Consider the following 72,089-nt stretch of genomic DNA (forward strand, 5'->3'; position numbering starts at 1 on the left):
TTTGGGTACTCTTTGCAAACAAAAGGGTACCAAAAAGCGGAGCTAGACATGCAGTTGAACGCTATCGGTTTACAGAGATATGTCACTTACACATAAACAAGCAGGAGAATGAAAACACAGAAAGCGCCATATTTAAAAACACAGCCGCAACATTACATCGTAATATATACACATAATAACAAGCCATGGTCGATCTGAACTCAAATAAACCTTGTCATTGTCTTGATAATTAGCCACAAAGCCAAGAAAAACTAAATCTGCCTTGTCCTGTTTTTGTTTTATGAGGCCGTCTAAAAGTGTTTTGTGATCGGTTTCTCCAGAGAGCTCTTGTGCGTGTCTCTATTTAAAAGAACTCACTTTTTTAGCTGATGATAATAATGTGTACGTGATTATTGAAGTGCTTCTGACATTTGATCCTTTCAGAAATGGACAAACGCAAGATTAAAGCATGAAAAAACAAAGGTAATGATTCTTTCAGCAACCTAAAACATGAACAAACTGCCATGTTTAACTATTGTCATCGCCTTTTGGACTATTATGAACTGACGGAATTACTTTCTAACAAAAGATTACATGTGCTGGTGAAGAGTAAAGACACAGATGAGAGGTTTGCACTGACTGGGCTGGTTCAAAAGACAAAGTACAGATTTTGGCTGCTATATGATCTCATTTTTACCATTTTCAACAGTATATAATCATAAATTGTAAAAATTTGGACAAATTCTGATTGAGGAAATGAGCTGGCCAGTTTGTTATTTGTCTATAGGCTATACAGTTTTTATTTTTAAACTAAATTTAACAATATTGTAATTGTTTTTGGATTTTTTTTGTGATACATAATAATACATTTATTTTTAAAAAATTGTATTTCTTTGTTCAAGCTTTTTAAATTTAAAATTCTAATCTCATTACATTATTTATAAAACTGTAATAACTTGAACATTTGTTAAAAAATTTTTTTTGTTTTTTTTGGGTAAAATAGCATGGTTAGCACAATTTGTTGGCATCAAAAAGTATGATCACCATCCGACAAACTACTCCAAATAAAGAAAAAAAACAGTGCTTAAAATGTCACTAAGATGCGGTATTTAAATCTAGTAATTTAATAGAAAAAAGATTCCAATTATTACAAAAAAGGTCCACTTTTGAGAAAAAAAAAACACCCCTTTTAATAGGTTATAGCTACGTACCAGTAGACAGTGCTCTCTTTGACACTTTCATAGGAAAAATGATGAAGTAGTGCTGTGTTGCAGTAAAGCTTTCCATTCATGCTCTACACAAAACATAGAGCAACACATTAGAACAGGAGGATGTGGTGCAGTGGTCAAAAATGGTTAAATTGGAAAATGTCAAATTCCAAAGTGATTTCAACATTACGATGATCTGCTTTTTATTATTTCTCTACATGCTACTCTCTTTACAAATAGAGGCTTTTTCAGAAATTCAGAGGAACAGGAAACATTTTTGGTTCTTGGAAGAACCTTTCAGTGAACAGCAGGGGTTGGGAGATCAATCAAATTGAAAACGCAAACGCAATTGAGCATATCTAAGATTATTATGCATATCTTGTCAGGGAAGCACGATGTGATGTGTAACTATGGTAGATCTCCTACAGGGCCGGAGTGGGACTCCTTTTTAACTCTGGAGTTTCAAGCCTTAGACCGGCCCACCTCAGTCGACAACTGACTATATTACAATAACGTTATTTCCAATTCAGTTTCTAAGGACACTAATATTACATACTACATGTCTTTTTCTCCCCTTTTTAGATTTCTGATCAAGTTATGTCAGATTTAGTAATGTAGTGAATCATCTGATTTTCATTGAGCAGGTGTAATATTCATTAATATTAATTAATATTCCCTAAGGTGCCGCTGTTTTTTGGTGGAATGACTAAAATTACATCATTATTAACCTGCGGGCTGCATTTTGCTCACGGGTCTGTGAGAAAATAAATAAAAAGAGCGGAGCTGCGGCAAAATAATGAATAAAAAATGTGTGGCTATGGTCAAAAAAATAAATAAATGAAAAAAGTGCAACTGCTGAAAGTGCAAGCAGCTAGGGACACCGGCCCTCGTGGCCAAAAAAGGACCGGCCCAGCGGGAATTCTCCTGGTGCTCCCGATTAGCCAATCCGGGCCTGATCTCCTACAAAGGTCAGAGAGCGATCTCACAAAAACTCCAAATCCCCACAAAGAAACCCAGGAAATTCCCATAGTGTTTAATTTTAAACAGAATATTTAACTGCTTTCTTTTATTCGGCTTGACTAATTAACACACAACTACTGAATCATCTTACAGAAGGATTCATTTCAAACACTCAACTGAAGTCAAGAACTCAGCAAAGTAAAGCATATGTGGTAATTTCACATGCAGCATTTTTTACACAGAGTCATCTTTAAATCAGAAGCTATACATATAGCTGTCATAATCACAGAATGATTATCTCAATGCCTTTGTCGTAATAGAATGGGATTGATTTTTGCGTAGCTCATTAGGGAACTATGACTCCGTGTAGTAAACTCTGCCACTAAACGCATGTGCTGCAGGTTTACTAGAGCTGGCTTTACTAACAATATGCGCATGAAAGATTGTCTTTTAATTAATCACCTAGCCCTGAACAGTGAACAGGTGCTTAATTTCAACCAAAGTTTATTTGGAATTTGCAAATGACTTGTTCCATTGATTTGAGTTAGGTGAGAGCGCAGCTAGCAGTTTTGGGCCCTTTGATGAAACATGAGCATTGGTTGCCTGCTAGTTATGTTAATGATGATAAAACAGATTAATGAGTAAATTTCCCCCACTTGTAAAGGGATGTTGCTAGATTGGTGTAACGAGGAGGCTGAGACAGTGTTAGAATCCATATGCGGAAGATTATTAAGGGGCTTCGACAGAGACATCAACGTGTAAACAGATAGAGAGTCGGCCATATGTAAGCAGTCCAAACCAATCGACATACATAGAGGCAAATCCAGAAGACGTAGTAATAATTAGGGACACTGCCGTTTCGACACACCAGGTCACGTGACAAAACCAATTCAGAGCATCATTCATTTCAGAAGCGTTTGGAGACCTGGCTAATCTGTGTTTGACTAACAGAGTCAGAAAAATGCCTCCGTCTTATATTGCCTAGTGGCTTTTGGGTTCGAATTCTGACTTGTACGATTACTCCGAAATCATGATTTTATGTATTTTACAAATGTTACTGTTTTATGGTGTAGTCTAGATAGGATACAGCTGTGGATTTAGCCTAATTTCTGTAACACTGTAAAACGATAAATTAATATTTTTACAGTACTGTCATGGTTGGGTTTAGGGTTTGGGTAGACGCTAATAAAATACAATAAATGTAAAATTTAATGAATAATATAAATAATTTTTGCTAACTTCCGGCCACAACCATGTATGAACTAGCTCCCTCTGCTGGTGTGGCATTACATATAGATAAGGTTGCGGCCGGAAGTTTACAACAATTATTTATTAAATTTCCCATTTATTGTATTTTATTAATGTCTTCCCTCACCCAACCCTAAACTCAACCCTCACAGTAACGTAAAATCAGAAGTTGAACCGAGTATTATTTATGCTATCTATTAAATTACCCAATAAATTGAATTGTTTAACGTCTACCCCCAACCCTAAACCCAACTGTCACAGTAACGTAAAAACAGTAGTTGTACCGAATATTATTCATGCTATCTATTAAATTACCCAATAAATAGAAATTTTTACGTGTACCCCCACCCCAACCCTGAACCCAACCATCACAGTAACGTAAAAATAGTAGTTGTACCAAGTATTATTTATGCTTTCTATTAAATTACTTTTTTAACGTCTGACCCCTACCCCAACCCTAAACCCAAACCTCACAGTACTGTAAAAATATTACTTATTCTTAAATAGTGTTTTTATTTTTTTTTAATGCTTCTATATTGATGTGTGTATTGCACTTCTAGCTGGCTGCGTATCTGATTTAGACTTTACCCTAGAGGCACGCCTGGGTGAGAGTTGCTTTGAGGCTTCAGCTTTGATCTGAAAATCTACTTATAAACATTTTAACAGAATCAATATTGTGAGATTCACACTAATTGCATAATAATAAAAAATCAAACAGGTTTGAAACAAATGAATGGTGAGTAAAGGATGAAGGAATTTTCAGTTTTGAGAGAACTATGTCACTAACTGCTATTTTCTCACTTCTTTAAATTAAGTAGTTTGTTTTGTTACTCAGCAGTGATGGGAATAAAAGAACTGTAAATATATGGTGTTGATCACGGCAATACTTTATTCAGTAACAAGTAATCAAATAAGTTACTGTTTTCCTGCCGTTACTGACAATAAAATGTGCATTACTGTAATTGAGAACACTGAAGCGGTTTTCATGCGAGCAGCGTGTGCCTCTCAGCCATAGGACTTCTCTTTCTGTGAGTGTCTGGGTGTGTGTTCAGGACTGGAACGGGACACATAACTGTAGCCCCCTCTTACCTCACAGAATTAGTTACTGTGAGGTAAGAGGACGCTACAGTTATTTGTATGTTAAGTAGGTTGTCTCACTACTAATTAACTTGTGGAACCTTTTGATATATACCACAGAATTTTAAATGACACAGAAAGCTTTGTTAATATATGTACAGTATAACTATGTTTAATAACCCAGAAAAAGAGATTGTTTAAATTAAATCACTTGTACAATTTATTTAACAAATAAAAATTAAACATGAAAAATATAAATCACATAGGGCGAGGCAGTGGTGCAGTAGGTAGTGCTGTCGCCTCAGCAAGAAGGTCGCTGGTTCGAACCTCGGCTCAGTTGGCGTTTCTGTGTGGAGTTTGCATGTTCTCCCTGCCTTCGCGTGGGTTTCCTCCGTGTGCTCCGGTTTCCCCCACAGTCCAAAGACATGCGGTACAGGTGAATTGGGTAGGCTAAATTGTCCGTAGTGTATGAATGTGTGTCTGAATGTGTGTGTGGATGTTTCCCAGAGATGGGTTGCGGCTGGAAGGGCATCCGCTGCGTAAAAACTTGCTGGATAAGTTGGCGGTTCATTCCGCTTTGGCAACCCCAGATTAATAAAGGGACTAAGCCGACAAGAAAATGAATGAACGTATGAATAAATCACTTATGACAGTGTTAGTTGGTCAGAGGTTTACAGAGATTTAACCAAACAAAATGAAATAGAATAATATAAAAAATGCAGCAGAGAAATCCCTCAAATAAACTTATATGTTCACTCTATAGTAATTATTACTATTACTTATTATATACTATTATTACCCGCCAAAATGTAATAAACTGTAAACCTAACTTCCTTTTTACCTCTTAAAAATTACTGAACTTTCAATGTGACCAATAAATGCTCTGATTATCTTTTTCTGGGATATTAAACATAGTTATACAGTCTGTAGATATATTAACAAAGCTTTCCGTGTCATTCAAAATTCTGCGGTTTATAACAAAGGGTTCCACAAGTAATTTAGTAGAGAGACAACCAAATTGGACCTTGGGAGAGCCCTAAGTGCACAGTAACTAATTCTGTGAGGTAAGAGGATGCTATAACCAACCAGCGATGATAATTGGTGTGTTTGTAAACGTGGTGTAACTGAGAACATGATAACTGGCTTAGATAGAATACATTTCCTCACTCAAAAACTTAACAAGAAAACTTAAGTTATACTTAATCAATTTGTGTTGGGACAACATGAAAGAATTGCATGGAACCTTGCATTTTTTAAAGTGTATCATTTGCCAGTCAGAAGCAGAGTAATACACACAAGCTCACGCACAGCCGCATACACCAATTGCCAGGAGTCAGAACGATGGCATATCCAACAAGTTCATAGGTAGCTTTTGTGGAAATATAAGCACTAGTTTTCCCTTAAAATTCTAAACCATTGTATTTTATTGTTTATACTATAGTAATGATAATATTTATAATGATATTTTTAATTTGATGGTTGTCTCTCACATTGTCCCCCAACAACATTAAATATTATAGATTAGTGTACAATGTTTAATATTTATTTTAAAGTCATTTGACAAATGAGATTTTCTAAAGTAACAAAATAGTTACTTTCCCTGGAAGTTAGTTACTTTTCAGGAGTTCACACTTAGATAGATAATGCTCGACTATGATAGCGGGTTTGGCATGCTGTCCCGGGAGAGAACCCTGAGCTCGGAGATAGATGAGCCCAAGGTTCCCACCTGGTCAAATACCATTAAGAGGGATACGAGATCAAGTGTTTCTCGAGAGCTCCCCAGTTCGTTTTTTACCTATACTTTGGGTAATATGGTGGTTCTAATTGATTCAGTATGTATGCGTTAAGTGCTTGTGACTGTTAATTCGCGTTTGAACATGTTTTTAGACTGCATGAGGGTGGTAACCGGAGTACTCGGGGGAAAACCCACCCAAACACGGGCAGAACATGCAAACTCCACGCACAGTGTACTGAATGTCTCATTTATAACTTGACCCATTGGCCTTCCCCCTGCAAGGTCACAGCACCAGCCACTGAGCCGCCGTGTCACCCAATCATAGATTTGGGGAGGAGGGAGAAGGGAAGGATTGGGGGGTGGGGTTCCAAAATGAAGATAGGGAAATTTAGGCAGGAAATGTATGGATAAATTACCATGTTGTAGTCTTAGAAATAAGTGTTATTGATTATATATTATATAATTGAAATAACGCTATCAGCGTAACATTACAGCTTGTCACCCAGTGATAAGCATAATGATTTGGCAAAATTAACGTTAAAGTGAGTGGCGTTCATCTGACAGTTCCATTTGCGATAGCACCCTCCCAATGGATATTGAATAAGACGAAATGGCCAAGCATTCAGCCCCAAATGTACTATCTCATTGAAGCTCCAAGTGTTTTAACAAGAGAGAAGTTAAAGGCCTACAAGTCTTTGAATGGCAACAATTTTGTTCTGTCTGGTCATGTGCAAGAAATAACGATCCATGACTACCTTATTCAAAACTATGTAGTGCTAAAAACCAAGGTACTGCTTAGCCAAAGACAAGGAAAAAAGACGGAGCTTTACAATGCCCTGGGTAATCACCAAGAAGCAAAACTACTGCATTCTGGCAGTGAACTGCACCTGAATTTACACATAGAGGTAAAGTTGGTTTTATATTTGCAGATTCTGACTTTCTCCTTAATAAAATAATTTCATAAAGCTATTATTTTAAAAGTCTAAATTAGCAAAATCATATTAGCAGCCAATGACTATCAAACTACAACATTGTTCACAGTCAAATAAACAGTGTTATTGTTGTTTTCAAGTCACACTTGCAGGTTATTTTAGACCGAATATTCAAAGTGCTGTGGTAAACAATATGGGGAGTGTGCCACAAGTTGTCACTGAATGAATGTGTGAATATAAAACAACTTACACTTTTACGTTTCATTCTAAGCATTCAGTGTCTGCAGTTTAATATACATTATTTAACTGTTTTTGCTGAAATCATTGCTGCAATTAAAAATGAGTGATGTGTATGATTCAGCATAGTGGGAACTTACAGCGTGAGTCGAGCATTTTTAAGGTGCTTTCACACCTGCCCTATTTAGTCTGATTAAATCGCACTAGAAATTGTTTTTCCTTTTGGTGCGGTTCGTTTGGGCAGGTGTGAATGTAGCAATCGTAGCTCGAGTGCGCACCAAAATCAGGCCAAAAAAGTGTACAGAGACCTTTTTGAAGAGGTGGTCTTGGTACGCTTTCAAACAAACCCTGGAGCGGTTCGTTTGTGGTGAGAACATGATCCAAACTAAAACAGATCCAACCGCAAAAAGTACTGCGCCTTTTTGGACTAATCCAGCTGCCGTAGGCCAATGCGCTGTGCATTATCGAGGAAAAATATTTTTTATTTCTCCATAATGCACAGCGCATCGGCCTAAGGCAGCTGGCTGCAGCCGCGCTTCATTTTTATAATGTATAGTTTGACTAAAGTGATGTATACAAACTATAGTATACTATGAGCAGGGATACAATCAGCCAGCGTAGTCGTACCTCCATAGTCAAAAGCGACATTTTGTGTCTGCCGGTTTGTTTGCATGTTTTGCTTTGCTTGGAGTTCCATTGCCATTTCTCGCACATGAATTCTGCCTAAATAAAAAGCAGTTTAGGAAATACGTTCAACAACATCTGGCCAATGAGTGATGTGGATTATGTCAGATGACTGCAGTTTGGTTTTTTGCAACTGTTCATGTGTGAAATAGGTTGGTAATTCGTCTATAGTAATTTTGAAATGATCCCTTAGGCTACACTGTTAACCCTTACTGTAGATTATGCAGTAAATAACTGTAAAATAGCCAGCGTTTAGCTGTAATGAAAGGAAACAGTATTTTACTGTAAAAGGAGCAGGATTTGTATGAAATTCTGTAGTCCAAAGAATAAATTACAGTAATTTACTCTATGTACCATTACAGATATTTACTGTGATAATAAATGGTAAATTACTGTTCAACCATTACTGCCCCATCTACTCTGATGCTTTATGTTGCTTTTTTTTATTTATTTTATCTCTGTGTTTTCTTTGGTTCCTTTTATGTTTTTAACATTGAGTATCAGGAGTCAACCAATGCCACAGAGCTTATTAAAAGGTAAGTGTAAGATATGGACGAAATGCATTTAAAGGCAAAAATATTCACACAGAGCAAAGAAATTGTCACAATATTTTTTATAACTTTGTTTACTTTTTCTATAATTAATCTAATTTAATTGCCTAGTTTGACCTATAGTTAAGATTTTAAATGGCACTTTCAACTGAATATTAGTATTTTGCCAAATAACTAGTAAAAATGTGTTATTAAATATATATATATATATATATATATATATATATATATATATATATATATATATATATATATATATATATATATATATATCTTAAACAACACGCACATACATTTTTGCAGAGACTCAATGAATTTGTCTGGAAAACTGGCAAGTAAAAGTGCCATTAACAGTATAAAGGCTTTCCTAAATAAATGTATAAATCATGATCTTTGTTGTGTTTTTTATTATTTTTTACTACAGATTTGGAACGACATGAGAATCAGATTATTTTTATATTTATTTTTTTTGCTTTGGATGAAGCTTGTATATTGTTATGGTTTTTATTGAACGATATGTGCATAACTGAGATAAATGTAGGCAGTTGCTTTGAAAATATGCTATGTACCAGGGGTGTCAAACTCCTGAAAGGCCACAGCCTAGTAGAATTTAGTTCCAGCCCTGCTTCAACACACTACCTTTAGATTTAGTTTGATCAGGTGTGTTTAATTAGTATAACTGCACTGTTACTCTGTAGATTGTGCAGTAAATAACTGTAAACAAATAATGATTTAGGCATCACCACACACTCCCACAGGCTTTCCGTCTTTTTCTAAACACAAAGGTGTTAGAAAGAGTTTTCAGAAAATGCCGGCCCTTTAAGAGAGCCAGGTGTTTGATTTGTTTACTGCTGAGTGTGCTCTATTCTCTGTCCATCAATTCAGATGTTGAGTCTGATATGTTTTAGGCTTTAAATAAGAATCTAAAATGAGTAAGTAAAATGTGTTCAAATGTTTTTGAGGGTTTATAAAATAAGGCTGTGTTTTAAGTTATATTGTTGTTATCTTAAACTGTGTACTTGAAAGCTACATTGTTAGCTAGTTAGCCTCTCCTCATATAACTTCTTACATTATTTTTGTTTAAGTATATGTATTTATTTTATATTGCACACTGCCATAATGTACAGATGCTAACAGTTTCTGGCAACTAAGCCAAAATTAAATTCCATCATCTCAGTAAGGTAACTTGTGCACATCATCACAGGGAATCACAAAAACATGATACACATAGCCATCCACACACAAAAGCTCCCCTGTCCGGTCCCAGGTTGTGAGTTTGTTGCTAAGTATTTTTCAGAGCAGTGTTTCCACCTATGAATTTATATTTGAAACAATAAAAAAGTTTGTTGTCATGAGATAATTATAACAATAAAAGATTGGATCCTTTGGTTTTTCGGTGTTGCCAACTTTATTTTTGTTTTCTATAATTATTTTAAACTTTTTGAGATTTGACACAGTTTTTAAATATTTAAAACTTTAAAATGTAAAATAATTGTTTTGTTTTTTGCTGTTCAGTTTTTTTTTTTTTTTTTGCATGGTCAGCATTGAGGAGAGAGTAACACATTTCACTGCAGCACTTTGTGTGTATGTTTATTGGATATGTGATTGTGATAAATGTTAGCAGTTGCTTTAAAAGTATGCTATATACCAGGGGGTGCTTAATCCTGTTCCTGGAGATCTACCTTCCTGCAGATTTCAGTTGCTATCCATATCAAACACACCTATTAACCAATTAATTACGATCTGAACACCACGTGATAATTACAGGCAGGTGTGTTTGATATGGGTAGCAACTGAAATCTGCAGGAACGTAGATCTCCAGGAACAGGATTAAGCACCCCTGCTATATACCATGGGGGTCAAACTCCAAGTTACTGGAGAACTGCAGGGCAGCAGAGTTTAGTTCCCACCCTGCTTCAACATTACCTGTAGATTTATAACGAGCCTTAATTAGTTTTATCAGGTGTGTTTAATTAGAGTTACAGCTTAAAGTCCCAGTCACACTGCACTTTTCTCCCTTTAGACTTCCATTCATACGCATGTGAATGCTGCAGACCTGGAATGCATGCTCATGCGACAAATTTTACAGTTTGCAGCATTGGAAAGTTCAAATTTGGAGAACTCTGAACTGTGAAATCACATCATGTGTTTGCTTGAGACTAATCAAAGATCAAACCATGACCTCTCTGAACAAAAATTATGGACCAGTTGCTTGCTTTTTCAATCTCTAAATATTTTGTTTAATCCCACTCCTTTTCGCAGAGCCATATGACAGAATTTTGCATGCTTAAACGTTAGTTTGACTGCAGCCTTGCTGTGCAGACCTGTGGCTCAGTAATATGTAAGATGATATTTATATCTGCTGATTTCTTAATTTTGTTATAGGTTTTCTGTTTTATATTTGTTTGCGGCCAAAACAATAAAATAAATTTGTCAGAATTTACAACTTAATTAATTTAAAGAATTAATAAAAGGCAAGAATACTAATTAATTTTAGTAACACCTTGACATACTATTGTGTATGCAGTATAATGCTGTGAGTTGTAACACTACAGTACAGTAATTAACTGTACACAGTTTCCAGTTAGTTACCACTACTGCTCTATTACAGTGATTAACTGGCAACACTGTTGCCAGCTATTCACTGCAATGGTTCGGTTACAGTAAACAACTGGCAACACTGTTGCCAGCCACTCACTGTAATGGTTCAGTTTCAGAAATTAACTGGCAACACTGTTGCCAGTTACTTACTGTAACCAAACTTTTACAGTGAGTGGCTGGCAACAGTGTTGCCAGTGTTCTACTGTAAAAAAGCCTGATAAGGTCTAACAGTGTAGCTAATGATTGGCGATAAGGATCAGCTGTAGTCGATAATATCACGTTCTCTTCTCGAAATTAGTTTTTGTAACTTCACTTATTATGTAACTTAATTATTAATTACTTAATTATGTAACTTTGTGTTACTATTCGTGAGAAGTAACTAGCAAATAATTACTCTTTTAAAGGAACATGCCCAGCATTGTTACTTAGTTCCTTTAAACAGTGTCGGATATTCAGTATAATGATGCAAACCCTAAAAAGGGGTATTTTACCCCTAAATGAAGAACAGAAAACAGAACTTCGTCATGAGTGTTTCGAGGCTTTAAAAAAAACTATATTTTCTTAATGTGAAGAACACATAAATAGTAAAACAAGCAAGATTCTTTGTTCAATAGAAAGAATTTGGGGTTTTATAGAAACATCGTTTCCAATAAAGGACATTTTAAAGACTGTAGGACGTTTTTGACCTTTCAGTTTTGCACTGCATATAAGTGACTTTTTTTTTTTTTTACAAATGCCTTTTCTGTTATTTTTTTATGTACCCATAATACTGTATGTAGTCAATTAAGGGCTGAGCTGACTTGACAGTATCTGGTTTGTTGCATTATATTGCTCATCACGGTACCTATCAAAATAAACGTTTTCTCTACCTTGGCTTCTTTATTAAATGCAAAAAAATGCATTCTGTGTAATTAATCTTTTACGTATCATACTGACTGAAACATTTGATATCAAACATACAATCTGCACACAAAAAGTCCCTCACCATCCTTAGTTTGGCACATCTATTTTTAGGACTCTTCACCTATGCACAGCAGCTCTTTGATGCATTAGTTCAGGGGAGTTTCCTGTTTTTATGTGACCGGTTTTCCTGTGGTGAGAGTAAGGAAGTAGGTATACCTCAGGTGACCTGCTGCAAGCCAGTGTTTGCTCTGTCAACACGTTTCTAACCCATTTCGCGTTGATGACTCCCACATTGTTCCTATAAGGGACAGTTTTCTTACTTTTCAACACCACATTAAAAGATGAATTAACATCAACAACACTACTTTTAAAGAATTAATGAAAGGGAATTAAATGTGTGTTTACGTTTCTATGTTTGTATGAAAGCAGTAAATATGTCTGAATCCAAAACTTGCTTTATATATAACATAATAATGCATATTAAGTCATTGTTCAGTCATTCTTCATATACAGTACATGTAAAGATTAAACATTAGATGGAAACCACTGGTAAGTTTTGGTCAGCTCATGTCTGTTTTGCTGGTCTGTGAGCTTCTCTCCCTTGAAGATTGGTTTAGTTTAGACAGCCTCGTCATATTCTCAGGTTTTTGTGAGTGTGGTCATTAATCATGCTGTCTGTAGGAGGTGCCGCTCTCCTTACGTGCCACAGTTATCAGCAAGACTCACTCATTCAGGCTTTCTCACTCTTTTTACTACTGGTATTTCTCAATCACACATTTGGTTCTTATAGGCCCTACCTACGTTTCCTACATGCGTTTTAAGATTAAATACACTTAAATACACTGTAAAAGCAGTTTTATGATCACTAATTACTTAGTACTACATGCCAAAAAGAAAGTGGGCAGTATTGTATATTTAAATTATATATTGATAGATGATTTTTAAACTGTTATAAAGGCAATACTGTAGTTGACAAACACTATTTTTGATGAAAAAAAATATATTATCATTAAGCAGTTATATCTACATAATTATCATTATAGCTATAATGATTATAACCACAAAATAGCCCTACTAGATGTTTGAGAAAATATAAAGGGTCACTAAGTTGATCAATTCTATCCACAACAGTGGACATGGTTTTCAGTGACAATTCTCCTTTGTTTTTAGAAATTTACATTGTTAACGATTTTTTTTTTTTTGTAAATTACGAATTTTTAACTGTAATATGAACTATATTTTACTGTTATGCAGCATGTTACTGTATTTTAAAGTTGCATTGTGAAATTATTTATTTACAGTAAAGATATACTATACTGTAAATACAGGAAGATAAATGGTGATGTACAGTAAATATTAATACAGTATTTTTGCTGTAATTGATTGACAGTGATTTACTGGCAAACTTACTGGCTGCCAGTAACTTACTGTCAATTCTAAAGGAAATTGTTAACAGTGTATAAAATGGTTATTGTCATCTACTAAATATGCCACTTGTAAAATTAGACCGGATGTATTTATTAATGACTTTTACAATTTTCTTTATAATTTATACATTGTAAAGGATAATATGACAAAGAGCCATCATAACAAAAGCACACAGTGGTCTCTGGTGGATTCTCAAAAACAAAAACTGCAAAAAATAAATAAAAACGAGGAAGATTTTGAGATTTGGCTTAAAATGTAATACATATATATATATATATATATATATATATATATATATATATATATATATATATATATATATATATATAAACAACAACATATCCATGGAAGAAAACGTTTAACCATTTTCTAAGACTAATTATTATATTAGTTTTTGTCATATGTAAGAGCGAAAATACAACATCAAGTAAACAATCCTTAGAAAACCAATAGAAGCGGAACTGAAAAAAATTATGGAGAACAATGAGCTGCTGCAGGGAAATATTCATAATTCAATTTGTCCTATACATGCAAGTCATGCTTTATATTAAGGGCTTTAAAATAACCCGTAAGATATAATTAACACATATTTTAAAACAAGGGATTCTATGACCTATACATGTGCTGCTGACAGGCATACTTATACTGTTTAATGTGTGAATATGTTTGAGATGTGGTGTTTTCTAAAACAAATTCCACGTATTTTTACCATAAATGTCAGAAAGCCATGGAAATATTCCTGTTTTGCTGTCATAGACCTTCCAGTTGCACATTTCTGGTAACCTTGACAAAGCCCATGACTAGCAAGTCAATAAATTTGAACTTAATTTTGTGTTTATATTGACATTTTAGAGTGTAATGTGGTTTGAAGATGTTTTTGAGCCAATTAGTGGCATAGCCTGCATGGTTACATTCACTAAATTTGTTTTTACATCCTTTAAATATACTGTTTCATTGGAAAACACTGAGCAGGAAGAAAACATGAAACAAGCCTAGTTTTTTTAATCCAATTATAAAAAGATGAAAAATACAGAAGTATAATGCATATTTCACAGTTCAGCCATAAAATACAGAGATATACATGTATATTTTTTTTTATGGCCATTACACCCAACCCTATAAAAAAAAAAAAAAAAATTACATTAAATGTGATGTGACAAAGCAAATCACATGCAAATATTGCTTTCTCACTTAATATGAAGCAATTATTTTTCTTCCATAAATTAATGCAGCCAGAAACACAAACGGTCTATCATAATTATGACTATCATACAATATTAAACTTTCCACTGATTCCTATTTTATTAGCAATATTCCTTGCAATAGAACTTCATTTTTGTTTACATCTTTGGAGCTCCTGTGACTGCATCAAAAAAGTTGTCTGTTCACACAGACACCAACAATAAATCCCTCAACATTCATTATTTTCTATGGCGTCTACATTGCTTTTAAAAACGGCCTTTTGTTATATAGTGCTGCACACTTCAGCTTTTTATTCAACAGCGGCTCCAGTCAAGTAATGTAAAGCTTACACTGTTTTAACTGGACAGCACATTTCACTATTGACCTGACATTGCGTAATATATAGTATTTTGGTCGTTTTTGTAATCTTTCTGACATATAATGTAGTTCAGGGACCACAAAACTTGGTCCTGCAGTGCAGAGTTTGGCTCCAACTTGCCTTAACAGACCTGCATGGAAGTTTCAAGTGTCAAAGTTATTGTAAATGAAGACTAAGACAGACAGTTAATAGTTTTTTCATTAACTGAAATACATTTGGTGTCACGGTGGAGCAGCACGATCGCCTCACAGCAATAAGGTCGTTTCGAGTTTCCTCGGCTGGGTCAAATGGCATTTTATGGTGAGTTTGCATGTTTTCCCCGAGTTGGCATGGATTTCCCCCACAGTCCAAAGACATGCTGTATAGGTGAATTGGGTAAGCTAAATTGTCCGTAGTGTATGTGTGTGAATGAGAGTGTATAGATGTTTCCCTGTGATGCGTTGCAACTGGAAGGGCACACGCTGTGTAAAGCACATGCTGGATAAATTAACGGGTCATTCTGCCGTGGCGACCCCAGATTAATAAAGGGTATAAGCCGAAAAGAAAATGAATGAATGAATATCTGTTTAATAAATCTGTTTTGTTTAAATGCACCAAAATACATTTTTAAAATGGGGTGTACTCAATTATCCTGAGCACTGTATGAAGAGGCCCTTTTGAATTTAAAATGCTTAAGTAAAAAAAAATATTAATAACTAAGTATATAGTAAAATAAAAAGCTAATAAAACACAAAACAAAATAACTAAAAGCTGAAGTAAAAAAAAAAAACAGAAAATAAAATAAAAGCTGACTCAAACAGTGTAATCCTCAATAAATTCTAGTGAAATTCTGTACTAAGTCCGTATTGCTCCATCGCTCTATTTTATGTGCAGTGTTGGATCTTCATTTAATTTATACAGGTATTTTTGGCAAAGTGTTTAATGTCCTAGATCTTGCTGTATATTTTTATGGAGAAGTATAGGCATATTTAGATCCAGGGATTGTATTTCAAATTTATCTGGTGCCAGGTAAGGGAAAGCAGTCTCACCAGGGAACCCCAGATTTTTCTCTCTCTCCAGACACTTCCACCAGCTCCTTTGGGGGGATCCCAAGGCGTTCTCAGGCAAACCGAGAAACTTATGCATCAAGGAAGCATCCTAATCCTCCTCCGGGATGACAGTACTCATCACCGTATCAGTAAATTACCCTGGGAAAAAACTAATTTCAAAAGCACATGACCATGGCTGTGAGTAGGAACGTACAGTAGATTAACTGGTAAATCAAGAGTTTTGCCTTTCTGCTGCATCACAGTCCTGTGGTCCATGAACCAGAACCAGGGTGCAAATTACAGTGGGTCTGATCTATATCTTAAATATTAATCATTAAAAATGTATAATATAAATATACATTTGACCCCCCCATAACAGTTCATACCATTGTGAATGCATAATTGCACCAATTAATGCTCGGAAAAATATCATTCAACAGTCTGAAACTGGCAGTTCGAGAGCACTGATAGACATCTTAAGTATTCACAAAAAGATGTTTCTTGTAAAATAAGTGTTTATATTTGCATGTAGCCAAAAAAAGAAAGAAAAATTGGATACATAATTTGTGTAGGGTCCACCCAGTTGCTCCAATGAAGGTGTCCACTGGTGGATGAAGGTTCAATGCCTGTTCGGTCTTTCCAGTGCACAATGTTGATTTACTTTAAATGTAACTCATCTGACTCGAATTAGAGTATGAGGTGGTTTAGAATATTACTATATTTATCCTCGTTTCATCTGACTCCAATTATAAAACATTGATAAGATTATTTTGTTTCTTTTACTATTACTTTAGATTATGATTGAATATTCTCTTAGATTCATTATTGTATGTAATTCTCATTCATTCGGATTCCTATATAACATCCTGAGTCTTGTACCCGCCGAGTATACAATTTCTTAAGCACAAGCATGTCTTGGTCACTAAACAGTGGCGATTGACCGCTATCCTAAAAAGGCAGAACCCTACTTACTCAGATTAGAATAGTTTTTTATACGGTCCCCATAGAGATGCTATCACCTAAATCAAACAGAGCTATTTAGTCATATAATGAACATTACTATAGAATTAAGCAGACCAGTCGTACTTAAACTATTAGTAACTTTGAGTAATCACTACACTATCCAAATAGTATTATAAGATTAAAAGTTGAAGGTCTATCCCCTTAGATAACCTTTTACAGTCTAAGTATACATGAATTAATGCCAATGTGTTAGTCGGAGCTCTCAGAACATTGTATAGCGTGCCACACTGCTCCGTCTACCGTGTTTTAGTCCGTTACTAACCTGTAAAAGGGCTTGTGGTGCTATGAACTTGTAATGTAATCTACTAGAGATAATAACACTAACTCTGTTTGAATAATTCAAAACATAACAATTTATCAGTCAGGTAAATGTGTATTATGCCAATTCATTCAGTCAATTCATAAACGATCAATACAAGACATCAAATTATCAAAGATAAATCCAAGATTAAAACATGCATACCTGACTTCAAAATATACATAGCATGGCACATGAAGTTCCATGTTATGGGCTGATCTGGATACCAGAATCAAACATTTTAGAAACCTTCCTTAAATAGACATTTCAAGAATCCCCTCAAGGAAAGGGGTGTGTGAATAACAAAAGGCATTTGCATTTAGTGAAAGAGTTTCTGCCTATAGGTAAGGCACACCCTTCACAGTGGTTCAAAAGATACCTGAAGTTATATACTTATTGTTTTGGATATGTCTATTTCTGAGAGAATGAGACCATTGTACCAGTCACACTGAGACATTTCAAATGATATCAAACATGATAGATAAATCCACTTGGGTTGATTTAGAACATTTAGACTTTGAAATGGCCATTCTGTGTGAGTTGAGAAATTTTTAAAATGTAAATGGAGGAATTGAGGAAAGCTGGTTTTTCCCGCATTCCCACCTGCTGGGTTGTGGAGCTGTCTCTGTGTTTTTAGCTCATATTTGAATTGTCAAAGTATTTGATGTATCTCAAGCCTTAGATTTGTATAGTTTGACCTACATTAACCTCTAAAATAGTCACTAAATATCCCTCAAAAGAGTGAAAACGATTATATGTTATTAATAAATTAGATATAATTTAAATACATTCATAAATTTGATTCACTGAAGCATGTATTACCAAACTGCTACTGAAAAACTTGACCCCCCTGATCAGCAATGTATAATTCGCACACTGACCAGACCCCCTCCGGCCCCAGAAATTCTGTCCATAAAAATTATAGGAACAGAATTAGTGACAAAGTCCATCCCTGCTGGAATTCAACACACACCAGAAACAAGTCTGACCAATTACCGGCAATAAAAACCAAGCTCCACAGAATGCCAGAAAAGACACAGTTGAACGCCTTTTCCAAGTCCTTGAAGCACATGCGGTTTATTCAATCTCTCGCACACTAGAAAGGGTATAGAGCGAGTCCAGAGTTTCAAGACTTGTGTTTAAGAAACTGCCTGAAAAAGTGGTGATGCACCGCACAGTTTTGGGTTATTTACTGCTGTCTTCTATTGCAGTGGACATTTATGTAATTCTTTGAAAACATAATTTTGCAAAAGAAATTATTATTTATTTGTTTTATTTGAAATTTTATGCATGAATTATTATATTTTTGGTTTGAAGTAAAAAGAAACAAGGTTGTCCCCTTTGCAGTTTAATCTTCGCATTGATCCCATGGGCCAGCCAGAACACCCACCGGTGACCTACTCACACCTGCAGCTTGTCCACGATAGAAATCCAGCATTCTCCAGCCTCCGGCGCCCAGACTGCAGCTCTGCACAAGTAGTTTGGCCTGAGGAAAAATGGTCATGCACAACTGAGCCTGGTTTCTCTCAAGGTTTTTCCTTTCATGCATTGGTGAAGCTTTGTTCCTTGCTATACTGTCACCACTGGCTTGCTTGGTTTGTGACTTGCAGAGCTGCTCATCGATGGATTTGCTCTTCAGTGTTTGGGTTTTCAGTAGTGAAATTTAAACCACACTGAACTGAACTAAACTGAACTTAAACTCGGAAAACTGGACTGACACGATTTCAATTCATTAGAACTTCTACATTGTAAAAGCGCTATATAAATAAACACGAATTAAATTTAATTAAATCACAGAATGTGAGATTAACTGATGGTAACAGCACATGCAAATTCCATTGTTTGAATATTTTTGTTGTTTTCGAGCATTCACAATCAGTGTGAAAAAATTTGGACGATATTAGCAGAAACGTTTTGTGCATGTTTGTAAATCTTAGACTCCGGCAAGATCTCAGTCTGCTACAAAACAGGACCATCTCACACTGTTACAAAACCATTCAACACAAAACAATGTCCGTGCAGAAAACGCCGCAAGGACATTAGGTAATTTCAACTTCAGGCATGGTTTTAATGTTCTAATATCTCTCATTTACTGAGGACAAAAAAAAAAAAACTCAAGTACTTCTGCCAAGCAACTCATGCACAACAGCAGCAGATGTGGTTCAGATTTTCACCCTCTGCTTCTACTGACTTTGTACCCTACAATCTGCAGGCTCACTGAAATATGTCAGCGCACCAAACGCTCTTTGTATCTAACAAACTGGAAAGACACTCGTTATTTAAGAGTTGCTCATTTGTGACACATTTGAACAAACAATAATGGGTTGTTTCGTTTTTGCCAGTACATTCTCCTGATAAGTGGAATCATTCTTCTTCAGGCTTGTAAATATTCTCATCCCTCCCCCTCTCACTTCAGCATTGGTATCTCCCACTCGCATTGCAAAAGGCTGGAAATTTTGCACACTGCAACCTTTCTGTCGGTGAACATGAATATTTATTCATTGTTTGCATTTGCCCTCACTGCCTCTTCCTCCACCTCCCTCTCTCTCTCTCTCTCTCTCTCTCTCTCACCCCCCTCTGTCTGTCAAACTTCCCAATTGCTGCCATTTCTCTTTCATCTTCCTCTCCATTGTTATCTCGCCTTCTCATTTGTCAGGCGTTATATCTGTACCTAACAACACAAACTGTACAGAGCAGCCAACATTCAGGGTCTCAGTCTAAATAGAGGAATGTTTGGCCAAAGTTGAGGCTTGTTCATCATTATGCAAGTACTAAAGTCCATGTTAAGCTGAACATTTGCACTCTTTAGTCTTTAAAGGGGGGCGTATTCACACTTTCAAATACCTGTCAGTGATTTCTGCAGGGGAATTTCCACACGCTTTACCTCTTCAAGCGTGGCAGTGCAGACAGACATGTGTAGCCATAACAAAGTCTTAGTCAGAACAAAAGAATTTTAATGGGGTAATCTGAGGTCATATGGGCCTGTGTTTTAAATTGGGATAAATTCTTTAGTAAGGGAAAGGTGCATTACAAGCCCTATATTTATAAGAGCCCTATCAGTAGCCACTGTGTGAAAGGGAAAGCTGATCGTTTTTTGGCACATGCACTCTTCACTGTCTCTGAACAGAACTGGTGCCTCTAGGCAAACCATATGCCTAAAATAGCACTTTTCCAACTAATGTGTCTTCTGATTAATTGCTTTTCTAATATATAAGCTGTGTGGATTTCAACGCCGTTTCGTGTGCCTTAAAAGCTTTTGTAACATATATACAACATTTGTACAGAAAACATATTTTGGTTCAGTTTATACATATTTATCACACTTTAAACCACTTACTTACATAATCAGTCAGTGATGTTTTAATTGTTTAATGTAAGCCGCAACCTCCCGCTTTCCCTCGTTAAGCAAATACGGAAGTAACTGAAACTGCAATTCATCGAAATTCCGCTAGTCCTGGCTCATTATAGAGCAAATTTCTATTGAGCCCACTGTTAAAATGGCCAACTTTACAGAAGAAAAAAAAAGGTGTTTACAGCCAGGTACAAAAAATGATTTTGGTCCATCTAGCTAATATTACCCTTTATGACAATTGTTAGGGGGTGAATTTTTTTTATAACTCATCCATTTTGTTTATATTAAGTTATATTAAGTCTGCATAATTAAGGGAGAGGCCACTTGAGTGACAGCTGGGTCTCGCTGGTCGCTGTCACTTCACCTCAGCTCATTCCAGCTGATTAGACGCAGAAATCAGCATATATATTGTTTTGTTTTATGTGACTTTACAGTCAGTTGCCTTTTGTAATTATTTCCTACAATTATCAGATGATATGGCCTGCTGTGTGCACTTAATTGTGCTCACAAACCATTCACGTGGCCTCCGTTTTCCAGGTGAGTGAAATCATTTACTTACGCCATCTCTATGAATGTATTTGTTTTATTGTATTATTGTTTTATTTATTTATCATTTATATTTTTCTTTAGAACTTGAATACATGCCAGAATCTGACAGATTGATTAGCTGTAGGCTCTAGAACAGTCATCAGAAACGTTGTTATACATAAGGCATAAGTAGCCTTGTGTTTACTAATACAGATATTTGAAGTACTTGGAAGGGATCCGCTTTTCCTCTGGTAGAAAAGCATCATAAGAACAATATTTAATTTATTACAACCGTGTTTTTAAAGGACTAAACACTTTATTGCTATAGCATACAACCAAAAACACGTGGTCAGAACACAAACGAGTAGCAGGTAATGAAATATTAAGAGTTTCTCCCAAAGAGAAGTCTGTCAAAGCAAAATGCTAGCAGGTGTCTCTAGCTTCACTCACGCTCTGCCTATTTTTCCCTTGTTTGGTATCCCCCGGTTGATGCGATAATGCGTGAACAAAATGGCGACGGTCGGCCACGCCTACTTGTACTGTAGCTTCTTTTGTGTTCTTCAGAAACCTATAGGTGATGTCACGGATACTACGTCCATATATTTTACAGTCTATGGTTTAATGTTTTATTAACTTGTAGCACATTTGTGCTCTCTCAGACACCGTAGTAATGTTCTCTGTTCACTGAAAAAGAAAAAGGAAGCTCTTTCTGTGAGTTTTCCCGACCAGTCCATTTGCTTCGGTGTCCTTCATGATGGTAAATGTTGCTTGGAAAATTCAGTTCCTATAGATCCACTTATCCATTTATTATGCTGGAAATTAGATTTTAGGTTGTAAATGAATGTTAATCATATTTCTGCACTAAAATGCATCTTTAAAGTCATGATGAGTAGCTCTTTTTCTGCCCTGCAGCATTATCTCTTCCTGCTTTATGTAGCTTCCTGCTTTATGTAGCGTCATCTGGTTGCATTCATGGGCCCCTAATCATTCAGGTTTTGAATGATCTCTTGACTAGATTATGGGTGTTCATTCCTCATTGTTCCTCCTTTGAGTGCATTTTTATTGATTTGTCCCAATTTTGAAAAAATGTTTGTATGTTTAAATCCAAATATCTGAATAAAAATTCTGTTGATGTACTGTATGGGCCACAAGGTCAACAGCTTTGGCTTAAAAAAAAATCATCTGTATCTATAGCTGTGATCTAGATATGATCTATATGTATTTGTCATTTGAAACTTAACTGGCTCAGAATTATGGTCAAACTCTTCTGTCATGTACTGTATTCTTTCTAGCAAAGGAAATATAGTAATATGAACCCATTAGACTGGTCAGACTGCAAATTAAGGTGGTTTCAACTTAAAAAAAAAAAAATATGACATAAGCTGTTCTGTTGAATTATTAGCTCCTTCAGGAATGCACCCAGTATAATTAGAAATGCAATGTGTGCCAGCCCGTAAACACCTCCTTGCATTCTTTTCTTTAGCTATTAACTAACCAACAAAAGCACATAATTGGACTCATAGTGACAGGTAATCAGTCTTTAAAAGTTATTTGAAACATACTAAATTATTTTTTTTTCTCTCTCTAAAGTAAGAGGACAACATCAAAGATAATGATGAGGTTTGTCATGTTATGTCAAAGAAAAAAAGAGACTGCATGAGAATGTTTTTATTGATGGCATCAGGAAAAATATTTAGTCAGGTCTATTGTGATCCATTATTAAAGTGTTACTGTGACAGTGTTTTTGTCTCCTATATTATCCAGTTCCTCTTGTTGAACTGGTCCCATCTTTTACTCAGTGAATGTTTTTCAGAGCATGAATAATGTCAAGAATGTGTCGGCTCTCTGACTTAGGGGTGTTTTACTTTCTGGATGCTACTGTATCGTGAAATACTGTCAGTTTACTGTCAGACTTTTATCATCAATAAAGAAACAGTTCATCAAAAAAATCATATTTGTTTTGGTTGTTTTATTTTGTGAAAGTGAATACAAGCTATAACATTTACAAATACATATTTTATTGTGCTATTTACTATTTGATCACCATTCACTCATTTTATGAAAAAGAACAGCATCAACATTCTGCAAAATTTCTGCTTTTGCAAATAATTACAGAATTCACATTTTGGGTGAACTGTGCCTTTAATATTACTCAAAAAGACAGAAGGGTGTGCTCACTTTGCCAGGATGATGAAGATCTATGGTAAGATTTATACGGGAGTATAAATCCACAAGGAATAGCTAGAGAGATTAAAAAGAGTCAGAAAGTGCAGGAAGCGGGTTGATAATAAGCATTTGAACAGTATTGGGGTTACTTTCCATCATATTTGTGGTTTTACATCAGTTTATCATTCATTTATCCAGTTTACATTATTCATAAGGCAATAAGACATACTGTAGCGCAGACTTTACACAGACAGGGCATGAATTTAATTTGTGTATATTTTGTACATTTTTGTTTGATGATAAGTTTTACCATATTTTATTATTCATAAAATTGTTAAAATAATAAAAATAGATTTTAAAATATATATTTTTATTACATTTTGATTCAGTGATTTTAAAGCATGAAAACAGAAGAGAAATGAGGCTTAAGATTGCTTTATAAACAGAAAAGTCCTAAATATTAAAAATTAGGATTGTTTAATGAAATATTAAAACCCCCAAAATACAAAATCTTAGTAATTTTAAATCTATATTTTATATTATTATATTTGCTATAAAGAATGAGTATGTTTTGTTTTTACTTAAGTATATAACCCATATTTTGACTACTATTTAATTTAACTAGCCATAAACTGAATTCTGCATATTACTTAAAGATATAGTTTATAAATAATCCTTTGTTTGATTAGTCAGATTTAATTTCCCTATGTCAAAGTGCAAAACCGAAACTTTCAAAACTGTAAATTACAATACGCAGTGGGCTATGTGAATGTGAAAGCAGAAATGAATTCCGCTTTTGTGATGCACAATATGTAAGCTCATAAATCGTCACACATCTTTGATAGTGAGAGATAAAAAGAAAGAGAGAGATAAAGCCAGATAGGGACCATAAAACACATTATGATGAGAATTATGGTTCATGGCTGCCTCATATGCACATAAAGGCTATTAAAAAACCTTCATGAATGTCCTTTTTTCAGTGAGGACTGTTTGGAGTGATATATTTCATGCACTGTCAGTTTGTGTTGAAAATGTAGGAAGGAAGGCTGTCTCTCACTTCATTAGAATAACATCGCATGAATTGTGTCATCATATCCCCCTCTACAAACTCAAATGTCATCGAAAACACCTACTTCATGAATCAGACACAGTCCTTTGGGTATTTATACCCAGATTTACGCTATTTAAAATTCCTTGAAATCAGTGTGTATTTAAAGAACAAGTTGAAATGTTAACCGAAGCTGTTAAAGAAACTGTTTGATGTGTAACTTAAAGAACGTTGTATCCTCAATTCATTGATGCTTGTATCACAACATGACTCACTGGCACCTTGTAACAAATGTCGTCTTTCAACATACACACCCAAAAACTCCTATTTGCAGTAAAAGTCGATTCAAGTCTTCACAAGCTGAGCGAAACATACAGTGCAGCTGAAGTTTCTGTTTCTCAGCAGTTATAGTTCCAGAGGCCATTTTTAGCTCCACACTAGCCTATTACAGTGTAAATGTTTGCGGTGGAGGAGTTACTTGGCCAGTCAGTGCTACCGAGTCCATGTTACAGGGTCCTCCCTTTCACACGCAGGCTTGTTTAAATGGCAGATCACTTCTTCCTCCAGCTCTCTGAGCTGCTGCTTTCTTCAACTAACACCATGTATGGTCAGGGACCTATTCGAGTGGATGGGAGGAGGGACAACTGGGAACAGTCGAGGCCCCAGTGGTAAAATTAACTTGAGAACAAGTATTTATTTTGAGGACCAGCATAATCAAAGCTGGAAAAGAAGGAGAAACAGTGAGGACTGAGTAATATTTAAGATTCATAGGCTTCCACCTTTATGAATAAATGGGTCATCCAGACTAAAACTTTATGAGGACGTCTAAAAAAGCAATATTCAATGATGTAGATTCTAAAAGCACAGAACTTTAAGCTATATTAAAAAGTAAATGTGATTGCTTGCTCAAAAGTCATTATGAGAGATGGTTAAATTGTGTGCACGAGTTAAAGGAAAATAGCAACTTCCTTTCACATGATTGAAGTAGGCCTATGTATTTTTACACTCTTAAAAATAAACGTGCCTCGAAAACTTAAATGTTTTTTCACAGTTTTGTTACAGAAGATCTTTTTTAAGCAAAGAACCTTAATGGTTGTTCAAAGAATCATTTTCTTTCATAGTGTGAAGAACTTTTTAATAGTTTTGTTGAATTAAAAGTTTCCATGAATATTAAATACTAAATAAAACCATTGATGCTGATGAAGAACCTTTACTTTTAACATGCATAGGTGACTAGCATTTCTACTTGTGGTAAAACTGTGGTAGTAAATTATGATCACCATGATTTAAAAACTGTTCTTCTTCTTGTTTTTGTAGTAAAATCATGATTTATTTTATGAAGGATGTGTTTATGACTACTGTCCATCTGCAAAAAGCATTCCTCCAAAGTTTAAGATGTAGCCTAGCCAAAATTCATAGGTCTTTAGCGTGTTCTGGAAGTATGTGAATTTGGGTACAGTAACTTACCTTCTAAGTCAACGAGGAAACATTTTTCTTCTCAAAATACTTGTAAGGACTGGTTAAACAGTGACACATTCCTGGAGCTTCTCTGATTTAAACAGGTCTTCCAAAATCTAATGTATCTAAGGCATTGACGTTATTTACCATGCATTAAATTGAGCAGTTGTACAACAGCTATGCAAATGTTGTCATAAATATCAACTTGATGTGAAGACTGGCTTACTGGATGCTTTCACGAGTATGTTTGACTTGAAGTGCGGACTGCTCGATGCCTGTAATGGAGTGTTCTAGACCAGTAGTGTGAATCATTCCGGTTAATAAAGGAAATCCGCTCCGGGTTTTCGGCGTCACTCTGTGTGGCGCTGGCTGTACTGTATCATGTTTCCTTCCTCGCCTCCTCTTGCCGCCATTTCACATAATCGAGATTTTCGCAAAGCGTGTCATGGTGGAAGGAACAGAGTCCTTCTGCAATAATGACACTGAGCTTATAATACCATCAGCCTTTTGTCGACGTTGAGCCATTCGCAACTTTTCTTTCTTTCTTTTTTAAGCTAACATAATAGTTATTTTTATGTTATATTTTCTCTAATAATTCCTTGATCATTGCAGGATAATTATGTTATATTTTGTTCATGTGCTTTTTTAACCAATACCGCAATTTTGTCTGCAGACCCTGCAGAGAAAAGAAAGTGATAATTATTACAATACTTTCCCATCTTTTAGTATTGCAATTTTTTATGTTATTTTTAATTAGATATGCAAATAAGGCATTATTTAATTTAATATGTGCTATTTTGCTTATAGTTCTAAAACAGAAAAGACAGGTTAAAATGTTAGCTTTTTTACTGAGCTATAAAATAAAAATTGAAAGTCTATAATTTATGATCTATGTAAATTAGGTATAACATGTCCCTCTAAAAACCTTCAGAATATTGATATGGATAATGCATGTCAGACTGCCACTGTCTTGTAATTTTTGCAATATTGTTATTGACCGCAAGGTTCTTGCAAGAGTTCTTGTGTAAAATGGAATGTTGTTGACTGATGCTGCATTTTTGCTGGGTGATCTTGGCATTGTTGCTTGTGGAAATTGCTTTATCAATAACATTTTATGTATTTATTTATTTAATATTTATAAAATGCCCACTTTTGCAGATTTATGAGTTCAGAAAGGTAAAAGTATCAAAAAATTAACATTCCAGAATTCCCTGTAGGCAAAAGCAAAAACAACTTAAAAGCTCAGGACTTACTAAACAAACTTTAACCATCTAAAATTCAAATATCATCACGTCTAATCGTATATGGGTTTATTGAAAAATTGTTCTACCTTGATTTTTTGTCTGATTTATTGATATATTTTGAGTATCAATCAAACTATTCTTTATGAAATTGGGGAAAAAAAGACTAGTATTGTGTCATAGTGTAGTAGAACTAGGTGCTTATTCAGTGAGTTCATGTGTGTGAGCTACAAATACTGCTACAGTGGAACAGTATAACAGGCTGCAGTATAACACAAGTCCCTCTAGTGGTTATGAAGGCTTATGCAGATATAATAGTAAACTTATGCAAACTCCATGGAAATGTTGAAGAACACTCCTCTAAGTGGAACATATTTGGTGTGGACTGAAAACAGTGTTTGTACAGTTTTCAGCTTCTTCAGCTACAAAACAGTACTGTAAGTTTACAGCATACTATCTAGCTATAAAGGTAGTTTCTAGTTTTCTGTAAAAATAGTTCAAGCATTAATAGTATAACCTATTTAATTTAGCCTACATTGGCTATGGTTTTACTACAGAATAAATAAAAGATAAGAAACGGAATAGTGAGCTGATTAACCTGATTAATAAAGAAATAAGACGAAAGAAAATGAGGGAGAAAATAAATATGTTTATAATTTGTGTAAGTTTTCATAAAACACTAGTCTCTTGTGCAGAAATATCGTAGTTCGCAAAAGCGTCCACTAGATGGCAGCAAGTCACTTTAGTTTCTTCCAACACTTCTTCGAAGTAAATGAAGGAAGTGTTATGCTAAAATCTATTAGGCTAAATGACAAAATGGAGACTGAATTTGAAGCACCAATAAAGGTAAAGACATAACAATTTTGTATTCATAACGAACATTTCATCTGTTTCTGATGGAAACTTAATAGAAAATGAAATTAACGTTTGTCTTTTTTCTGTTTTTGTCCTTTTTTTAACCAAACCCTCACATTTTGTTAATTAGTTCAAGGTGTTTTTGACTTTTGCTTTTGAACCAGCTGTGTTTTTAATGTTAACCTGTTATGTGTAATGTTAACATGATGTATCGGTTACCTAGAGTGTTAATTTTGCATGACATTTTATGACTGAATGAATAGTTAAAGCAAACCTTTAACTATTTATGACAGATTATGAGAATGGCACAGCTGCGGACACCATGTGGTGTATGAATTATTAATACAGTTCTGATGTTTCATGCATTTTTACAGGCTTCCCACACACATTTAATGTTCTGTGAGAACAAAGATAACATTGAATCTGAGAATGACACGGTTCTTAAGTTTTATTTGTAGCAAGAACTCTCTTTCTATTTTAGCAGTCTATCTGTCTGTCTGTCTGTCTGTCTGTCTGTCAGTCCGTCCATTCGTCCATTCTAACTAACCTGACAAAAGTCTCGATCCCAGTTGTAAGAGCAACAAATAATAACTTGACTTCTAGTTGATCATTTGGAAAAGTGGCAGAAGGTAGATTTTCTGATGAATCATCTGTTGAACTGCATTTAATTTAGGCATGGGACGACAACCGTCTTCAAGGTATACCGCGGTTTGGAAAAGTCAATGTTTTAAAACGTTAACATTTTCTGCAATACCATTCCTAAGGTATGTGTATGATTTTTTATTTACATTATTATTTTTTGTTGTTTTTAAATCAACAGTATCTCCAGCAAAAAAAGATGTCATTTTAAATTGTAAAAAAATCTGTGTTTTTGAAACAAATGAAGTAGTCAATAATTCATTCAGCCTGACATGTTTACTGTTCAAAAATGTTTTGAATAAAATATACTGTCTTCAAAAGGGAAAAAAAGTTTTTGTTCTTTTACCCAGACATTTAAGAAGAATATATTTTAGAGCAGAAATCACAATATCGTGAAACTGTGATATTTTTATCCAAGGTTACCATACCGTCAGAAACTTATACCGGCCAATTTCAACCATCACAAATATTGCAAAAGACCTATTAGAACCCACATGGACCCAAGGTTTCCCAGTCACATTTGGTGAAGGAAAAATCATGGTTTGGGTTACATCCAGTATGGGGTGTGCGAAAAGTTCTGCAGTGTGGATGCCAACATCAACAGCCTGAGGTATCAAGACATTTGTGCTGCCCATTACATTACAAACAACAGGTGAGGGCCGGATAGCTCTCCTTCTCATACTTCATCTTCCACATCAAACTTTCTAAAATCTAAGAAGGTCATTGGCCAGCCCAGTCACCAGACAAGAACATTATTGAGCATATCTGGGGTAAGATGCAGAAGGAGAAATTGAAGATTAATCCAAAGAGCCTTGATGAACTCTGAAAGTCTTGCAAGAATGCTATCTTTGCCATTCCAGATGACTTTATTGATAAGTTGTTTGAGTCATTGCAGAGATCTATGGATGCAGTCCTCCGAGCTCATGGGAGTCAAACACAATATTCATTCTTTTTCCACTGCACCATGACTTTATATTCTATACTGTAGAGTATTTCTGTTAAGTGACAAGACTTTTGTCTAAGCAAAGTCCGTTCTTCCTGTCCTAATTAAATAATTAAAAATCAAGACATTATACAATGTTATTTTGGTAAAATAAGCGTAATCTAGAGGCCTTTGCCTTTCATATAAACCACTTCTGATGCCAAAGGATCAACTAGAACTCAAGTTATTGTTTGTTCTTCCGAAAAATTGGATAGGCGACAAAACTTTTGTCAGGTAGTCTGTCTGTCTGTCTGTCTGTCTGTCTGTCTGCCTGTCCGTCTTTCCATTAGTTCAGTTTAGCACACAACACATTTTAGATCTAAAATGCTGAAAAATCTGAATCTATTTGTTATTCATATAACCTTGGGATACTTGAGAATAATGTACTTACATAGTACAATACAATTTGATGTAATTTATATTTCATATATTTTATGATTTGGCGATGCAGTGGCACAGTAGGTAGTGGTGTCGCCTCACAGCAATAAGTTTGCTGGTTCAAGCCTCGACTGGGTCAATTGGCATTTCTGTGTGGAGTTTGCATGTTCTCCCTGCTTTCCTCTGGGTGCTCCGGTTTCCCCCACAGTCCAAAGACATGCGGTACAGGTGAATTGGGTAAGCTAAATTGTCCGTAGTGTATGAGTGTGTATGGATGTTTCCCAGAGATGGGTTGCATGTGCTGGATAAGTTGCCGATTCATTCCGCTGTGGTGACCCCGGATTAATAAGGAGACTAAGCCGACAAGAAAATGAATGAATGAAAAATGTGATTTATGGCAAATGTGAATTTTCAATGTCATGATTTTAGTTTAAGATATGCTGATTTAGTGCTAAACGATTCTTATTATAAATTAGGCAAATATTTTCGGAAACTGGTGTTTTCAGGAGTAAAATTTTGTCATTTAGAGCATTTATTTTGTTTTAAAAATTAAACCTAATACCAAATGTTACATTTGATTGAATCAAAATGATCAGAATTCTGTCAAATCAGAGTTATTCCACAAAAATACTTCTTAGCTCTGAAGTTAAAACATTTGATATTGTGTCTAAAAATTAATATAAATAATTCTGAAAACATGACACATTATTTTGTAAAATTAGCTGTAAATGAGCACTTCTTCTTTGACATTACATCAAAAAACGCAATGGAAATAATGGTTTTAAAACTTTATTGTGTATAATTTTGACTAATTAAGTCTATACATTTCTTTTCTGTCAAATAGAAAATGTAAGAAAGAAATGGCACCAGTAGTTTTATAGAATGAAGCAAAAGTATTTTTTTTTTCACTCAAACACTCATAAATTAAATAAATAACATAAATTAGGAGAGATGCAAACACGGATAATGATCAAAGATCGAACTTTTTAGCATTTCCTCTGTATTTATAATATTTTTGTTTAATTTTGTGAACTACTTTTTATTTTACTTCAAAATCTGTAAAAACATATGGACATAAACATCTTTAGCATTTTAAACTTTTACATTTATTTTTCTTACTGTGTTCCAGGAAACACCATAAAGCTGATTATTGCACTTCAGCATGGCCATGTTTGAGGTTTCGCCTGAGTGCTCTCATCACAAAGGTAATTAACTTAAGCAAGACAGGCAATCAGTGAGAGGAAGGTGCTCTGGTCAGCAGTGTTAACTCAACTGCTTTCTGTTAACCAGAGCAGAAAACCGCTGAGGATGTGCTGAAAGAGAGAGAACTTCCTCCTCTCTCCATCACAATACTATGCTTCAGTGGTGTCGTGCTGAGGTTAACGGATCCAAATAGCCTTCCATATCACACTGTTGTATCAGATTTCATAGCTTTTATATTTCAATAGCATCACAGAACATATACCGATATTACCGTTCTCGCCACTAGGTGATGTCAGAGCACTTAAAATAGCAAGTGGTTACCATGTGCCTCTGTCTCCAGGTCTCCTGACAGCTCTGACATCATTCAAGGTTGTAAAATACTTGAGTCATTTTAGAATGATGAACTTAAATATTATTTCAGGGGATGCTCAATTAAAGTACAGACCAAAGACCTGTACTTTCTGAAGAAATAACTGCTGTATATTAATTATAATGTTTAAATAAAATAATTATAAATAATTAATTCAACTAAAAACTTAGCTTACTACTGTGTAAAAAAATAACTGTAAATCAGCCGTTTTCCATATTTTTGATTCATGTTTTTATTTATTTTTTCCTGTTTATTTATGCTTTTGAATTGCATCAAGGGACCTTGATCTTTCTTCCAACAGCTTCTAACCTTCATTCATTCATTAATTTTCTTTTTAGCTTGGTCCCTTTGTTCATCATGGGTCGTCACAGCAGAATGAACCGCCAACTTATCCAGCACATGCGGATGCCCTACCATGCTTGCACATTTATACAAGCCCATTCACACACACATACACATAGCAAATTAGCCTACCCAATTCACCTGTCCCGTATGTCTTTGGACTGTGAGGAAAGCCAGAGCACCCAAAGGAAACCCATGGCAACACGGGGAGAACATGCAAACTCCTCACAGAAATGCCAACTAACCCACCCAAGGCTTGAACCAGTGACCTTCTTGCTGTGAGCCAATCATGCTACCCACTGTGCCACCGTGTCATCCCCAACTTTTTAACTTTGCAAAGTTTAAAAAAGTGACTTTATTATCATTTTAATATTGTTTGGGTTGGTGTTGTAGCTATATTATTGTACAAAAACCTTGTAATAAACTGCCAGTACACTATATATATATATAATTTATTACAGGTTATTTTATTTTAAACTACTAAAATATCAATACAAGTCACTTGGTCAAACTTGACTTATCATCACCAAAAGTTGATATGGGCAAGATCAACATCCCATAATGCAATTCACAACTGTAAATAAACAGAAAACACTTGAAAATCACAAAAGACAGAAACTGTTAATTAACAGATATTTTTTTACAGTTTAGTTCAATATTTTCTTTCTTAAAATTAACTTAAAATGGTAAATAAAAAAGTCAATGAAAATAAAAATTAAATCATAATTAAAGGCTTAATATGCAAGAAAAAAATCATAATTTTAAACAGCAATCTGCCAGATGTAAAAATAAATGAGAGTTGAAAATTTTCATTTTCTCTGAATTTCTGATATTTTTGTTTCATTTTGTGTACTACTGTTTACATTTCTTCAAAAACTGAAATAAAAACAGTATTATTTAGATGCTTTTTCCCCCCGGAAAATAACAAAAAGATGAATTCAGTAAAACCACTCAGAATGTTCATATGTTATCACAATTTCTAGCTGCATATTCATTAGCTGTTTGTTTACTGGCAGAATGCATAATACAGAGTTTCAAATAAACACTTAAAATATGATTACTGGACAACACGGTGGCGCAGTGGGAAGCATGATCCCCTCACAGCAAGAAGGTCGCTGATTCTCAGCTGGGTCAGTTGGCATTTCTGTGTGGAGTTTACTTGTTGTCCCAGTGCTCGCGTGGGTTTCCTCTAGGTGCTCCGGTTTCCCCCACAGTACAAAGACATGCGGTGCAGGTGAATTAAATAAACTAAATTGGCTGTAGTGTATGTGTGTGAATGAGTGTGTATGGTTGTTTACCAGTACTGGGTTGCAGCATGGATGGGCATCCACTGTGTAAAACATATGCTGGAAAAGTTGGCGGTTCATTCCGCTGTGGCGACCCCAGATTAATATAGGGACTAAGCTAAAGGAAAATGAATGAATTTAATGACTTTGTTTTTCCAATCAGATCAGAAAAAAGAACAGTTTAAAGCAACATTTGTAAGTGTTAATCTTGCTTAGTGGTCTTACGTGGTGTAAATAAATGCTGTTATAATTTTATTTTGACATATCATATACTGACACTTTAAAAACAATAGACACAATATCCCTTTAAGGCTATATTTAGTTTTCATTCTGCTGCATTTTATTTGTTGGATTGTGCCTTTAATATATATTTTTGACATTTGACATTGCATTTTCCAACTTTAACCAAACCTTTGTACTGTATGTCTGTCTGAAAAATTACTTTATGATATTTAGTTTACAGATGGCACGGTGGCTCAGTGGTTAGCACTGTCGCCTCACAGCAAGAAGGTTGCTAGTTCAAGTTCTGGCTGGGCCAGTTGGCATTTCTGTGTGGAGTTTGCATGTTCTCCCGGGTTTCCTGCTGGTGCTCTGGTTTCCCTCACAAGTTGACTAGCCGTATGGGTGAATTGGATACGCTAAATTGGCCGTAGTGTGTGTGTGTGAATGAATGAGTGTTTATGGGTGTTTCCCAGTACTGGGTTGCAGCTGCAAGGGCATTCACTATGTAAAACATGCTGGATAAGTTAGCAGTTCATTCCGCTGTGATGACCTCTGATGAATAAAGGGACTAAGCCGAAGGAAAATGAATGAATATTTATTTTACTTTACATTAATTAAATGTTCAATGTGATGAAACGGCAATAATTTTGTTAGGGTACTTTTTTATTTGTAATATTAACTAATTTAATCACTTTTTTACTTTTACTGAAGTATATTTTTGGCCAGACACTTTACGTTCAATTTTCCCTAAGTATCTGTTCTTTCGCTTGAGTTCAATTTTCGAGTTTTTCATATGTTTGGGAAGGCAGACAGCCAGTAGAAGCACAGACAGGTCACCCTGCCCTATTCACATACATCAAATAAGCCATACAGCACCTGAAGCACAGAGAGTCTGCCTTTATTTGTCAGGGTTCAAGTAAAGGTCATTAAGCAATGCAGGCCTTTGATACTTCAGTGGATGTAATTTCTGCTTTGTATGAGGTGAGGTCAGTCCTGGAGATGAAGAAATGGAAGCAGTCATTCTTTAACGGTGGGCGGTAGTTCAGATGTACATGTATTTAAAAAACAAAATGCCATTTTGTATTTAAAATCCATCTAAAAATGTCTTATGGAATTTATATGCAAATAGCAAAAATCTATTTGAAAATCTTAGGTTTACAGTTCATTGACAGTTCATTTGTTGCCAACAAGCCACAAAACAACAGACACAGTTCATCTACACAATCAGTTGGACATAATCCTCTGACAGAAAAAAAAAATGATGTAAAAGTTTCATAAATAACAATACCAAGGGAATAAGTTATTTAAATTAACAAAGGCAAAAGGCAATGCAAACTTTATTTATAGAGCTAAATTTTACACAACCGTAGTTGATTCAAAGGGTTTTACAATAAAATAAAATAAAATAAAAATAAAAAACTGTTATTAAAATATAAGGAAATATAACAATTCATTCATATAATTTTTTTTCGGCTTAGTCCTTTTAGTAATCTGGGGTCGCCACAGAGGACTGAACCACCAACTTATCCAGCATATGTTTTACGCAGCGGATGCCCCTCCAGCAGCAACCCATCACTGGGAAAGAAATATAACAATATAATAAAAGAGAAAGCAAATATATATATATATATATATATATATATATATATATATATATATATATATATATATATATATATATATACACAATATGTAAAATCAAGCCACTTAAATTGTATTTTAATAAGTGATCTAGGAAAGCGCAGTGGGTAGCACTGTCGCCTCACAGCAAGAAGGTTGCTGGTCGGCTGGGTCAGTTGGCATTTCTGTGTGGAGTTTGCATATTCTCCTTGTGTTTGCGGGGGTTTCCTTCGGGTGCTCCAGTTTCCCCCAGAAGCTCAAAGACATGCGGTACAGGTGAATTGGGTATAAGCTAAATTGGCCGTAGTGTGTATGTGTGTGAATGGGAGTGTATGGGTGTTTCCCTGTGTTGGGTTGTAGCTTGAAGGGCATCCGCTTCATAAAACATATGCTGGATAAGTTGGTGGTTCATTCCGCTGTGGCAACCCCAGATTTATAAAGAGACTAAGCTTAAAAGCAAATGAATGAATGAATATGTAATCTAAGTATTTTCAAAATAGAATAAAATACTATTTGTGGCAGTCAATCAACTCTTAAAAGGATTCACCAATAAAGGAAAATGTCTTTAGCATTTACGTGTTCTAAACGTTTATCGGTTCTGAAGAATGTTGTAAACCACCAGCTATTGACGATTATAGTCAGAACAAAAATTCTATGTAGACCATTAGCTGGTGCTTTGCAACATTCTTCACAATATCTTATTTTAACGCAAGAAAAAAACTCAGAATGTTAAAAGAATTAACATTTTTGGGTGAGCTATTCCTTTAATTAGGCTGCTGGCTTACTACATTCCACAAGTCCAGCTATCATATACACTGTACAAATGTTATGACAAGAAGTCAACTAATATTAAAACATATTTTATATTGCTTCAACTTATTTTAATAAGTGAATCAGGTTTCAACAACATTTTTAAGTTAATAACTTAATATTTTTTATTAATATTTTTTTGTTTGTTGTGAAGTTGAGATGAAAAGAAAAGTTTATTTGATTCAACTAAAAATGTACAGTGTACAAACTGCATGCAGGTTTAAGAGAAAACGGCTTAATCATTGGAAAGTTACTTTTCCACACATTTTCAACAAAATATGGAGAGGGGATGGGACACATAAAAAAAAACAAAAAACTGAGAGAGTCAGTTTCAAAGGTTGGAGTCCAGTTGCATAATTAGGATCATGTTAAAAAAAATGTTTGTTTAAGTTTGGCTTTCTACCTTATGATGTTTTTTTTACACCGTCTACAACTATAACTGGGGGCAAATAAACAGCAACAAGAGTTTATGTATCATTCACATTCATTATTACAGAATGTCAGAATAATAGTAATTGTTTGCCCTATTGTGATATACATTGTAGTTTGTGTATTTTCATAATACATCATCTGTATTCTGTTACTTTTTCAACAGTTCTATATGTATTTGAATCTGTTTAAAATGTTTAATGTGTGTTTAAAGCCAATGCTGTCGCCTCACAGTAAGAAGGTCGCTGGTTCGAGCCTCGGCTGGGTCAATTGGCATTTCTGTGTGGAGTTTGCATGTTCTCCCTGCGTTCGTGTGGGTTTCCTTCGGGTGCTCCGGTTTCCCCCACAGTCCAAAGACATGCGGTACAGTTGAATTGTAGGCTAAATTGTCCGTAGTGTATGAGTGTGAATGAGTGTGTATGGATGTTTCCCCATGATGGGTTGCAGCTGAAGGGGCATCTGTTGCGTAAAACATGTGCTGGATAAGTTGGTGGTTCATTCCGCTGTGGTGACCCCAAATTAATAAAGGAAATAAGCCAAAAAGAAAATGAATGAATGAGTTAATGTATTTGTGTTAAAAATGCAATTAAAAAATAAATGTATGAATAAATCAGTGGCATTGCCTAATTATAGCACACATGTCCACTAATATGAATTTCTTATTTTAGGCAAATGTAACTCAGGAAACTCATTTTTAAACCAAAGACTATAGAAGACACCACTAATGAATGAAACTTCTCTGGAGCACACTTTACACTTATTGATCCAATTAATCTTAATGACTTAATTTGGAAAAACTGAGTTTTCTGTTAATTATTTCAGTTTACACTTCACAGCTATTTTAATAATGCTTATTTAGTTGACCAAGACTGATCTAGGAACTCACATTAGTTTTGCTTAATGAGTGAAACAACAAACATTGTTGTTAAAATAAAGCTGCGCTACTCTACTGCAGGGTGGTAACCTCGAACCATTAATTAAAACTCAAAATCTCTCTTAGTGAAGATTAAACTCTTACAAGTCTTTCTCTTAACTTAAAACACCTAATTATACTTTTGTTGTCAACATTTGCCCTCTTAAAAGGATATTTCACCCCAAAAAAATATGTAAAATTTATTCAGTTTTAATTTGTTACAAACCTTTATGGGGATCTTTCTTCTGTTGAACACAACGAATTCATTTTGAGGAAAGCTGAAAATCTGTAACCTTTGACATCCATATTACAAAAAACAAAGTATGGAAGTCAAGGGTGACAGGTTTCTTCAGAATATCTTCTTTTGTGTTTAACAAATAAGTAAAGTGGGAGTAAATATAGACTGAATTTTTCATTTTGAGTGAACTATTCCTTTAATGCAATGCACACTAAAGCATGTTGGGAACTACACATCCACTAGGTTTTGTACTTTTAACACAATCCCTCCATGTTGTCTCAATACTAACAATAAGTTATCTTATTATTATTTTTTATCTTATTATTATTATTATTATTTAATTGAACCTAAAACTAATACATTCTCCAAAAAAAAAATTAAATAAAATTATTCTCATTTTAAACCAGCAGGGAAAAAAAGAAAACAACATTTTGAGTGTGTATTTGTGTTCATCTCTGACATCAGACTCCATTGTTAAGAAAATAGCAGATGCTTTATTCTCCATGACAGTTTTCTTTTATTATGTTGTAAAAGAGTAGTTGTTTTCCTGCATTTGAGTCTACCTTCAGAAGTTGCTGTGAGGTTTAGAGTTTGAGAGAGAGAATCTTTCATCGTGACAGTTTTGCCCACACAAAGGCTCCATCGACTCTCTCCCTGGGGTCCTCTGGTGTGTTGACATGTTTTAACATCTTTCAAGTGCTGAGATACATGTTAAGACAAGGCCCACACTGGTTTGCAGCATTCCTGAAGCATAACTAAGACATATAGCACATCAGTTTAAATTTAAAAAGACATGTTTCTGCAGCTCCTGCACTGTAAAACATGAAACAAATTTCTGGCAATAAATTAGCTCATGTTACTTTAACTTATTTTAATATGTTAGTCAGGTTTAAAAATAAATTATTTATTTTAACATATTTTTTAATTAGCTTGATTGATTTAAGTTGAAATGAAAGGTTAATTTGATAAAACTAAAATGTTAAGGCTGCAAAAAAGGTTTTTTTTTAACAGTATGACAACAGTTTAAAATTATACTCATTGAAGAGGTATTATTAGAAGCAAATGATTTTTCTGGTGCATTTTACTGTTTTAAAGTTGAAAAGTTTAAAGATGTGAAATAATTAATAAGCATTTTTGGGCTGCCCTGTAATGCTTAAAATGTACAGTACTCAGCATATATGAGTAAACCCCCCACAGATCTCTCATTTAAATTAATATTTTCTATAGGATGCTTCAAAACATTACATTTGTGCATATACATTAGTTTAGTCAGTACTGAGGCCAAATCAGCAGCTTATCTAACAAAATAATTTACAATAATGGTTCAAAAAAAGAGTACATCCAAATGTTAAAGTTAGGGAAAAATATTTAATAACATTTTTAAAAATAGCAAAAATCAAGAGAAACAAAAATATATACAATTTTGTTGAAATGTTGTAATTTGTAAATGTACTTTGAAATATTTTGCATGAATTTAAATGTATTATTTTTTTTTAATTTCTTAAGATGTTATGTGACTATATTACTTTAATAAATATGTCTGTTAAATAAATTGGTTTTGTTCAAATGCACCAATATATATTACACATATTTACTAAGAAATAGATAAAAAATATTCATTTTCAAAATGGGGTGTACTCTATTATGCAGAGCACTGTATCTGTTAGTATTTGATTAAATGACTATTGTTAAACGTGCCTGACAAAATGTTTGATATGTAAAATATTGTTCAACTGAATGACATTCATGTTAATGTAAAAGTCAACATTTCTGACACAAAAACTAAATGTTATACTTAATATATTTATTTATATGTATTGATATCTAACCATTAACAATTTAACCATTAAAAGTTAACCAAGACTTTTAAATAAGTTTTTTTTCAAATATTAAGCAGTGACTCAGTTGTATATTTTTGAATATTTTATTATTAAATATTTTAATGTATTATTTTTATTAAAATATTGACAATATTTAAATTAAAATATTAAATCTCTCTTTATTATTAACTACATGCTGCATTAATATTTTCTATATATATATATATATATATATATATATATATTTTTTTTTTTTTTTTTTTTTTTTTTTTTTTTTTGTTTATTGTCAAACATTTTCAGCATTATTACTCCAGTCTCCTTCAGAAATTATACTAATATGATTATGTGTTCCTCCACAAGTATTTCTTATTAACATCAATGTTGAAAACAGTTGCTGTTTATTTGAGTGGAAACAAAGGTTAAAATAAAATGGCATTTTCCACTTTAATAACAAACAAATAACCTTACTTTTTAGCTAAGTAATAATCTAACTTTTTAGATTATTCTAAACAAAAATTGTTGAAAAATGATTGTAATGTCATTGACCCCATAAAGAAGAAATCAAATATCCAGTCCTGTAAATCTCCAACATATAATTTTATTACAAAATTATACAAATACATCTTAAGTGAAATACATATTTATTTCATTTCTCAATTTCCCCATGCACAACACCTTTATTGTGTTTTTGTGAGAATAGAGGTGCTACAGCCTTGCCAGTTTGTTAAGCATACAAGTCAGACCTTGCTGCTTGTTTAATGAACTACTTATTTAAAATGAGTTGAAACAACAAAGTTTGTTTGTTTGTATTTTTTAGACAACTTAATTGTTTTATGTTCAATCACTTAAATTTTAAACAAGATTAAGTTAACTTAATTTATCCTGTCCCAACCAATTTGTGTTGGAACAGCATGAAGTAAAAATCAATTGTGAAACTATGTTGTTTTGTATTGGTTTACTGTGCAAATAATTAGCTCTGAACCAACAATAATTAAGTCTTAATGTTTTATAATGCATGATTAGAACAGTATACTGCCTTTATAAAATAAAAAGGGAAAAAAAACTCTTGAGACAGTGGTAAACTGTTATCACTTTTGAAAATGTTAATTTAACTGGTGTGGATTACATATATACCATTAAAGTGTTTAAATTAACTCTCTCAGAGTTGAATGCATGCATGCGTGCGTGGAACCCAAAAGTTGACATCTTAAAATTGTGGGGCAGCTTACTGCAGAGCTTTTTTAGTTGTCTTAAATCAAGTCAAGTGCAGTACTTGAGTTAAAAGTCTTTTTTTTCAAGCCAAATCTTTTTTTGTTGTTGTTGTTGTACCCAACTAGTTCTCAGTGTCTGTGCCACTGGGTCAACATGCCTCTGCTTCACTATTTATTTGTCTTTTAGGAAGTGAGTTGTTTTTGTAAGTCCTCTCTGCGTCTGGTTTACCTGTTCAGAGGATTGTGTAAACCATCAAAGTAGCCAATGTTTGGTCTGCTGCTGATTTATTGAAATTTAACACTAAATCTAAAGGATGCTTATTTCCCTCCTCTTCACTTTTACAAAAACAGAGTGTTTTCCTTCTCTGCAATAATCGGTGGCTTGCGTTTCTCATGGCAAAGATTAGCACATTTTCCGCTTGGCGCTGGGACACACATTCATTCTGTTATGTCTTGGCCTGTGTTGCACACTACTAAAACACTTGTTTTACCTTATAAATGACCTACCGGTGAGGGAACCACATTATGGGTTGGATTTGTTAAATGCTCCATTATGAATCATTAGCTGGAAGCTTGCTGGATGTTTTTTTTTTTTTTTTAGAAGAAATCATAATTTATGTTAACTCCCTAGATCCCATAATGCATGCGTCTAATGGAGGCACGTGAGTCTCAGTACAACATTTAATGTGACTCTGTATCCTTCAGATGAGCTCTTCTGGTGATTGCTGATAGTCTTAAGTATATTGATGCATTTGGTTGAGTGGTAGGATGTTATGAGTCTGTGGGGAAACTGGCCTGGCTTGATGCACTATATGGACCAGGAGGATTATGCCTTGTGAAGAGATTTTAGTTTCAATGTAGTATCTAAAAGTACCACTAGTAAAATTGTGAAAAAATAATATTTAGTTTCTAATTTCTTTATGCATTGTACTTGTATAACAGCACTTAGTCTATGGGCCTAAAAGCACATGATGATAGAAAAAATGAAAATCGCAGGCGTACTGTTTTGCAATCTAACAAGAAATTTTGCATCAAACTTCAGGCTTTTTAGGTGCATTTTTTATTTTTGGAAAACACAAGCTTTCTAGTTGGAACACAAAAACATCTCATATTTTTCACCATCATATTTTCACTTTTAATAGGTCTTCTATTTGTTAATTTCCTTGACAAAAAAAAATCATCATCATTTTTGTGACAAACAAGTTTCTACCAATGAAAACAAGACGAAAACTAAATAATAATTACGTGATGATGACGACAACTATAATAAAAAATACACTGACATTTTAGTTGACTAATAAAAACGAGACAAGAATGTGATTGAGGGATGTTTTTTTTTTTTAAATATCCAATCTGAATGAATCTTGGTGTGTGATTCATGACACACACACACACACACACACACACACACACACACACACACACACACACACACACACACACACACACACATTTGAAAAGTAAAGTATGATGTGGATTGATTGCAAAGACATAATTTTACATATTACTTATGATATAAATAAACAATGCATAACTAATTTTTGGTCTTTAATGGAAAAGCTATATTCCATTTTTTATGAGACTCATTCATTCATTCATTTTCTTTTCGGCTTAGTCCCTTTATTTATCCGGGGTTGCCACAGCAAAGTGAACCGCCAACTAAACCAGCACATTATTTACGCAGCGGATGCCCTTCCAGCTGCAACCCATCTCTGGGAAACAAAAGACTTGAGACAAAAACTAAATTAAAATTTGCCATCAAAATTAACATTGATCCAAAATGTAGTGTTTTATTTTATTTGTTAATAGTTTAAAAAACTCTATGATAGAGGATCTCCCAACAGGCATCTTGCAAGTATTACACATCAGTTAAGGCTATAAAGTTCCTGTAAACATCATTTACAGCGTAAAATTTATTCTCAGTGTCATTTAGATTGTTATCTGAAACAGGACAGCTTTTGCTGAAGCTTTTTGACAAATAATTTCTCAAAAATACACTGCTGTCATTTGTTTTTCAATGAGGTCGTTCATGCTTATCAAGACTGCACTTATTTTATCATTCATTTATTTATTTACTTTTCGGCTTACTCCCTTTATTAATCTGGGGTCGCCACAGCGGAATGAACCACCAACTTATCCAGCATTATGTTTTATGCAGCGGATGACCTTCCAGTTGCAACCCATCACTGGGAAACATCTATACACACTCATTCACACACATACACTACAGACAATTCAGCCTACTCAATTCACCTGTACCGCATGTTTTTGGGCTTGTAAGGGGAAACCGGAGCACCCCGAAGAAACCCACACGAATGCGGGGAGAACATGCAAAAACTCCACAGAGAAATATCAACAGACCCAGCCGAGGCTCAAACCAGCAACCTTCTTGCTGTGAGGCGAACACGCTACCCACTGCGCCACCGTGCAGCCCTTCTGTTATCATATTAACAGTAAAAGCAGTAATATAAAGTTGTAAAATATTATACATTTAAATAGAGTTAAAGTCCCAATTCCCAATTTTTCCAATTTCTGTTTAATGGAGAGAAGTTTTTTTTAACACATTTTACATTTCTAAACATAATAGTTTTAATAACTCATCTAAAATAACTGATTTATTTACTTTTTTCCTTGATGACAGTAAATAATATTTGACTAGATATTTTTCAAGACACTTCTATACAGCTTAAAGTGACATTTAAAGGCTTTAATTTGTTAATTAGGTTAACTAAACAGATTAGGGTAATTAGGCAAGTTATTGTATAACGATGGTTTGTTCTGTAGACCATTGAAAAAATATAGGGGCTAATCATTTTGACCTTAAAATAGTTTTTAAAAAATTAAAAATTGCTTTTATTTTAGCCAAAATAAAACAAATATGACTGTCTCCAGAAGACAAAATGTTATAGGAAAAACTGTAAAAATGTATTTGCTCTGTTAAACATAATTTGGGAAATATTTAAAAAAAGGTAAATGAAATGGTCAATTTGATTTTGAAACAGCCGTACTTCAGGCTTCAGAGTCACATAATCATTTACATATAGAATATTATCATTTAAAGGCGCCTGCCTTGTACTGTATAACATTTGTTTGTTTTACATTATACCTGCATTAATTCTATTGCAGATGAGTTTCACTTTATTTAGTATCATTTCACAATATTTAGTGTATCCATTTCTCTAATTTACTAATGCTGATGGAAGTTTATCTTTGGTTCTTGGTAAATACACTTTCTCCTCTCCTAAATGTGACTGTTAGCTCAGATCCACAAAGGGCAACTCAGTTTCCCTTCAAATGAGCAAATACTATAACACAGGAACAATGTTCTAGTCATGTACCAGGGAGAAGGAAGTGAAGAAAACAAAGCACCTTTATCTGTTCCAAATGAGCAGCCCTCCCACTGAAACTGGCTCTCACTGCCTTACATCATCTGTGTGCGTGATGTCAGACTGGACGAATGACCTCAGGCTATAAAAATGACCTGATCCACTACAGTTCACTGATACACTCACGGTCTAACATTTTGGATAGTTTCCATGGCAAAACAATTGTAAATACTACAAAACTTTTTTTAACAGTATGGTCAAGTCAAGTTATTTTTGTTTCCTATTGGGTAGATCTCATGTGAGTGACAGGTTGCTGCGCCAAGTAAACATAGGATTATCAGAGAATAGATTTTATTCTAAGAGAGATTCAAAATATTCAAAATAAATTTCTAATAGAGGGTGTCAACAGGGTTTTAAAAAGTATAAAAAATTTATAAATCAATTTAGAGAAATTTAAGGCCATTAAGAAGTATTTAAAAATCTTAAATGCTATTATACAAGGTATTAATTTTTTTGTATCACTATGCTAAACCTTGCCTGAATTTAATCTTTGAATATTGGGATGCTGTGTAGTTTATGAAATCAAACAAATCCTGCTAGATTTGACATCACGCTGCTTTGTTTATTGCAGTAACCAGGAAAACTCTATTATTTTTGCTGTTGTAAAGGTGGATTGACATTTTCATTCAGTATATAAATACAGTTTTAGTTTAGGATTCGTTTCTTGCTATCAGTATTTAGTAAATGTACTGAAAGTTAAAATGTCGGCAATGTTACTGGTTGAAACAAAGTAGTGATGAGGTCTTAAAATGTATGCAAAGAGTCTTAAAAATGTCTTAAAAGGTATTGAATTTCAATATCTTATTCCTGTATACCTTGTAATAAATACTACAATATTCCATGTAAAAGTAAGAATTGACAAATTGGTGCCGTGACCCAGATTGGAGTGAATATTAGGCAGGTGAGTGTGTAATAGATGTAAATTTGTATAGAAGATGTTAAAGTAATCTACACTTCCTTCCATCCACAAGAGGTGTACGATAAACTTTAACATCCTTTTACCACATTTGCTTCTCATTCTAGAAATAAAATTCAGCTAATTCATGAAGAGTTGCAAGTACAGCTGGATGTGTTATGTTGGTGCCGTGACACAGATGAGAGTGAGGTTTGTTGAAGGCAAATGTTTTGAAGTGTAACAGCGTCCAGTTTGTATAAACCATGCGGGTAATCATCACTCTCCTGACCTTTCGCATCATTAATACTCTGCCTGCCTCTTATGCTGGAAACGACAGCTTGATTCCCACTTGAAAAGACATGAATAGAACTGGGGGTGTTACATTGGTGCCATGACCCGGATGGAAGCGAGGTTTAGGAAAGTATAATCAAGGAGCAGTGTGGGTGAACATCACTCCCCTGACCTCAAGAGGTGCACTACAGGCTGCAGTGCTTGGTGTAACAGAGGCCAGTTAGAAAGATCTGTATGGGTAAATATTACTCTTTTATTTCAGTTATTTGATTTCATTTCCATATTGAACTCTTATTACAGATTTTCATTCAAAGGCACCTCTACTGGCTGCATGGTTTACTGAGTTATTGTAAAGGTTGCCATGCTAGCTTAAATACTCCTTGAAGTGGTTAGAGTTGAACCAAAAGGGGTTACAATGGTACCATGATGTGGGTGTGAGTGGAGGTTTATAGCGTTGTGTAGCAACTGTGTGGGTAAACATCACTCTACTGGCCTCAAGAGTCACTCTAGAGGCAAAGTGGCCTTAAGGGTCCTTGTTGTCAGGCATACATCCCAAAAAAGACAACTTAGATTCCTTGGTGTTAAACTGGAGTGTTACACTGGTGCTATGATCCAGAGGGGGTAAATAAGGCTAATAGGAACTGCCTTAAAAGACCAGTAGAACCAGCACATCAGTTATTTCTAAATGTTGGTGTTACAGTGTGGACCTGTTTTGGTATTGCAGCTTTGACCCAAAATGCCCTCATTATCTGGACTAAGAATAAAATCATGCAGTGAAGTCTAAGTGTGTGTGTGTGTGTGTGTGTGTGTGTGTGTGTGTGTGTGTGTGTGTGTGTGTGTGTGTGTGTGTGTGTGTGTGTGTGTGTGTGTGTGTGTGTGTGTGTGTGTGTGTGTGTGTGTGTGTGTGTGTGTGTGTGTGTGTGTGTGTGTGTGTGTGTGTGTGTGTGTGTGTGTGTGTGTGTGTGTGTGTGTGTGATTTAGGGGCACTGCATGAGTTAGTCACAACCTGTCAGTGAGGCTGTGATCACACTGATTTAGAAAGGCTCTGTTGTCAGGCTGGAAATAAACTCAGACGCTCTTGTTGTGTGGCTGGGTACTGCTTCTAGAGATTTACAGTATTTCTGACTTCTTATGCATCTGTTGGTATAGTGTTAATAAGTCCATTTGTCGGAGCATCAGGTAATGTGTCGAGGGGTAAGAGGATTATGGCACCAGATATTCCTCTGCCATTCCACTTTTTTCCAGTCAGGAGTGTCCTTGGTGAATTCTGGCTTGCTTGAAAAGTGCCCAGGGGCCCACGGGCTTTGTCAGGAAGCTACAGCTGCTGATATGGATAAGCTGTAATCCAATTCTCAGGCCTTAGCACTCATACAGGGTCAGGTGGGACCCCCGACGCTGCAGAGATTCACGAGCAGAGAACTGCCCTATTATAATAGCACTGATGAGGTAATTGAAGATAAATTTAGAGCTGAATGATCTGGTGGGTGGAAGCAGAGGAGATGAGAGAGAAAAATGAGAGTGAGGTTTAGAAATATTTAGACAGGACAAAGCATCTTTTGTCAGGCTGAAGACGACATTGGGATAACCTAAATAATCGTGATTATACTGTATATTATTTGTACCTGACAGTTTCTGTCAGTAACTTGTGGTAAAATCTGTGGTTCATTCTGTGGCTAGCTTTGTATTCATAATGGTTATGACTTTCTAACACAATTTAAAATCAACCAAATGTCAACGTAATTTGCCGTCGTTATTGGACATCAGAGTAACTTTGTCCTTAGATGCTGGCTATATTGAATTTTGGTCTGTAGCCGTCACAACCTAAATCAAACCTAATGTCAACATCTTATGATGTTGTGTGCCTGCTGAGCAATAACCAAATCTGCTACAGAATGTTACGTTTACACACATCCACAAAGTACATGTAAATGTATCATCTTTTTACAGCTTAATACTCACTACTTACTATTTGTTTTAAAAGGGCTACTTTTTACTCATATTTAAAGAAATATTTTCAACAGATTCTTTTACTCTACTTACACAACATTTTTAGGCTAGTGATGGTACTTTTGTATATTTTTAGCATTGTTCAGCACTCTTTCCACCACTGACTACTACTGATGTTGCTAATACTGCCATTCAAATCCTTCATCTATCAACTGTTTTGTAACATATGTTGTCATATTGAGGTAAAAATGCTTTGAGATTTGAATATTTCGTGAATCATTTTGTGAGGTGATGAGCTTCACACAAGAACTGGCAACTTGACAAACATAGACAAAAAGTTATTTTTTTTGTAATTTAATTGGGCCATACAAATTGTGTGAGTTTTCTAGGAGAAATAATAAAATGGGAGGAAAAAACATTTAATTCGAGAGGAGAACTGGAGAACTTTGTGCTCAACTCAGACTGTTTTTCTCAAGGTTTTTTTTTCCTTCATTTAGGTCAAGTTTTTAAGTGACGTTTGTTCCTGACCACTGTTGACACTGGCTTGCTTGGTTTGGGACTTGTGGAGCTGTGCATCGTTGGTTTTGTTCTTCAGTGTTAGGACTTTCAGTAGTGAAATTTACACTACACTGAAGTGAACTAAACTAACTGGACTGAATTGGTTTTAGATTACTTGAAGTTCTATGTTAAGCTGCTTTTACACAATCTACATTGTAAAAGCACTATATAAATAAAGATGAATTGAAATTGAATTGAATTCAGGAAAAAACTCTGGCAGGTATGTCATTAATACAATTCATGGACATCTTGTTATTTCAAAATACTTTTGCCTGCTTGATTTGTCTTAATATTATCAGAGCACACTAGCTTCTTTAAATAGAGAACACTGCATGCATACTTGCTATAAAATCAACCCCTGACAGATATCTATAAATATGTTTATATTCATTAATTATCATATTCTGCCATGTTCTGAAAAGCAACCTATCGTTAATTTCAGAATTTTGCCAACCTTGGTTTCCATGGCTTCCTCCTCAAGCATGACTCTGTTCACAAGCATCTATTTCATGCTCTGTCTGACTTCCAATCCTTTACAGTTTGTGATGTATGTTTGTAAAATTAGATATCAAATTTATCAACTGATCACATATTCTGCTGAGAGAATGGGCTGTTTGCTGTTGGCATTGGTTACTGTGGCAGCAGTCGGCATCATTTCCCTACTGAACAACTGCCGTTTCCAAGCACTATTCTCCTCCTGGGCTTTATCATACCATCATTAGTGCTGAAAATTGAAAAGTATGATGTAATACAGGCTAATAGACACACAACCCATGTTGTTGAGCTATTGCAAACACAAATGGCTGGAGTGTACAGACCAGATGATGGATGCACTGATTTGTAATTCATATGACAAGCTGGCACACTTCCAGTGCTTTTGGTTTTGAAGTAAGCATGAAATCAATTTTTATGGAATATTGCTGGGTTTATCCATGCACATCATATTTTATTCATATGTCCTTGTATTTTTTTATGTTTAAAAATAACTTTTCTTCCCACTTGAACAACATCTCTTCTTATTTTACACATTTACAGACATGAGGTTGTGACAAACCTCTGACTCACATCAGATCACCAATAGCACAACACAACCTTCCATCCAATCAGCTTACATATTATATTTTTTATTTTGTTTTGGATTCTGTTTCACTTTAAATATGCCATAAAATGCCTCTTATTTTTGTATTAAGCCTGCTTTAAAATATACATAAAATAAATAAAAATTGACACCTTTGTGATGTATGTGTCAAGGATATTACAAAGTTTTTGGGGGGTCATAAGTTATAAGTCATTTATGTAAAGTACTGAAATGAGTAGACTATTTCAATTAGAGCAGTTGAGCAATCAGAATTTTAAATCTAATTTTCTTTATGGTGTGGCTAATTAACATAATTTCTTGACATTTACTCACACATGGAATTTGACTGAAAAATTATTCTATATATATATATATATATATATATATATATATATATATATATATATATATATATATATATATATATATATATATATATATTATAATATATAGATATTGTAAACCAAGGGTGATGTGATTTTTTTTTTTTTTTTTTTTTTTGAGATACATGTCTAACATATTGGCAATTTCACCAGATGACTTGAATAGGCCTATTTGGAAAGAATTTATCATTTTAGATTGGTTGGAATGATATTATACAGCATTTGCATGAATTAAAATAAATCACAAGCATAGACAATTACAGTTATCAGCATAAATGAGTACACCCCATTTTAAAAATTTATATTTTTATCCATTTCTCAGTGAATATGGGTCATATATTTTGGTGCATTTGAACAAAACAAATAATATTTTATTCTTGAGAAATAGAAAGATGATGCATTTAAATTCATGCAAAATGTGGCAAAAAAAAAATTAGAAGCTGCAATATTACTACAATTTTTGTTGTTGTTGTTTTTCTTGATTTTTGCTATTTGTTTATTGTGATTCATATTTTTCCCTAACATATAAATTTGAGCTACTAGTTTTTGGACTGTTACTCTAAGTTATTTTGTTAGATTAGCTTCAGATTTGGCTTCAGTACTGACTAATTTAATGTAATATGCACAAATAAAATGTTTTACGCATACTATAGAAAATATTTTGTGAAAAGATTTGTGATGGTGGAGGTAAATAAATAATCAAATCAAATATAAAATAACGATGCATAGTCCTAATAATAAATAAATACAATTAATGTTTGTTAAAGCTGTAAACTCGCTTTAAACGCTCACACAGGCCTTAAAAACACATGCAAATTTTAAACCTTCTCTCTTTTTTACAGTTAAACAAATAATTCACACATAGTTTTCACACACATTGCAATGTCGATGCTGAAACCATATATCGTGCATCCCTAACATAAATATTAAATATTTTGCAATTCGGCGGGAGACTTGTCTGTGGGGTTTACTCTACAGCTATTTGCTTGTACCAAATTATTCCCTTTGCGAGAGCAGATAATGTTCAAAGTCTTATGAGCGCCTTCATGCCTTGTAAGCCTCACTGCTTCCTCCCCCCACCCCACACACTCACACACAGCAGTTATTCCTTTATTCCAGCTGAGTGGCCACATGCGGTTCAGGTGAAGTGCAGTCTGCTGTTTGCTCACACTGCTGTCAGGGTCAGGAGAGCACAGCCCTGTTAGTATCACTTCACATCACTGCTCAGACACACCATCACACATGTTGCCCCCTGCTAACATGAGCCCTGTGTGTTCCCTCTTGAGAGACATATTCTCCACTAGCAAGTGTGAACTAGTGATTGACTACTGATTCTTTCAATCTTGAGCAGACGAGCACAGTTTATAGACAGCAGAAGTTCAGCTCATGCTGCAGTTTCATCAGCAACACATAATATATGCTATTCATTAGACTACAGGTTTTTCGTATGTTTTGTCAGTTTATCATCTATCTATCTATCTATCTATCTATCTGTCTGTCTGTCTGTCTGTCTAGCTAGCTAGCTGTCTGTCTATCTATTTATCTGTAGTCTGTCTGGTTTTAATAAAACATTTGTATGCTGATGTTTTTAAGTGTGATAACTATGCTCTGTTCAATCGGCCAGAGATCGGTATCGGCCAATAATCAGATTTTATGACTCAATCGGTACTCGCTAATCTGTGGTGCGTCTCCAAAAACCATCGTTAGCCAACTAAGGTCGCAAGTTCTGTTGTTACAAACAGTAAGTTGATTAAACTTTTCCCAAATCCGTCGTTCCAAAGAACATTCACAAACTGCATCACAAACTATATGCTTGCAAATACACCTCTGGAGCTGTAGTTAGAAACATAATTCCTGGCTGTGTTCTATTCCCAGTTATCCTCCCTATGCTCTATTCATTTAAAACGTTCTGACATTTAAAATTGGAATTATAAAATAAAAAAGCATTAAAGTCATCACTCTTCTTCGTGTAATTTGCTTTCAAAGTATTTTTACAGTTCAGTTTTAGCGATCTTAATGTTTACAATTGTGCTCCCCTCGCAGTGCACTTTGAAAACATTGATGTCAATTTGAACACAGCCATGGCTCATGGTGAAAGCTATAGGTGACCAATTATTCAAAAGCAGAGTTTATGTAACGTCTTCAAAGCTTGTGAAAACAATCAAACAAAAAAAAAAACATAGCATACGTTAATGCTTTTAATTTATAGTAGGTTATTTATCAAATATCTGTACTGTGCATGACATGGGCCTGTAGATTAGCACTTTTCTGCAGTGGTTTTAATGTGTCAAATTGTAAAAGTAAACTTTTCAAAAAAATAAATAAACAATATTCTACTTAATAATAATAATAATCATCATCATCATTAGCATTATTAATACTACTATTAAAGTCAGATTTTTTTCATTTATTAATAAATAATAATTATAAAACTTCCTTTCTAAATAAATAGCCTCATTATTTATTTATTTATATGATTTATATATGATATTAGAATATGTGTTAGCTTTTGTAAGTTTTAGAATAGAATATGTAATGTTCTCAGTAATATTTGGATTCACAGGCCCTATAGGTACCATTTACTTATTTCAATTAATATGGAAAACAAGTGAATGTTTTTATCAAATTCTAATATTGGATTTTTTTTTAAATGCATGTGTGTGTAAAACAATATAATTTGCACAAAGAAATGATGGGGTTCTTCTCTAAAGTAGTTACTCCACCACATTTAGAGCATCATTATGGGCGTTTGGTTACGTTATAACTAACGTGGTTCAAACGATGGATGTGCGACAGAGAAACAACGGGATTTGGGAGACACTCGTCACTACATCGTGCTTTTCCAAAAACGATTTATCGTACTAGTTCAGCTGCGAGTTACGTTGTTTTTTGGGAAAGCACCCTTGGTTGATCTCAGGAACCGATCACAATTGTTTTTTACGAGTTTAGAAGCAGAGGACAGAAAGTTCTTATAAACCTGGCTGAAAATATTAGGGATGTATATTAACTTGTATTTCATAATAAAACTTATTATAATATATGTATTGCAATAAACAGTAGTTTATGGATCTATTTCCTTTTAGTAAAGTAGTAATAAACTTATAGGAGTGCAAATTCTTATGCATCAAATAGGCCTATGTGCTTCAAACTTTGAGACATGTTCAATTCAATTCTAGCTTTGTTAGTGATTTTCTTTTTTTAAATCTGTTTTATTTATTATTTTCTGTAAAGCTGCTTCTGACGATTATTTGTCCAAGCTAAATAGTTATAAGAGATATGTATGGAATTATATGCAACATCTTTAATTTATTTGCTTAGGTAAGGAGAGACCTACACTTAAGTATCATACTAGAACAGAAAATGTGCTTTATGCATTATAAGAATCGGTACTTGGTATTGGCCGAACTCCATGACAAGGAATTGGTACTCGGTATTGGCTGCAAAAATCCTGATCGGAGCATCCTTAGTGATGACCATTGAAATTATATTAATTTCTTTTATTTAGTGAGAATGAGTCAGCATGTTTGATTTGTCTGTTTGGTTAGTTAGTAGCAGTTAGATGTTATTTATTTATTTACTTTATAAATTTACCTTATGCATTTATTTACCTTATAAATTATACACGCATCTCACAAGCAAATCGCGTCACCTGACTATCAGTTAAATTATTTAGACACATTCATTTGGAATTGTGCTTCAAATATTAAATATTGATGTATATATGTTGAGTATTTATTTATTTATTAACTTGCCAACGTACCTAGCCACCACCTATTTGTTTGAGCCCATGATAGAAACTGTGCTTGAAATATTTGTTAATACACAGTTGAAGTCAGAATTATTAGCCCCCCTGTTTATTTTTTTCCCCAATTCCTATTTAATGGAAAGAAGATTTTTTTTTTTCAACACATTATAACTCATTTTAGTTGTTTAGTTAAATATGAATTCTAATTACGCTAAACTGACGATCTGATTTTGAGAGATTTTGAAGCATACAAGTGGTAGTAACTGGTAATATTTAATCATTCATTCATTCATTTTCCTTTGGCTTAGTATCTGATTTATCAGGGAACAGCTGAACTATTCCGTTTTACGCAGAGGATGCCCTTTTAACCCTAACACAGTACTGGGAAACACCATACACTCTCACATTCACACACACTCATACAATATAGCCAATTTTTAGTAATTTTTAATACAATTTATCTATAGTGCATATCCTTGGACTGTGGGGAAAATTGGAGCAACTGGAGGAAACCCACGCCAACAATGAGAGAACATGCAAACTCCACACAGAAATGCCAGCTGGCCACGCCAGGACTGACTTCAACCAGAAATCTTCGTGCTGTGAGGTAAGAGTGCTTCAAACCATGCACCATGCCGCCCAATATTTAATCATTTTTAAGTAATATAAAAAAAACAACAACATTTTAATAATAACATGACTTAGAAAGGTCTTAGTAAGTCATACAGTACATTTAATCTAAAAACTCTTACAACGTGATTTAAATGTTACCACATTAACATTAAAATAGGACAGGATGTTAAAGTAAATATTTACTTTAACAACAAATATTTATCTGACAAATGTCTTTTGGTGGTCATTAAATAGATGCAGCATAAATAAATATACATTGTTCTATTAGTTTGTATTAAAGATTTTATAATCATTTTCTTTTCTTGATTAAATTTCAACTGCTTCATAGAGCGTGAGAAATGATATATATATGTGTGTCTGTGTATGCATGTGTGTGTGTGTGCGCGTGTGTGCATGTCTGTGTGAATATTGTTCTGGCCTATTGCCAATGCTCTCAGAGAACGTCTATTATAAGGTGAGTGAAAGACTCGGAATACATAAGGCTCAGCAAGGCATGGTGTGTATGCTGAGACAGAGAAAATAAGTCATGGAAAACAGACACACATTTTTGGTTGGCATTTTCAAACAATTAGACAGATTGTGAAAGCTTATTATTATTTTTTATTTATATAATAACTCCATTCCTTTATTTGTATATGTTATACATAATCACAAAAAAGGCATTTTAATAGTTTTTACATCAGGTGAAAAAAGTATAATAAACAGCTGCACATTTTATATAATCTGAATAAAAAGAGCACATCACACTAAGTTAAGACAGTGAACAATTGTGAATGCATCAAATTGTATGGAGAAATGTTGTGATACTAATACGCAGACATATTTATCAGTTTAATACATTTTTTTAAACAGCTGTTCATTTTAGGTTTTGATACAAGCTATGAAACAATACAATATTAAATCAAGTTTTAGTTTCAGTCAGAATCAGATGTCATTGTTTGTTTTCCTCCATTCAATACATTTAAAATGAGTACATTTTAAACAATATTCTCAAGTTAAAACTATCAATTATTAAATAGAGACCTCTTTATACGAGTCCTGTCTAACAGTACTTTTTAATACATTAGGTACATTCATCTGAATTTAGTATAAACACAGAAATATGCCACATGTTATACTGGATAACAACAAACATGTCACAAACATGTGTATCTTTTTTTATGTCAGCACAAAATTTTAATTAGATATGGTATTATTTTAGATATAAAATCTGCAGCAAAAAGTTCACTTACCATGACACAAACAGCTGAAAACTGTAAATGATGTAGTGTGATTCCACTTCCATAACTTGTACAGTAAAGGCTCTTCCTGTAAAGGCAGAATGTGAGAAATCATCTGTGAGCTCTGCAGCTTTATAGGTCTGGACTGCACATCAGTGCCACCTAGGCTTTAACACAAGTAGATCTGGTTGGTTCATGCTGTGTAGGAGGGGCTCCTGGTCCATGTGAAGCACTCAGTTTATAGTCAAAAAATGAACATTCATAAGTTTGTAATTTCTTCTTCAAAGAAAATAATTTACATAACTTTAGCACTCAAATTTACAGTTTGTTGTGTGCTAAACTAGACGGATGGATGGATGGATGGATGGATGGATGGATGGATGGATGGATGGATGGATGGATGGATGGATGGATGGATGGATGGATAGATAGATAGATAGATAGATAGATAGATAGATAGATAGATAGATAGATAGATAGATAGATAGATAGATAGATAGATAGATAGATAGATAGATAGATAGATAGATAGATAGATATAAAACAGTAACATAAAACAGTTGGATTTGCAACACAACAGCAGAAAACATAAGAAACTGCTGGGTTTTAGCATCAATTTTCATTTTCATGTTCAAGTTTAGAGTCAAACGACAGGCTCTAATATGACAAACCAAATGCTTCACGTAAATCCAGCACAGAAGGTGCAAGCGCTTCGCCAATCAGATTGCCAGACTCCGGTGCTTAGATAAGGAAAGCCTGCCAGCAAATGACAGGCCTACTGTTGCTGTTCTGCAGTCATGCAAAGCAACAGAAAGGAAGGAAGTAAGGCTCAGATCAACCAAAGCTCAGCCAGTAATGATTCATCTCATAACCGCCATCAGACGATAAACATAAACCACCCAAAAACCTGCTGAGTAGTGATCATAATTCAACCTTGAAAAACAAGATAGCTAAATGGTAAACTCTCAAGGCCTGATTCATAATTAAAATTACACTTTGTTTTGATGGTCCACTGACAATATTCTGTTGACTGCAGAAGTAGCTCTGGGACTATTAGCACACTGTGAGGTTAGTAGAATAATACAATTTTGTTTAAATAAAATATGAACACATATATAAGTAGACAGTCTACTAAAACTCACATGACAAGTTAGCATGTAGCAGTTGCAGTGTAAGTCAACAGTATGTATCGATAAGTATGTAGTAGTGATTTGTACAAAAAAATAATTTATCATGATAACGTCGATAAGACATAATAAACAGTTTTTCATTTTTCATAAACATTTTTTCCATTTTTCAAAAATAAATTGGTCTTATATTAGTAATGATTTTCAAGGACTTGGTCCTTGTGATGATAATAGAATAGAATAGAATAGAATAGAATAGAATAGAATAGAATTCACCTTATTCTCCGCTGACGAGTGGGCACTGCCATTTGAATCTTTTTGGCTTGAGACTTCCGGTCTCATTCACTTCCATTCATTTATTGACGTTAAAAACTGCTCATTACGCTGCTTGATGTTGCAATTTGAAATTTTCTTATTATATTATTCTGCTTAGTCTCTATAGTCATGCAAACATTTGTTTGTAGAGCAAGTAGTTTGACCATTTTCTGCCGTTTATTATTCCTAGTCGTTTCTCCCATAGGCGACCGAATCGGAAGTTCTAAGACAATCGCGAAAACAGGCACACTTCCGCAGTTTAGAATAAGGTCAAAAGAATAGAATAGAATAGAATAGAATAGAATAGAATAGAATAGAATAGAATAGAATAGAAGTTGTTCTTTGCTACAAACAGAGAGTTGGGTTACACTTTCTGCATTCTGCCCCTTAACTAAATAGATAGTTGACCTGAAAACATATTTTTCCAAACTGTTAGAAACAAAAGAAATAGCATACTGTGGAAGTCAGTGGTTACAAACAACTGTTTGATTACCAATATTTTTGAGTTTTTGTGTTCAATAAAAAAAGGAATAACTCAAGGCAGAGTAAATGGACATTATATTAAGAGACAAAATTAAATATTCAGCCTATTGATGATACATGCTGTACACAAGCAGATGCGACAATAATGTGGTGTATTAAAGCGTTTCACTTAAAATGTAAGATTCATTATTGACAGGGAAACTTTACATTGCACAAAAGGCCACTTAAGGTGAGTGAAAAAGTGTCTTTAGATTCTAAAAATCTTGTTCAAACTAAAAACAGATTTTTAAAAGAAATCTTTAATTATTATAGGAACCCAAAATTATTATTTTACGTCATCGCTGTGAAAACCCCATTTGAAACTTTTATTTTTAAGAGTGTTTTTGTTTCATTAATGAGGTAAATACTGAATTTAATATCTGTCAACATCAATACCAGAATCAAACCTGATCAAAGTTAACAGTAAAGGAGCAAAGCTTTGTATTGCACACCATGTGAGCATTCCAATATAAATGTATAGAGTCCACATTTAACAGCTTAAGACATGTTGATGATTCTTCCATCTTGGAGCAGTCAAGAATACATATTAATAATTTAACGTAAGATACATTTATTTAGCACATTTAACGTGTATGGCTATACACGCAAATCACTTCACAACCATGAGAGGGGGTGTCAACACACCACCACCAGTGTTGCAGCATCCACTTGGATGATGTGACGAAAGCCACAGGACAATGGCGCCAGTGCGCTCACCACACGCTAGCTATTGGTGGAGTGGAGAGACAGTGATAGGGCCAATTCAGTGCATGGGGATGATTGGGAAGCCATGATTAGTAAAGGCCTATGGAGGGTATTTGGCCAGGGATTACACACCTAGTCTTTACAAAAAGTGCAGTGGTATTTTTAATGACCACAGAGATTCAAGACCTCGGTTTAACGTCTCATCTGAAAGACGGCGAAAGACAGAATAGTGTCCCCTTAACTATACTGGGGCATTGGGACTCACAGGCTAAGCCCTGCTTAGCTTCAGTGAGTAATCTGTCTTGGGCTGCAGGGTGATATTATGGCTGAGGCATGTGATGTAATGACTTTTCTAAGAAGTCACAACATTGTAAAGACCACCTAGGTTTTAAATTCCAGAAGATCTGTGATAACTTTTGCAATGTATATGTGTTTCATAAAAACAGTTGAAAGTGATTAAAATAATTGTATATGTTGTCTGTTATAATAAACCCCTCGAAGAAAAAGGCAACATTTTTTGTAAACTCAAATTTGAAAAAAAAAAAGGGCGACGCGGTGGCGCAGTGGGTAACACGTTCAACTTACAGCAAGAATGTCGCTGGGTCGAGCCTCGGCTGGGTCCGTTGGCATTTCTGTGTGGAGTTTGCATGTTTTCCCCGTGCTCGCGTTGGTTTCCACTGGGTGCTCCGGTTTCCCCCACATGTCCAAAGACATGCGGTACAGGTGAATTGGGTAGGCTAAAATTGACTGTAGTGTATGAGTGTGTATGGATGTTTCCCAGTCATGGGTTGGGGCTAGAAGGGCATCTGCTGTGTAAAACATATGCTGGATAAATTGGCGGATTATTCCGCTGTGGCAACCCCAGATTAATAAAGAGACTAATCCGAAAAGAAAATGAAGGAATGAATGAATGAATAAAATTTGACAGTGCATTTTTTAGCACATGTCAGTAATCATAGGAAAAAAAGAAAAATGTCTCTATCATAATCTATGCAGAAGTTATTCTATTCCAACTGGTGATAGAACGGAACCACTTATTGGGTATTGGGCCAGTATGGACCTTTAAAATGTAAAGAATGCTAAAGGTAAATGACGTCATGGTAGTGGGTACGCAAAGTTTAGGAGGTTAATTCATCTTCATGAAACATGTTTAGTTCCACTCTTTTAAAAAAAAAGGGGTTTAAGACAATGGATTTCAACTTTATTATAATGTTTGGGTTAAGAGTGTCATACAAGGTGCTTAATAAAATCATTTTTATCATTTTAGATTCACAAAAACAATTATTTTAATAATAATCTAGATTCAGTCACAGTGTACATAAGGCAGGTGATGAATAGCCATGAATAAACTGGTGGAATAAGCCTTTGACACGCTCAATTACACATGAAACGCAAAGAGACACAGCACAGAGCTCAGGGTCATGGGGTCGCATGCTGCATGCATCAATTGCATTGATTTCTGCCTCATCGACTGCAGACAAAATTCCTAATCAGTGCTTTCATGATGCTTATAGCTAGCCAAAGACGAATGTAGTGTCATTTTGGACCTTTTTCCAAATGTTTGCAAAAAAAATTCTAGTTAAATGGCAGATATTAAATTTGATAATAAAAGGAGATAGAAAAAGAGGAGTAGAGCGCATGAACACCTAATGTGTGGCTACTCTGAATTAAAGCACTGGCCACATACTTTATCCCAGCTGTGGGAAAACTGTAAGACCAGCTGCTGCAGGAGGAGTGAAGCCTATATTTAAATAAAAATGAAAAATGGGAGAGGGGGGAAAACGCTGGAGGCAGAGCGTCTGCACTCCTGCCCTTACTAGATTAGGAAATTGGAGGACCAGAAAAAAAAGGGAAGAATCCCAGATCATGTATGAACTCTTCCTTTGAAAAGCCTTGCTGTGCACAAGGGTTTGAGGAGGCTTTTGGTAAATATTCAAAGATCCCATTTTACTAAACAGTATTTATTTAAGATATGGAAATAATGTTGTGCTGCTGTTACTCGAGTGAACAGACGCTCACATTGTGTGCGGATTATGTTAATAGTGTAACATTACACTTGACCAACATGTTTTTTGCTGATGTGGCTTTTTCATTCTTCTGAACAACATTGAAATGTGTAGATGGACAATCAGTAGACTAAGAAATGAAATACTTCTTACCTTTGTGTACCGCTGATTATCTGACAGAAGACTTTTTCTTTAAAATTGGATTAATTATTAGCTGTTAAATGTAGTTTTTTTTTTTATATAAAACATAAAATTTGGTAACAGATATTCACATATTCAAGTATTCCCTAAGTTAACTCTCACTGCCTATTGATAGTTAATAAGGGTTACTATGGGTTAGGTTTAAATGATTTAAAATAAAGCATTAATATGTGCTTTATAAATATTAATTAACATTCAATATGATAGTAAAAAAATATGCACACTCAGTCCGCATGCTAGAGTAAAAAGGTACTTCACACAAAAATACTGTCATTATTTGAAGATTTTATTTGCTTCTGTTCTATTTGAAAACAAATAACCACTACCAATATTAGAATTTTTTTTATACATTGAGTTAAATAAGATTTCCGAAAACTACTAAAAATCCTTCGTTTTAGTTATTTCCATTAATCATGATTTTTTTTTGCAATTATACTCTTCAATGCACAACATTAAACATCTGAAAATTACAAGAACAATTAAAGAATATAATGTACGCTCACTGGCCATTTTATTAGGTTCACCTTACTAGTACCAGATTGGACCCCCCCCCCCCCCCCCCCCCCCCCTTTGCCTTCAGAACTGCCTTAATCCTTCGTGGCCTTGATTCAACAAGGTACTGGAAATATTCCTCTAAGATTTTGGTCCATATTGACATGATGGCATCACTGCAGAATTGTCGGTGGCATATCCATGATGCAAATCTCCCATTCCACCACATCCCAAAGGTGATCTATTGGATTGAGATCTGGTGACTGTGGAGGCTATTTGAGTACAGTGAACTCATTGTCATGTTTAAAAATACAGTATGAGATGATTTGTGCTTTATGACATGGCACATTATCCTTTGCATTGTAGCCTCCTCACAGGAGTGGCACCTGGTGTAGTCTTCTGCTGATGTAGCCCATCTGCCTTAAGGTTGGACATGTTTGCATTCAGAGATGCTCTTCTGCATACCTTAGTTAATGAGTGGTTGAGTTACTAGCTATGTTTCCATCCAAAAATGCGAATTAACTTTATGCACAAAAAGATTATCGCATAAAAGATGTGCGAATAACGCAGCTTTCCATCCAATGAGTCAAAATCGAACAAATCGCCACTTCCTGATTATCTGGTGCCAAATATCAACAGTAAAAACGTAATTTGCTGTGGTAGGAGAAGCTGCATGAATCTTTTCTTCATTTAATAAAGGACTTGCGCCTCAGAAGGCAATACTAACATGCAGTGAATGCGTGGTGGCGTTTGAAGTCATGAGACGTGGAGCAAAGTCGCTCTTGATTTTGGAGGTAATTAATAATAAAATTACACTAATAATTAGATAGTTAAGGCATTTTAGAATGACTAAAACAACATTTTAGATGTTTTAGTATGCTCAGCCTGCTGGTTTGTCCATTCACACATTTTAATCTCTTATAACAAAATCACATGACCTTTGTTTAATGCACATCCTGGAATTTGTACGGTAAAAGCGTTTCCATCATAGTTTATGTGCATCTTTTCTTATCAAATAAAAAGTTTATCCTACTCAGTTATGTGCATACGTTTTTATTTACATTTTTAAAATGTATGCACATCTTGGCATTACCATCAACCGTTTTTTATGCGCATAACTAAAATGTGCATGAATATAGGTGGATGGAACATAGTTACTTTGTCCTTTCTATCAACTCAAAACAGTCAGGCTATTCTCCTCAGACCTCTGGCATTAACAAGGCAGTTGCGCCCACAGAACTGCCGCTCACTAGATATTTTATCTTTTTCAGACCATTTTCTGTGAACCCTAGAGATGGTTTTGCGTGAAAATCCCAGTAGATCAGGAGTTTTTGAAATACTCAGACAAACCCATCTGGCACCAATAACAATGCCACATTCAAAGTCACTTAAATCACCTTTCTTTCTCATTGTGATGCTCGGTTTTAACTGCAGCAGATCATCTTGATCATGTGTACATGCCTAAATGCATTGAGTTGCTGCCATGCGATTGGCTGATTAGAAATTTGCATTAACGAGCAGTTGTACAGGTGTACCTAATAAAGTGGCCGGTGAGTGTATATACACAGTTTATAAACTAGACTGTATACAAGTGCACAGCGCATATATCTGTGTGTTTGTGCATGTGTGTGTTATAGAAGACCAAGAACATCTTTAACAAATCTATAATAATAATATACTAAATTAATCCAATTACTCTTCCTCGATATTTTGTGCTACTAGATGACCTGGGCAGTAATGAACAGGGGATGACCATATTTTAGTCCGGAGGCCATTTGTGAATTCTCAGCAGCAATAAGATGGTGTAAGTAAACAGGACCATCCAAGAGACCAGGGCAATAGGGCTCTGAGCCCCTGGGACTGCGTTAAATCACGTGACCAACCATACCAGACGGCAGCAAAGCAGGGGGATTTCCAGATTGGTTATTATTGTTGCAGACAGGAAAAGACTCCATTTAGATGCCAGAGATCACTGAGCAATCCCTCTCACAGTTTGTTGTAGCAGTAGCTTTATAGCAGAGGTAATGGTGGAGAATGATCTGCTAGAGAGAGAGAGATGGAGTGAAGGATTGTTTCAGCACTCCAGGGGGTGTCACAAACATTTTGCAGATCTTTACATTGATGAGAATTTTGGCAGATGCAAATGTCTTTAAACACACTGTATTTGATATAGTAAACAGTTTTGCATTTACTATTATTTTTTATTTTGTATTATTAGTACAAAATTACATCCTAAAATTATGTAGTTTTATAATTGTAATACTTATTTACAGTACAATAATATGATTTTCTTATTTTTCTTTAAATAACTTTATCGAAAAGTGTATTTTTGTCCAAAAATGGACTATAACTTGTGCAGAATCATCCCAGATTGTCTAGAACTGATTGATGAATGTACTGTATTTTAATTTCATACCATCAAACATTTATTCATTCCATTACTGAACGAGTAGTTGATATGTAACAGTTGTGTTTTCTTTAATGACGGATTATAAATGCATGAGACAGAGACAAATGGATGAGTCTGGATGGTCAGGAGTGTATGCTGCTAATGCAAAGGTTGCAGGTTTAATTTCAAATAGTGTGACCCAGGAACTGGTGTGTAGGGAGATTTTGCTCATCATTTTGCCCTTGAGCGAGGCACTAAACTTTAGTTTGATCCATATATGCAGTTACTGTAGCAAATGCAAAGTGCCTGCTAAATGACAAAGCATACAGAATACTGATAAGTATACTTAAAGTTATTAGTGATAGTAATTAAGCAAATAAATTATGTGATTAGATGACAAGGTTGCAGTTTTTAAATCTCATTTTAATGCCTCGTTAAATACTGTATTGTGCAAATAATAATAATAATTTTTACTTCTGTAACGTTTGTAGCTACTACACTACAGCTCTCTGTAAACTTAGCGCTACTGCAACTGTTTTGTTAGTGAGATAAATAGCTTGGGATATGTCTCATTTGCAAGTCTCTTTAAATAAATGCGTCGACTAAATGATGACAATAAGTAACCTGTTAGTAATTACCCTTGCGAAAATCCAGTCCTGAGCGTGTGTTTGCTAACACCTTTTATCTGTCCTTGACATGAAAATGGAGAAATGAAAAGGGAAAAGACAACGCTCCAGTTCCATGTTTTCTTTAGCACCTTAAAAAACGATACTTCAGTTGATTGACGTTGGCTTTATCCAATCATCGCTCGCAAAGCGTCAAGTCTGTGTTCGTTCGGCCCAATCGGCCAATAAGAAGACTTTAAGACGCCATATGGAATTTCAATCAGCCATGTTGGTGAGGTAAAGACGTACACCATTACATTTTCCCCGCAGCGTGCAAATTTTAAATTTCATAACCTATCTAAACGACGAAATGTATGTCTATAAAACACTGCGTTTACTGAGATTATCCGTTGTTTTTCATCAGGCATTCGAATCATTCATGTTTGCAAGTGCGAGTGAGATTCCGCTTAACATCAGGCATCTAAAATCGCGACTTTTGTCTTGTTCTAAATAGAAGAACCAACTGTGTATTATTTTTGTATTATTTCTTAACTATATCGTGTGTAAAACCCTACACAACTCCTTAGGATAATATTTTACAAAGGCTACCCACTTACCAGTGGAAACATTGGTAAAGAGGCGGGTTTTAAGAACTGTCAGTCAAATGTTGAGCAGGTTTCACCAGTGGGGCGTCCACAAACTGCCGCAATATTATATTCATTCAGCGTGACCTTTCGTTCAGATAAAGAAAATGGTTATGCGCTTCCTAAAACAAATAAATGATCATTTTAGTAGTATTTGTAACCTCTGTGCTTGCATACTGATTAGATACATGTTTGTATAGTTTACAAGACAGCGTTTTGTGAAATTTTAACATAGTGTTTATGAATAACGGGGTGATAAAATATTGTATGATGACAATTAAATGTCACTAAATGTAATAACACATCAGGAAGCATGCATAACACACTAGACCTGGCTGGCTTTCTCTTTGTGAAATCGTTGTTGTTTTTGTTTGTTTTGTTTTTTTAGCCATTGAGTCCATCTAGGCCATCCATCATTGTGAGGTTGACCAGGATAGTATATATCGACAGTTATTCCACACATAAATGAGTCAGAGGCTGGTTTGAAGGCGGGGTCCGACTTTGTAGAAATACTGTCCATTGTTCCATCAAGACCAATCTGCGAAGCAGAGTCGCTGGCATGTTGACCAATCAATGGACAGCGCCCGCCTCCGAGCTCCGCCTTCCTTCTATAAAAGTGCTCTGCCGCCGTCTGAGCTCGCTACAGACCCTTAGTAGTCTTTTTTATCATTCGCATCTCGTGTTTCTCTTTATATTATTTTATTCCGAGACCCCATTATAATCTTAACATTTAGGAAAAATGGCTGACACAAAAGTCGATACCAACAAGGACGTCTCCGCAAAGGTAATGAATACAACTTCGGCTTACACTGATTTGTAAAGATGCTGCTTTTTATTCATATGAGCAGACGAGCTGTATGAAATATGGATTGTGGAATGGAAATCAGCATACAGCTTTATTGGGATATTCTTGGCAATTTTTTGTAGGTGTTTTGTCCTCTCACTGTCACTTTGAAGACTTCGTGGATGTAAATTCGTGAAGTGGAGATTTTTACGGACACATTTGCAACTAAAAGGCTTTTTGTTCGTATTCTGCGCGGGGTCTTTGTTTATGCAGGAGGATTTTCGGTTCCTCTTTAAAAAGTATAGTGAAAGAGATGGACGCAGAGGATCGTAGGCATTATCTCCAGTCTGCTCATTTGGTTTAGTTGCTCGAGTTTGATTATTACTTAATACAGACTCGGATATACTGACGGAGCCTCGTAGAGTCCGCGAGACGCGGTGATTCGTCAGCCCGCAGCTCGATCTGTCACAACTTACCGCAGCCCTCACGATGTCTGATGCCTCTGTTTATAGCACGTTTCCTTGATGTTTAATGTAACGTTAGAGCTGCTTTCTTTTTGACTAGTGTTTAAAACCCAAATTTATCATTGGGATTATTATGTTCAGAACCAACCTGCTTCACATGTACGCTCCATTCAGCGGGACTTTATCAAGGGTTTAATTCACGTTGCCCTCTAAGTTCTGTCAAGTTCGGCTTATAGTTCACTTTTTGTGGTGAAACAGAGTTCATCATACAAGATTGATCAGCTGCTTATGAGATTTATGTGGATCTAGTCTACCTGAACCTACTTTGCACAGCGTCGGGATAACGTTAGGTGATAATTAACAGGAAATAACAGAAAACGAGGCTCTTCTTTTGGTTCACGGAAGAACTGGTTAGTCTGTATCGAAACATGAAGAAGTTGCTTCTATCAGCGATCGCAGCTTGTGCGTAAACTTCTCCGGCGAAACCCCGCTGCGGATGCAGCAGTCTGGCGGACTGGATGAGCTCTATTGTCGCGCGCGGGCAGCGCAGCAGGAGAGCGCGAAACCCGAAGTTACGAGCACCCGTGCAGGCAGCGGCTCTGTTTCACGCTGCTTATATTTGCAAACAAACTAGATCGACGCATTTGCAGGTTGCTTCTCGCTGTGATGCTCCTTCAAGCGATTCACGCACGAGCGCCGCGTTATAGGACGCAACGGCTTCATTCATCTTTTAAAATGTAATCTCGGGATCCTACATCTATCTCCGTTGCGCTGCGCTCCGTCGGGCTGCCCGAGAGCGCAGGACCGCGCGCTGGTGAACGGCCCCGTTCAGTGCATGTAGCCGAGTGCGCGCTTCTCACTGGTGTCCTCACTGGTGTCATACGAGGATCTCCTACTCCAGTTGTGGACACAACATTTTGACCTGTTTGTCCTTTGTTGCATCTCTTGTTTGCCTACGGAAGACGGAGATGATTTCCGCTTCAGCTTACTGCCCACATTGTTTGTTTGATCAATAAATGGGTCAGTATTATCTCGTAGACAGTGGCAAATGTCCATTATTCATGTACGGCTCACTGACGCTGTGAAGCGGCATGTAGTGGTGACGGTGTGTGAGAAGGCGTTGCAGGCGTGTTGTGGACACTAACCGGCTTAAAAGCTGAGGATTATGACCTAAATTTATTAATGCGAGCGAGCTGCTGCATGAAAGCACATCCTGGTATTCGGGACGATGCGCTTTTATACGGAGATTCAACGTGTTAAATAATTAGATAAATAGCATTGCTCATCTTAATAGTAATGGTCATTCTCGAGAGAACAATAGTATAGTGCTCGAAAAAGACGAATTATTAAAGGCCTTAATGCACAACGCTATTGTTCCCCCTCCTCTCGCTCTCTCTCTCTCTCTCTCTCTCTCTCACTCACTCACTCTCTCCTTTTCTGAGGTTTATCGGTCCTGCCTCTTTTCGGTCGAGTTCGCTCTCCTATTGGCTGACTTAAAATACTCACTAATTGTGATCTGGGAGTTGTAGTTTTTTAGCGGGCGTGTCTTCATCAAGCGTAATGATGTGGATAATAAACTGAACTACAGCGCACTTTGGCGGTAACGCCATCGCCGTATCAAATTACAACACCTCAATATGGTCTTTAAACCAGGCGGGGATGGAAGAGACAGGCGTCCAATGAATAAAGAGAGAGAAAGTGTCGCGTTTCAAATGTGAAATGAAAACACGTTCCGCGAAGATGAGAGGATGTGAATTTAGCTCTGCTCACGCTGTTTAGTTAAGAGAAGCAACCAAAGAATTTACAGAGAAATATTTTGTTCCTTATTTAGGACCTCAAAGAAAAGAAACAGGTTGAGGAGGCGGAAAATGGAAAGGATGCTCCCGCGAATGGAAATGCGGTACGATTCCAAATAATTACTTCACAACATAAAGTTTTCAGTACTAAAAGACCTCAAGTACGACCATTAATAACCCATAATGCTATTATTTTAGGAAAACGAGGAGAATGGAGATCCAGAAAATGAAGTAGATGAGGAAGACGATGATGTGGCTGAAGAAGATGAGGAGGATGATGGAGAAGGTATGTTTATTTAATGAAAGTAAAAAAAAAAAAAGCTTTTAAAACATCTGCTGTGGGTTTAAACAATTGACAACCAAAATGTGTAAATAAAGATGAATTACTAAGGTATTACCACATTACAGGTGATGACGATGATGAAGATGAGGAGGCTGAGGGTGGAACGGGAAAAAGAGCGGCTGAAGATGATGATGATGATGAGGCAAGTTTACACTTTATGTTACTGAAATCCTCAGATAAAAGTAAATTCCTCAGGCTGACCAAACGACTTCAGTGTGTAACTCTGACCCTTTTTTTCCAGGATGATGTTGATCCCAAGAAGCAAAAGACTGATGTGTAAAAAGCTTCACTGCTGGAAATGTTCTCATCCCTCCTTTCCTTAACTTGTTCATCAGGGGAGGGGTCAAAAAAACGTGGTCATCATCAAGTAGAGTCCAGCATCCGTGTACACACACCTAACTGCAGATTTTGTAGAAACAACCAAGACTTCAAAGCTCTACCTTCTTACAAAATACTTTAAAAGGAAAAATTTGTTTGTATTTTTATTTACATTTTATATTTTTGTACATATTGTTAGGAGGTCAGCCATTTTTGACAGTGATCTCTGGTTACCAAACGGTGCTTTGAAGTTGATGCTTCTCTATGAAATAGATTTTACTTGTGGTTTGACCATGTCATGTTATCTCAAACGAAACTTGTAAAAAAACACAGCAAAAAAAGAAATGAAAAATGACTGAAAAACACACAAAAAAAATCTTTAATTCAAAGCATTCCAGTAACTTTGTGTATGTACATCAGTTGTATCATACGTAGTTGGATTGTATGAGAGGGCAAAGTCAAAGGAAAAGAATTTTCTTCTTTTCTTTCTTGTCTGTTAAATTGCTATCTATTTGTGGCCTGTTTGATGTATGTGTGAAATTTGTTGTGCGACAATAAACCGAAATTTATTTTGTGACTTCTTAATTTTTTTTCCCATCCTTTTTTTTTCCGTTTCGTCTGTTTCTATTGTTGGAGCTGTATAGGCAAGAATAATTGAACCAGCGTCATCTTCAGATGCAGTTCATGTTTTGTTCTTTCATCAGCCTGTCAAAAATAAATGTACATCAATGTAAATTATTCAGGCCTTTAAATCTCCAAGATCTGGTATAAATTATATTGCGTTAAATAAAATTGACTGTGTGAATTCTTTCATTTATATTCACATTTCTTGGGGCCACATTTACAGTGTGTGTGCTTGCGTGTGTGTGAGTTAACAAGTGAATTAACAAAAATGATCAAGATCATAGATGACTGCATTTCTATGCTCTCTTGTACACTGTAAAATCAAAAAAGTTAAGGTAACTCAAACTGTTTGAGGAAACAGATTGCAACAAACCATTAAAGCTCAAAAACTAATACTAATGAGTACTGTGAACTTAATCCATTTAAGTAAACGAAGCAGTTTGAGCACAGTAAAACCTAATAAATGAAGAACTCAAATTAACTGAGTACTGTAAAACCCAATAAAAAGCAAAAACTCAAACCCTTTCAGGAAACCGATTCCTACAAACCATTTGAGTTAAACTAATCTATATGAGTACTGTCAACGTCAATTAAGTCGAAGTACTGAAGAATTTAATTAACTCATTACCTTCAACACTGAGTTCAAAACTCTTTTCAAATGAGGAGAATTACTTTCAGTAAATTTTGAGTTATCTGCACTCATTTCATTTGATAAAGTCGACTGTTGGGTTTTACAGTGTAGTTATTACGTAAAGAACACAAGATGAGGGGTTTGAGTGCAGATTATCAAAATCACAAAGTCCGCTCTGAAATGAAATGTTCAGGTTCAAGTGATATTGAACTTTGAAGTTTAAATATTAGAAACTATTTTTAGCCACTCGCTTGATTAAAGTCATTTTAACAACATCGTTTCATAAGGTTATGTGATCCACGACACAGTATTTCACAAATTATAATTATTACTGTCAGAAGCCTGAAAAAAAAAAAACATTACAAATGAGAAAATACAAACCTAAAGCCTAAAGCAATGAACTGGAAACTGAAAGTGTTTCAGCTTTGCTTGTTTTCCTCAACTATCAAGCATTAAAGAAACAGTTCACCCAAGACTGAATATTCTATCATCATTTACTCTTACTCCACTTGTTCCAAACGTGTTTGAGTTTTTTTTCTGTTGAATACAAAATAAGATATTTTGAAAAAAGCTGGTAAGCAGTCGCCACTGACTTCCATATTGGTTTTTCTGACTGGATGTCCAGTTTCCAACATTCTATAAAATATTTTCCTTTTTGTCCAAATGAAAAAAAGAAGCTCATTAAGGTTTGTTACCAATCGAGGGTGGATAAATAATGAAAAAACTTCATTTTTTGGTGAACTATGAACGTTTAGATGAAAGTCTGCTGTTTATTTACTCAAACTCATGCCATCCAAGATCTGGGCTATTTTTTTCTGTAACACATTAAAGAGGATTTTCAGCTGTAATTGTGCTTGATGATTCATAAACTGGTTATGCACAAATGATATATTTCACTTTTTAAATCCCAATGTATCATCTGGAGCCATTGGGATTCATTTGTGTCCCATATAAGGGTTTCAGACTCTCAAAATGCCAGTAACTTCCATCAACCCATCTTTATGCAAAGTTTTGAATATCCCACACAAAATATTTAATGGAAATGGCGAGATGTGCATAAATGTTAAAAATGTGCATAAAAACTTGTGCACAACTGGATAAACCTTTTATACACTAAAAAATGAACATAAACTACAATGGAAGCCAATTTACCTAACAAATTCCAGCATGCGCATGACAAAAAGATATGATTTTTGTATTAAAAGATCATGTAAAACCAAAAACGTTGCAATGGAATGACATTATTGGACAAACCAGTGGCTGACCAGGTAATAAAACATCTGAAATGTTGTTTTACTAAAATCCCTCATTATAGTGGTTCAGTATTACCTCCCAAAACTGTCTTGAGCGTCTGCCCTCCCATAAAGAGTGGTCTCACTCCTCCAAAAGCAACTGCAGTCTAAAAATGATTACTGCTGCTTTTAAAATGAGCTGAAGCAACACAATTCTTGTCATTTCTTTGGCAAATTTTTTGTTTTAAGTTCTGTCCAGCTAAATTTGTTAACCATTAAGTTAACTTAAGCATTTTGTGTTGGGACAACATGAAGGAATTGTTTTGATCCAACTACCCAGTTTTGTATTTCCCTGGTTTTCATGGAATTAAATTAAAAGAGGGAACTGTTGATATTAGGTGTTTAAAGTTACCAGAAAGACCTGGTAGAGTTTATTCTTCACTTTCATTTGAAGATTTAGAAGATTTTCATGTAATGCTTTGATTTTTGAGGTGATCATCTTGCAGAAGAACCCATAGTGTGGGTGTTGGCAGCTTAATTAGCAAAACTGCGGTTTGTTGCTTTGCTCAGTGAGCAACTAGTTGTGTGGTCAGTCTCAATCAACTGTATCTTGAAATACACTTGAAAATGTCTCTTTTAGTTAATTTAGAGTAACTTTAAATTAAACGTAGAGACTTTGACATGTACGAATCTGGCTTCTGTGCATGATCAAGTGGAGAATGATTTTCTGCTGAGTCTGGTGCCGGGCTCCACACGCTGCTGGATTGGTGGCCATGATGGTGAACAAGATGGACAGTGGTTGTGGTCTGATGGTTCTGTGTATGGTTACACCAACTGGTGCTCAGGAGAGCCTAGTGGCAGGTCTGAGCACTGCTTGGAGATCAACTGGACATCAGACCATTGCTGGAACAACCAGGGCTGTTCGACCTGAATGGGCTATTTGTGTGCTAAACCGCTTGTACCGTGTTAGTGAGACCGTGTGTAAGATAGTGCAATTCACTTATTCCACATTTTTTTATGTTATGGCTTTATTCCAAAATGTATTCAATTCATTTATTTGCTCATAATTCTACACACAACACCCTATAATGAGCATGTGAAAAAAAAGATTATTTTAAATTGTTGCAAATTCGTTAAAAATAAAAAACCTGAAAACTCACATGTACAGAAGTCTTCACAGCCTTTGCTCAATACTTTGTTGAAGCACCTTTGGCTGCAATTACAGCCTCAAGTCTTTTTGAATATGATGCCACAAGCTTGGCACACCTGTCTTTGAGAATTTTTGCCCATTCCTCTATGCAGTACCTCTCAAGCTCTATCAGGTTGTATGTTAAGCGACGGTGTACAGCCATTTTCATATCTCTCTAGAGATGTTGAATAGGATTTAGGTCTGGGCTCTGGCTGCGACGTCCACCGAGTTGTTGTGAAGCCACTCCATTGATATTTTGGCGGTGTGCTTTGGGTCATTGTCCTGACGGAAGATGAACCGCCACCCCAGTCTGAGGTCAAGAGCATTCTAAAACAGGTTTTCATTCAGACTGTCTCTGTACATTGCTGCATTCATCTTTCCCTCTATCCTGACTAGTCTTGCAGTTCCTCCTGCTGAAAAACATCCCCACAGCATGATGCTGCCATCACCATGCTTTACTATAGAGATGGTATTAGCCTGGTGATGAGCGCTGCCTGGTTTTCTCTAAATGTAACGTCTGGCATTCACTCCAAATAGTTCAATTTTAGTCTCATCAGACTAGAGAATTTTGTTTCTTATGGTCTGAGAGTCCTTCAGATATCTTTTGGCAAATTCCAGGCGAAGAGTGGCTTCCGTCTGTCCACTCTAACATACAGGCCTGATTGGTGGATTGCTGCACAGATGGTTGTCCTTCTGTAAGTTCCTCCTCTCTCCACAGAAGAACGCTGGAGCTCAGACAGAGTGACCATGACTAAGGCCCTTCTCCCCCGATCACTCAGTTTAGATGGCCGGCCAGCTCTAGGAAGTCGTAGGTGTCCTGGTGGTTCCAAACGTCTTCCACTTACGGATGATGAAGGCCACTGTGCTCGTTGGAACTTTCAGAGCAGCAATTTTAGTAGCAGTAGAGACATTTTTCTGCAACCTTTCCCAGCCTTGTGCCTCGAGACAATCCTATCTCAGGTCTACAGACAATTCCTTTGTCTTCATGCTTGGTTTGTGCTT

At 35.2% G+C, this 72,089-nt stretch overlaps 1 protein-coding gene and 1 long non-coding RNA gene across 3 annotated transcripts; both read left to right on the forward strand.

Annotated features, from left to right (window-relative positions):
* The first annotated feature begins 28,032 nt into the window (after nucleotides 1–28,032).
* Nucleotides 28,033–53,454, forward strand: LOC141386295 (uncharacterized). The gene is made up of 3 exons (XR_012407996.1): nucleotides 28,033–28,092; nucleotides 31,230–31,305; nucleotides 53,315–53,454. It is a non-coding gene; the product is annotated as an uncharacterized lncRNA (long non-coding RNA).
* A 10,891-nt stretch (nucleotides 53,455–64,345) lies between these two features.
* ptmaa (prothymosin alpha a) lies at nucleotides 64,346–68,203 on the forward strand. Of its 2 annotated transcripts, NM_194376.2 has the most exon segments (5): nucleotides 64,365–64,490; nucleotides 66,786–66,854; nucleotides 66,949–67,036; nucleotides 67,159–67,235; nucleotides 67,335–68,203. In NM_194376.2, coding segments are annotated over 5 exon segments (318 nt in total). In that variant the 5' UTR covers nucleotides 64,365–64,445; the 3' UTR covers nucleotides 67,374–68,203.
* The last annotated feature ends 3,886 nt before the right edge of the window (nucleotides 68,204–72,089 follow it).

This window comes from Danio rerio, chromosome 6, assembly GCF_049306965.1.
Source record: "Danio rerio strain Tuebingen ecotype United States chromosome 6, GRCz12tu, whole genome shotgun sequence".
NCBI lineage: Eukaryota > Metazoa > Chordata > Actinopteri > Cypriniformes > Danionidae > Danio > Danio rerio.

Coding starts and splice junctions, on each gene's coding strand:
- ptmaa (XM_073952631.1), top strand. CDS start 64,446: ATGGCTGACACAAAAGTCGATACCAACAAGGACGTCTCCGCAAAG. Junction 64,491..66,785: donor ACAAGGACGTCTCCGCAAAG/GTAATGAATACA, acceptor TTCCTTATTTAG/GACCTCAAAGAAAAGAAACA. Junction 66,855..66,948: donor CTCCCGCGAATGGAAATGCG/GTACGATTCCAA, acceptor CTATTATTTTAG/GAAAACGAGGAGAATGGAGA.